The 72089-nt window shown below is 37.6% G+C and overlaps 3 protein-coding genes across 5 annotated transcripts; 2 read left to right on the top strand and 1 right to left on the bottom strand.

Moving 5' to 3' along the window:
* Nucleotides 1-31640: 31640 nt before the first annotated feature.
* On the top strand, nucleotides 31641-33318 carry LOC129264856 (G-protein coupled receptor GRL101-like). The gene is made up of 2 exons (XM_054902816.2): nucleotides 31641-31712; nucleotides 32218-33318. Exons 1-2 carry the CDS (start codon nucleotides 31642-31644, stop codon nucleotides 33275-33277), a joined length of 1131 nt encoding a protein of 376 aa, XP_054758791.2. The 5' UTR covers nucleotide 31641; the 3' UTR covers nucleotides 33278-33318.
* Nucleotides 33319-37287: 3969 nt separating this feature from the next.
* LOC135153924 (uncharacterized) lies at nucleotides 37288-44333 on the bottom strand. Its single transcript, XM_064098832.1, has 2 exons — nucleotides 43546-44333; nucleotides 37288-41124 (listed from the first exon to the last, which is right to left on the bottom strand). The coding sequence occupies exons 1-2, from the start codon at nucleotides 43712-43714 to the stop codon at nucleotides 40133-40135; spliced, it is 1161 nt and encodes a 386-aa protein (XP_063954902.1). The 5' UTR covers nucleotides 43715-44333; the 3' UTR covers nucleotides 37288-40132.
* A 3126-nt stretch (nucleotides 44334-47459) lies between these two features.
* On the top strand, nucleotides 47460-69720 carry LOC129272677 (uncharacterized). 3 transcript variants are annotated; one of them, XR_010293436.1, is made up of 11 exons: nucleotides 47527-47727; nucleotides 53987-54289; nucleotides 54722-55078; nucleotides 55841-55990; nucleotides 56751-56828; nucleotides 57913-58071; nucleotides 58498-58659; nucleotides 61425-61509; nucleotides 65221-65288; nucleotides 66343-66852; nucleotides 67541-67680. XR_010293436.1 is itself a non-coding variant. In XM_054909820.2 (10 exons), exons 1-10 carry the CDS (start codon nucleotides 47655-47657, stop codon nucleotides 66735-66737), a joined length of 1830 nt encoding a protein of 609 aa, XP_054765795.2. In that variant the 5' UTR covers nucleotides 47460-47654; the 3' UTR covers nucleotides 66738-69720. The 3 variants fall into 3 exon arrangements, 2 of the variants coding, with proteins under 2 accessions (XP_054765795.2, XP_054765861.2); XM_054909820.2 differs by having other exon boundaries at nucleotides 47460-47727; nucleotides 66343-69720; XM_054909886.2 differs by lacking the exon at nucleotides 47527-47727 and adding an exon at nucleotides 51263-51467 and having other exon boundaries at nucleotides 66343-69720.
* The last annotated feature ends 2369 nt before the right edge of the window (nucleotides 69721-72089 follow it).

Raw genomic sequence — 72089 nt, 5'->3', positions numbered from 1 at the left:
TACTATTTTCTATCTTTTTAACGATGTAAGCAAATCCTCTCCGATATGGCTGGCCCCATTCCTCCTGCCTGTTTTCTTTGCTATTATCACTTTGGAGGAAGATTTATTGTCAGTGGTATGTGATGCCCTGTAATCTATTTTTCTGAAAGGCCCCCTAAAATTATTTTTGATAATTATGACCCCCTCTTCCTTTGTGAAAGAACCAATGATACTCATTCCCCTCTCATATCTGACCAGTGAGGATACTTTTTTTTTTCAAAATGTTGAAAGTGTCGTCGTACATTATTTCGCCCAATTTCAGGACATACAGGCTTTGATATATCTTTAGTCATGACTTCACATGAAATACAGTTGGAAATATTCCCAATATTATAATATAATTTTCAACACAAATCACTTTTCAGTTTTCTCATGAAAGTGGCGGTATCACTGGCCGCCGGCAAAGGCTACAGTACACTTGTGTATTCTTTTTACTTTAGTAACTGGAAGCTGGCTTGCTTTTCGTTGTCACTCCATTCGTTTTACCTCCGTGTTCAAAACAACCCGCCAAAAACCTAGGATAACTCTGAAAGTTACATGTCGCGTCAAGATAGACATTATTTTCAAGGAGGGTATTTATTTGTATAAAGGTCTATATCAACAACGTGAAATGTCAATACTATTGAAAACCTGTAATGTTTTTTTTTATACGATCATGATTATCACACATCTTCTCAGAATCAATTTACAGCTCACCATGTTCACCGCAGATTAAATTGTAAAGTACAAATTTTATTCAACAACAGATCTGAATTCTGGCTCAGCTCAGTGGCTGTCAGGCCCACGATCAATAGGGCAAAATTAATTTTGAAGGATTTCTCTTTCTGATTTCTAGTTCGAACAATATTATGTTTTTTTATTTTTTCAAGCCCGTATCTCATTTTTTTTTTCGACACTATTTTTTTAGATGGTACACGCACGCATGGGTCTATAATACTGCTGAATAAAAAAAAAGGAAACAATAAGCGATGTTGGTCAAAATTCTGAAAAATTATGCAATAGTCTATCAGTTTAGAACAAATATATATATATATATATAACTTAATTGTTGGCACTTCAAAAACTGCATTACTCGTGAATTTGTTTCGCATTTCTGATGTCTTATATATATATATATATATATATATCTATATGTATATATATATATGTGTGTGTGTATGTATGTATGTATTACAAATAACGATATTTTTGTTATAAAATAAAACGGTCGCGTGTTTGTTTGATTTTAATTTCATTTTCTCAAAATTTTCATGCGTAAGCAAACTAATCAACATAAGTATGCATGGAAATCTTATAGATTCAATTTTAAAAGTGGAGACATCAACCCCTCCCTTGTTTCTGAGAACAAAACTTGATAAAGAAATTATCAAGTAAGTACTTTAATAAAAAAATAAGCAGTTAAAAGCAACACTTGCCAATATTGTATATTTCACATCATAAAGCATCCCCTATAATGGGTAAAACGTTTTAAAAACTGCAGAATCAAATGCACAAATGACTTATTGTTCACAATTAAATGAGGCATACAAGACACTTATAATTGTATCCAATTGAAAGCACCAGCATATAAGAAGTAAACCACAAAATATATCTTCTTAAATGGATAATCGCTAAAACCCCCCACATCGCAAATCCCAAAAGTCATTTAAATGCTCTTGAAAATATCAATTTCGTGATCGGGTCTGTTGGTAATTTGTACTCCTACAGAGCAAGGTAATGTGACTTTTTATTTTAAAAGAAGGCATAATTACAAAATACACTTTATTTTGACCTGGTTATACCTTATATAATTGTTTTCTATGATTTCCAAAGAGATCAAGAGATAAGAAACAGAAGAAGAAGAAGAAGAACATAAAGAAGAAGAAGAAGAAAAAGAAGAAGAAAAAAAAAGAAGTAGTAGTAAAAGAAGAAGACGAAGAAGAAGAAGAAAAGAAGAAGCAGAAAAGAAAGAAAGAATGAAAGAAAGAAAGAAGAAGTAGGAGAAGACCTGAACATGTTGTAATACCATATTTTTACAGTGAGGTGTCGTCTCAGGCGGCCTAAACAATCATGCTGGAGAAAACAGGGGTAAAAATACAAATGGTTTTTGCAAAGGTTAAAGGGGCACTAAAGGTCGAAAATGAGAGGATTCGAATTACTATATTAAGAGTTTAGTTGCAAAAGGGGTTAGGTCCACAATGGATCATTCCGAGAAAAACCATGTTTTTTTTATTCTCACGTATTGCAATATTCTTATGAGAAACTAAATTGTCATGATGTACTATCCTATCACGTGAACATTAAATTGTCTTCAATTTTTTTCTTATATATTAAAAAAAACAATTATCATTGTGGACCTAACCCCTTTTGCAAGCAAATTGAAATGAATCCAATCTCTTTTGATTAAAAAGGTGATTTTTCTTTGCCACTTTCATTCACGTTTTCATTTGAATTTCACATTTTCTTTGGTATCATCAGAGCGACTAAAAATTTAGAGGTTTAGAGACAGAAAACAATAAAATTTATGAAAAATGGACCTAACCCCTTTTGACAAATGAGTTCTTCATAAGAGTTTGGTTGCAAAAGGGGTTAGGTCCAATTTAAGAAAATCATTTTTTAATTCTCCCATATTGCAATATTCTTATGCGAAACCGAATTTTCATGATACCCAACCATGAGAACATCAAATTGGGTATAAAAGAAATCTACCTGTCTTCATATTTTTAAAGATATTCTTCTCCAAAAAAATTATGTGTGGACCTTACCCCTTTTGAAACTAAACTGTAATGGACCTAACCCCTTTTGAAAAAAAAGGGGTGATTTTTCTTTGCCATTTTAGTTCACTTTTTATTGGGAATTTCAACTTTTCTTTAGTATCATCTTAGAGAGCTATTAAAAATCTATACATTGAGACATAAAAATCAAATATGATGAAAAAGGGACCTAACCCCTTTTGCAAGTTAGCTCTTTATATATATAGAGAGAGTAAGATCAAAGAAATACAACACAGAAAATGCCATTAACTTATCGAAATCGGATTAAAAAAAGTAATAAAGCTATGCATGGCCGTCTTAAGTTTTGAATTATTTCATTGAAAAAGACATGATGATTACAGATGTATAATAAAATATTTTCCTTTTTAAGATTAAATTACACCAACTAATAACTTCATCTTGTTAAAAAAATAAAGAATCTATGTAATAAGATAAGAAAGTGAAAAGTGTGGACATGACATTATCAGATCACCCATTGCATAATTAAAGTTGACATACATGAAATTGTTTCACTGAAATAATGCAAAAGTATAAAATACATTTACTTCATCTTGTTAAAAATAAAGAATCTATGTAATAAAATAAGAAAGTGACAAGGGTGGACATGACATTATCAGATCACCCATTGCATGATTAAAGTTGACATACATGAAATTGTTCATAATGCAAAAGTATAAAATACAATAACTTTTTCTGTATTTTGCTTGTTTGAATTTTCCTCTATTAATTGTAGCCTGGATGTACCCCATTTTGTCACAATCCTCGTATTTGCCCAGGGGCGTATATACGGGGGGGGGGGGGGGTTCCTCCCAGAGATTTGGTGTGCCCCCAGGTGCCCCCCTGAAAAAAAAATGGTAGGGCCTAGCTAAACTACAGCATCATTTACATTTCTTGCTTAAGTGTTATACATATTTCTCTGGTCAATGAGAGCACAGATTTGAAACGGGGAAATCATAACAATCACTATGCCTATATGTTTTTTCACACATCAGGCGGATCCAGGGGGCCGAGTGGCCCTCCCACTCTAATGGCGGAGCAAAAAAAAAGGGAAAAAAGAGAAAGAAAGAAAGAAAAAGAAAATAAGAAGGGAAAAGAGAGGAGGAAAAAGAAGAGGAAAATAAGAGGAGGAAGACGAGTGAATAAAATAAGGTGAGGGGAAGAACAAAACATATTTCAGCTCATGAACATAGCACAGAATGTTAATTTTTCAGGACAAAATACACGAAGTTTCAAAGAAATAAATAAATAGGGCTTATGACATTACTTCATTTTTATGTTGTTTTGTAAGAATAAAGCTAAGAAGTGATTGTGAGGACTACCCTTCAAAGAAACAAACAAACAAACAAACGGAAACCAACTTTGACCCCCCAAGTGCCCCCAGGAAAAAATCCTCGCTACGCCACTGTATTTACCCATATCGTAGGTCTGAACCAGTACTCAGTGCTCAGTGAAGATATAAAAAAATCTGAATTTCCAAAGTTTGCGCAGTAGAGAACAGTGTGAGCGATGAAATAAAAAATAACTGCGGATAAAAATGTCAACAGCGTTTTTTTGTTTGTTTCTTTTTGCTTTTTGTTTTACTGTGCGGGGAATGACGAGGATTGGGAGTGGGTTGATTGGTTGATCAAGGTGCGCTCATAAGCTTTTAGTCGATCCTTGTATTATATTCATAATCATGATGCAGAAGAGTGAGACGGGATGGTTGATCAGAACAAAAATCGATTCAGTTTGAGATGACGAGCTGGATATCTCAGGTAGCAGTCTTTTGATTCCATCTTGATGTAAACTGGGAGGATGATCCATCGAACATCTGTTATCATTACTTTTGCATTCTTGCTGTTTGTTTCTGGTGAGGATATACATTATATACTTTTACGGTTTCCTTCTTTTCGCTCTTGCTCACCAAATGAGCTAACATTTATATGTTTTGCAAGTTTAGCCTATACACTAAAAATAAAGGTGTACATTTGTCAGCTGAAGGCAAAATTGCAGTACATGATTTTTCGAAGTAATTTTGGTCCCAAAGTAAAAAGAAAAGTGCAATTTTTTTTAATTTTTTTTCTGGCTTGCACCCCGCAATGCCCATTACATTCCATTAAAGGTCAAGTCCACCCCAGGAAAATGTTTATTTCATCAAATAGAGAAAAATCAAACAAACATAACGCTGAAAATTTAATCTAAATCGGATGAAAAATAAAAAATTATGGCATTTTGAAGTTTTGCTTATATTTCACCGAAACATTGATATGCACAACTCAGTGTTTGAATTATACAATATTTCATTTTTTACATATTTGACAACAAGGACCAACTTGACTGAACCCAATGATATTAAATAATGCTAATTCCACATGTTCAGGGAGGAATTAATTGTTGTTTCCCTTGACAATGAGGAGAAAATTAGAATATTTTATATTTCATATAATAAAGTACAAAATAAATTATTGAGTGGATGACGTCATCGGTCTCCTCATTTGCATACCGACCAGGATGTGCATATAACTGTTTTGTGAAATTAAGCGAAACTTTAAAATGTCATAACTTTCTTATTTTACAACCGATTTTGATGAATTTTTCAGTGTTATGCTTGATGTATTTTTCTCTGTTTATTCGAATCAACTTTTTGTTGGGGTGGACTTGTCCTTTAAAAAAGGAAATTCTTTGCACTAGGTAGGATGCTTCGATCGTTGCGTTCAAATGGTGCAAATTTCCACCTTCCCCAGAGGTAAATCTACATTAGAAACCGAGCACTGCAGCCAAAATCTTCACCGGGTGCAAAGTTGATCCCCAAAAGTAGCCTACCAGTGTTGCATTTCTTAGTTGCACCGTGTTTTCTTCTAGGGTGTTGTGCAAGGAATTCGGTAACAACCTTTCCCATGCCAAACCGTCGTATAATGAATTCTGCTGATCAAATGTATACATGTACCTTTCCACTTAATCTTATAGAGTTGTGGATTTCCATTCCGAATTGCTAATGATTTCAAAATGTATTACTATTTTCCACACGGAGTGCACCCACACGAAATCACAATTGTTTGTCCTAATCCTGTAAACTTCGTAGCACGTCAACAACTTGGGCGAATCGGTTCTACACGGTAAACGCTGTTTAAAATATCATACAAGGCCCTTCACTGTGTGAACTTTGCTAGTTAAACCGCTGTAGATTAAATATATAAAGAAAATTACATAGTTGCATAAGATTTTAAACAACTACTGTAAACTTAATTACGGTAAAAAGTTTTGTATAGAGATTAATTAATCAGCGTTTCATGTGTATCCAATCAATATGATTTAGGAAAGGTCATTCTTATTACAGATACATTAATTTTTTTTAACATGTTTAATAGTAATGCATTCGACTCGCTCAATACCCCCCCCCCAAAAAAAAAAAATAATAAAAGATCTTCACAATGGTGTTTGAGGCTCAGCATTCGTGTTGATTAATAAAACAGCATGGTATATATTCCAAAATTACTTCCGTTTAAAGGCATGGGTAAGCACTGATTTTACTTTAAAAAAAATTGAGCTGAAAGGTCCGAATTGTCACCTGTGTCTATGATATTTTATAAAATTGAAACCCAGAAAAGAGTGAAATACAAAGTGACTGCAAACAACATTTTAAATTTTACACATACACTAATACGTGTTATAATTGTCCAATATCCCCAGGAAATTATTGTTTTTTTTACTTAGTCACGGATATCTTGAACTTGCGTGCACGAATTTATTTTTCTTACTGCTTTTTTCCTCTTCAATGTGAACATTATCAAAATCATAGTTCAGTGGTTTTTTTTTATAAGGCCTTTAATTCTAGCATAATGCATTTTAAGTGCACTTTCCACCAGGTTTCTATCATGGGCCCTACTTTATTTTTCTTTAATATCACTAATGTCTGTTCCATTGACGTACATTGGACCTTTGGGCCATGGACCTCCCGAAATTTTCATGACTAAGAAAAAAAGGACGAAAAAAAAGGAAATTACAGAAAATAGAGTAGAATATGTTACCATTTTCTGAATATTATGTCAAAATCTATTAACAAATAGATTTCTATATTTAAAAAAAGGTTTTTTTACTCGCTCGCTTCGCTCACTTGCTGCTTTTCATAAATTTTGCCCCATGCACCATGTCAGGCCATTGTCAAAGTTCCGATCCCTTATTTGGCAAAAAAAACATACTACATTATTTTGAGGAAATTAAAGAACAGTAAGCCAAAAGAGTCATAAATAATTTTAAGCATGTTAAATAAGAGATAAATTCACTTTTGATCATTCAAATGGTCATGAAATCTATCATTGAAATACATTATTGAATAATTTTTGAAGAGGCAACGAATTAAGAACCAATGATAATAATAATAATAGTAATAACGTCATATTTATCTAGGGTAGCCACTTTAGTTCTGAAAAATGTTCTCCCAGCGGGCCCATGAAAATGTTATTATTACCAATTAGAATTGACTAAAGTGTACCTGCATAATGAACTGAAAGTGTACAGAGAATGAGGAAATTGTTAGTAATTCTCTGGTAATAAGCAGGCAGATCGGAACCTTGAAGTATATAGGACTGCTTACAAAAAAAGTGTTATATTTTATGTATCCATTTATGATTGATTGATTCTTTTCATTTCAATCATTAGAATGTCCTTTTTCAAAAGAGGATATACATTAAAAAAATCATATCGCGCTTCGCGCTCGCATTACACTGATGAGATATGTATCCTTTTCCTACAAATAGGCCTTAAAAATTTTCCTTTTTAAATAAGTATATATTAAAAATTTCAGCTCACCCCTCCTTCTTGCATTAATTGCTTAGTTAGTTACGCATCGATGGATTACTTCTCCCTAAAATGTCCCGACTGCAGGTCTATATATCAATAATTTGCAGCTCGCGCCGCGCTCGCATTGTTATTATGTATCATAATGATTACTAAGAGCACTTAGAATATTCAGTCTTAAGATCTTAATATAAACAAGTGGAATGCCTCTGGCCGTCTCACCTGCATCACGCGATTCAATATAGCAGCAGTGCTGATTTTGAAAACTACTATAACTCGCACAAGATGTTCAGTGATACTTGGTTACTCTTATTTCCACGTTTTATGAACTAGACCAATACACTTATAGAGATATGATGGCAATTCAACAAATACCCCCAACGTGGCCAAAGTTCTTTGACCTTACATGACCTTTGACCTTGAGCATGTGACCTGAAACTCGCACAGGCTGTTCAGTGATACTTGATTACTATTATGTCCAAGTTTTATGAACTAGACCAACACACTTTCAAATTTATGGCTGTAATTCAACAAATACCCCAATTTGGCCAAAGTTCATTGACCCTAAATGACCTTTGACCTTGATCATGTGACCTGAAACTTGCACAGGATGTTCAGTAATACTTGATTACTATTATGTCCAAGTTTCATGAATCAGATCCATAAACTTTCAAAGTTATGATGGTAATTCAACAGATACCCCCAATTCGGCCAAAGTTCATTGACCCTAAATGACCTTTGACCTTGGTCATGTGACGTGAAACTCATGCAGGATGTTCAGTGATACTTGATTAACCTTATGTATAAGTTTCATGAACTAGGTCCATATATTTTCTAAGTTATGATGACATTTCAAAAACTTAACCTTAGGTTAAGATTTTGATGTTGATTCCCCCAACATGGTCTAAGTTCATTGACCCTAAATGACCTTTGACCTTGGTCATGTGACATGAAACTCAGGCAGGATGTTCAGTAATACTTGATTAACCTTATGGCCAAGTTTCATGAACTAGGTCCATATACTTTCTAAGTTATGCTGTCATTTCAAAAACTTAACCTCAGGTTAAGATTTGGTGTTGACGCCGCCGCCGCCGTCGCCGTCGGAAAAGCGGCGCCTATAGTCTCACTCTGCTATGCAGGTGAGACAAAAAAAACCAGCTCGCACTTCGCCCTCGCATTAGGTCGACTTATTTACTGAGATATATCCTCTCTATAATTTTTTTAAAATGTTTTTTAGGTCTGAATATCAATAATTTTCAGATCGCTCTTTTATAGCGCTCGCACTTATATTGTTTAGTTAGATACGCATCATGTTTATAATTACAAAAACAACAACCAATATTCCGTCTTAACGTCTTAATATTGAAAATTATTCACACTCGCATAGCGAATTGTTTTATTATGACCGGTCGTGTTTTATATATATATGTATGTATATACACAACCGAGTCGTCAAATCACCAGTCTGCCTGAAGATAGCCGAAAGCGTGAAACCGACGGTAGTAGACCGAACTGACCAATGTATGAATATATGTTTGTATATATATATATATATATATATATATATATATATATATATATATATATATATATATGTTTTGTTTAGCAAATAAAAACCGAAGAAGGCCAGGGCCGAAAGCTTTACAACATAGTGTATACTTTGCTTCATCCTTGATTCTACTCTACTCTTCACACATATATTATAAACAATGATCAAAGCGATTGGTACATATATCCACGCCTCTCTCGTTATATATATATATATATTTATATACATATTAGTTCAAATTTGCATTATAATTTAGCACTCTGAAGTGCAGTCACTATACAGGCTCCGTAAGTGCTGAATTAGCATTATATATTTTTTAAAGTGTAAGCCTACTGCAACGTTCGTATTGTAATCAGCACTGTTTAAATTTTAAACAGCGTTTTTTTTTAATACTGTGCACAAAAACTCGACGGATGGTATGTAATTGGTAATATTAAATAACTCAATATACGGAATTTTGTCTTTATTGCCTCGATTTGACCGGGGTTAATGTGGCAAAAAAAATTCATTGGGCACTTTCGCTATACACTCAACATCTAATCTCTCTCCACCATGGCTCAATAAAAGAAGATAAGATTCGGGCAGTTCTGTGCATATAAATCTTTTAGTAACCGCTGTGATTTTCAGATGACCGAACTTGAGTTAAAACGGTATTTTGGCTTAGTTGGTAGCACTGGCGGATTGGGGGGGGGGGCACAGCCGCCCCATGCCCCCCTTTTAGAAGGAAAATTGAAATTTGTAATATGTAAAAATGCTGTTGGAACAGAAGTGTGCCCCCCCCCCCCTTTGAAAGTGAAGACTTTTTTTTGCTTGTCAAATTTTCCTCGGAAAAATGGCCCCATACCCCCCCCCCTTTTGGAAAATCCTGGATATGCCCCTGGTTGGTAGAGTGTCCGTCTCCCAATCGGGAGGTCGGGAGTTCAAGCTCCTGCCGCGTCAAACCAAAATATTGAATTGCTTCTGCCTTGTCCGGCGTTCAGCGGTTTAAGGGATAGAGCAACGTCGATCTGGCGCTGTTCAGTGGCTGCCTGGCCCATGATCAATTGGGGCAAAATGAAGTTTCGGAGGATTTCTAATTCTGTTTCTAACATTTCGGAATTTCACTGTCATTTTTTTTTCATTTTTGTATTTCTTACTCCCTTTTACACACATCCATGTCGCCAGAAGTGCTTGGTGAACCATGCGAGTGCTTTCAAGACGGAGCTCACATTGTGACTATGGTATCTCCGGAATACCCAGATGCATACCCACCCAACACTTACAAACAGTGGACTATTGATATACCAGAGGATGAACAGGTATGTTTTCTACCTTTCATATAGGCCTAAATTTAGGGATCAATAACTCAAACTGCATATTTTCTTGATTACACTTAACCTAGAAAGCCAGTTTTGGGGGCGAAAAATTAGTTAATAACGGGAACGCGCCTTGACAAGATCACTGTCATCAATTGATACACTCTGATCGATTCAAAAACATTCTTTTTTATTGTATGTATGACTGTTGAATATTGTGCAAAAATTGACTTTTGCACAATTAAATGCTTTCATTTGAAAACTTCGTGTTTAAACAATAATTCTTCAAGATCATAAAAAATGAGAAAAGGTAAATGAAAAAAAAACGCACAAAAAGGAAAAAGAAACAGGTAAGAAATAAATGAAATAAAAATGAATCTGCATAAATGTCTTCTGAACTGAGATTAAATTTGCAATTATCAATTCAGTTCTGTAAAATCTGCTTGAACCTGCAGAACTTAATTTTGCTGCTGCAAACTTTCATGCTTGTCTTAAAAAGATAGTCGTTCTCAAAAAGGCGCTCGCGACTTCTGCGTAATGTATTGCAAAACATTAATGGGTAGAACTGAGACTGCCAGACTGGAGAATTTCACATCTAATGAAGATAGACAATTCATGTAAGTGTGACGCTTGCATGTATTCCGTCGTAGTAAGTCGGAATTTCCCCTTTTATACGTTAAATAATAATAATAATTAGACATTTGTAAAGTGCCGGTATCCATCATTAAAAAAGATGCTCATGGCGCTGTAAAGAAAGAATAAAAAAAGGAACCCTAATCAAGAAGGGGGAAGAATCATAATTGCTTAAAAGCTTGTGTGAATAATTAGGTTTTCAGTGAATTTTTGAAAGTGGCGAGACAATAAATATTGCGGATGTCTTTTGAAAGTTTATTCAATTAAGTTGGCGGTGTTGATTTTTTTAAACCTGACTGCTAAGAAAGCATGAATGCTTGTAAGTACGCAACCAGAGGACCGACGGCTTCCTCATAGGAATGGCACAGCATATTGGAATGACCGACCCCCTATATGAATTGTGCATGGTATACAGCAAGTAAGGATAAGCTAGCCGACCAAGGTTACGAGAGGGATTGCAAGTCACAGTTGTAATGAGGTGCAGTTCCGTGTAATGAATAAAAAAACTAGCAAGAGCAATTTCAAACTATATGCGATGTACAACCGGTAACCAGTGCAGATATATGCGTATAGGGGTTATGTGATTTCTCTTATCTACGGGTAGCATTATTTTGTAGCTTCCAGAGGCGATATAACTGAGATTGTGAAATGTTGACATGTGTGTTTGACAAAAAAAAATAATGCATACAGTTTGCGTACTTTTTTCAACTCTATAATCATTTATTTATTTATTCGTTCGTGAAGAACTGTTCTAAAAAAATGAAGATAACTCTTGGAAAATGACATAAATCTAGTACCCTCGAAAGCCGTAAATATTTTTCTAAAAAGACTATTAGCTATATTCCATTTTACAAAGTTTCGGTTTTTCAGTCAACAAGACAGTGGGCATTATCTTTGGTTATTAGAAGAGCTAAAGAGGTTAAAATGACATAAAATTAAAAAAGTATGTTTTCAAAGCTAACAATAAAATGTTTTGATCTGGAATTAAAATAAATTTTACCCAACTTAATGCGATTTGTGTATACCCTTTTTAACGACAGAAAAATTATGCTCACAACTTTATGTCACGTTTAAATTATGATTCTTCTATTAGGTTGTTTTGCAGGTGAACGTTTTAGAGATTGAACACCCATGGGACGCCCTCACGGTCACTTACCAGTCTGCTCTGAGCCACAATGCTATCTCATTTCGTTTGAAGAACAGTCATGTGAAATACCTTCAACTGCCGACCGGTACAGTAAGCTTGAACTTTTGTTCTGATTTGATGGTACAGCACCGGGGATTCGCTATCAACGCACGATCATTTCCTATTGCGGGTAGGTCGATAAAAGTCTCCTAAGTATTCATTCTCATAACTAGATAGATGAAAGAACAAGGCGATCAGGGCACCTTAAAACAAAGAGTAGCGTTTGGTCGCTGAATTGAAAGAACAATTCTGATTAAATCCTCAGTCTATTTACAGAGCAAAATGCGCATGCAACTAAGATATTGATAGGCGATTTTATCAAGCAATATTAATTGCTAACCCTTGTGTTATACGAGGCCCAAGAGAGCGTTTCATCGACATTTGTTATCTTATCGGCCGAGAAGTACTGTTACCATGGCAAATGTCGAGTGAATCAGACTTTGTCGGATAAAACATCCGACAATATTTTCTTTCATGAAACACTCCCCTGAAGAAACTCTACATCATGGACAATAGTAAAACAATTTGTATATATTCATATTTCATTTTAACAATATTTCAGAATGTTTTATCAAATCAATAATTAGAACTATGATTTTCTTTAGGAAAAGTTGCATTAGTTGCATTTCATTATAATTACATGTTTAAATTTAAATCTATTTTAGATTATTCTATGTAGGCACCAGCCAATGTGGAGACAAAATTTTCAATTTCTCATGCTTGTTATTAACTTGCCTGGAAATAAAATGAATAATACAAAGTTAGCCATGCCTTTCCAACCTTTCGGGCTGGGGAGAGAGAGGGAGAGAGAGAGAGAGAGAGAGAGGGGATATAGCTATTAGCTTATATATATTAAATATACTGCATAATTGAACCTACAATTGTGATCTGATATTTGACTATGGCGACTGGGAAAGGCTCTCACTCATTGTGTAAAACGTCAACGTTTTTTATGCGATTTCTTAAACATTGTATTGCCATGGTTGTGACATTGCTGAATATTGCGTGGCCGGAAATTAACGTTACTTTATATAATTTTTAGGGGAATTTAGGTCTTGACAAAGATAAAGAATACCCATGCGCTTTCGCCGGCTATATTATTTTCGGCAAGGAAAGGCAAAGTAATGATATTTCGAAGAGCAAATTTATAGAAAGCAAATATTTTCAAGAAATTTGATTTTGATCCTTAGATTGCAATTCTCTAGGACAAAAACAACATCCTAAAAGCCCTTTAAGTATGTTAGTTGAGTTTATTAATTTCCAACTGTGTCTGGTCTTGGACAAAAGTCTCGGGAACCAGTGTTCTTTTTATTAATTTTCAACCTTCATAAATTATATTGTATTCTTAAAATGTACTGAAAGAGGTGGTCCTTAATAATTCAACTAATTTGTCAGTTGGATTGAAACTGAGAACGGCGTCGTCCATTTGAGTAGAAACACCCAATATGACAATAATACACACACACATTCATTCACACGCACCCACCATCACACCCCTCACCCACCCACACACACATGTATATGTATATGTATATATATATATATATATATATATATGGTATAAATATATGTATGCGGGGCAATATATACTACTTTGAAAAGGATAAATATATTCGCCATTACTACTATTCTATCATTCTATATGTAATCAATTTTATAGTTGATTGTATGTCTTTTCATGTTGTTACTCTCAAGCGTGGACGTACACAGCTTTGGATGAGGGCAAAAATAGATCAGATTGTCATAAATCAAGAACCTGTTCAGCCGTGGAACTTTATAGGCTACCGACTGAACTGATCCCAAGTTTTCTAGGTGATAGTGCCATCATTATTATTTCGCAATTACATAAATACAACCTTATTTCTTTTCTACAAACAGGCAACTCCTCTGGTACTCATTGCGCAGTATCAGATGATTTCCTATGTACATCCGGTCTGCAGTCTGTATCATCATTGGCTCGATGTGATCACGTGATTGATTGTCATGATTTCTCAGACGAAACAGGATGCGGAGGTAAGATTAGTATTGAATACAAAATTAAAAGGCCTATTCAAATACGAAGAACGGTGCCATGTTAAAGGTACTGGTGATTATTGTTCAGACACTCGTGACAAATACGATATCTTTTTCCATTTTCTGGCATATTAGGTCCCACACACTGACCTGATTTTCCCCCATGCATTGTGCATTCAAGAAAGGACCATAGATTATATTATATTATAAATGATTATTATATTATTAGATCAATTTAAATTTTAAATTCAATCCATAATTTAGTTATTCAATATTATTTGTATTATTTTACTTTTATGTTTGATTGAAAATTCTGGTAATATTTGACTTCGCAATGATTGTTTATATTTTTGACGGAAATGGAGGAAATAATATCTAAATCTAAATCGTTTGTACTTAACAGACTGACATGACTAAGACGAGTTTGATGCCATCACGCTTGATGTTGCAAAATTGGAGCATGAATTATCATCCGTTTAACGCTTTTAGGTGATAAAAATGACATGTTTCTAGTGGTGTCATAAACATAGCGTTCATCTTTTTAACAAAAAGAAAATCGGTTAAACATAGTCTGTCTACATTATGTCTAAATTCAGTATGGTTACGCTGGGACACATGCCGTTACGAAATCGAAGTTTTGATAGATATATCTTTTTGTTCATTCATGCATTCGTTTATTTGCTTATTGGCAAAATAAGATTTCGGTTGTATTTCATAAATTAATTTTAAACTGGAATCTAAAGAAAATACCCCAGAACTGAAATAGCACTCAGTGATTTTCTATTATTGTACTCACGGGGCTAAATCAGTGTTGAGCAAAAAAAAAACAATCAAGCAAGCAAACAAACTTAGGGAGGATTAACCGATTCGACCATGGAACTACCAACGGCATTCATTCAGTTTCTTTAACATTTCATTTCAGAATGTCAAGAAAGTGATTATAAATGCAGGAATACTGATGGTTTATGCATATTAGGTGACTTTCAGTGCGATGGATTTAAAGATTGCCCTGAAGGAGACGATGAAGAACGATGCGGTATGTACTCTTCAGTTACAACCCCCATTTAATATCGAACTTACTACCAATGTTATTTTACAAAATCAGACAAGTAGATTATGTGAAAATTTGAACAATATCGGGCAAACAAAGAAATTTCATGAATTTGCAAAAGTTGCAAAAAACTGTTTGCAATCCAAATAATCCCTGATAATTATGTAGATGACCTATGAGAAAGTTGAACCTACAAGTCGTCATAATTTACTCACGCAGTTGCCAATTTGAAATTTACATAGTTTTAGGATCCGTTTTAATTCTAAACGGACATAACTTTCTTCTTGCTTGATTCGATTTCTTTCAAACTTTAAACACTCTGTTGTACATATTTTTTTCCTCTCCACACAACATTTTATGACCAAGGTTAGATCCTTCTTTGATAGTTTTCAAAGTCAGACATGTTTTCATTTATGTTTTATCTACTTGTAGCCTACACACTAAGAAATTCTTGTTCAATTTTACACCCCTCGGGGTGCACAGGCTTGTCCCTATACGAGTACCCCTAGCGGTGCACACGTACACACCGAATAGGGGTGTACAGTGTCCACTCCTGTTTGGGGTGACCATCTGCACCTTAGAGGGTGTACACGTCTACCCCTTAGTGTGCATAGTGTACCCCCACCCAAAATAGCAAAATGATTATTGAGACTTCCGGTCCATTCACTTTCTGTATCGATTTTTTAGTTACCTCAATTGGGATTCGAACTCACCTCGTTTTATGTATAGTCAAGATTCTTCCCGCTATGCCAGCGATAAGCGCTGAAGCCTGATGAGGCCTCCAGCGACATGATCCGATATTTTTTTGACTTATTTATTTATTTATTTATTTTGTTTTATTTATTTTATACTGCAGGGTAGGCCTGTTCAGTTCTTAAAACTGCTTTACAAAGGCGCCCTGCAGTTTAAAATACATGTCAAGATAACTATGAACAACAACAACAAACAACATCAAAAATACAAAATACAAAATATCTAACATCAGAAACAATTAACACCAAAATATAGAGTGGGACTTGTGCTGATAGTTGTGATTCAAGTAGCTCTATTTACTGATTCTCCAAAAGTATACGTTATCAGATGTGTTTTGGAATCAATTATCATCACATAGATATTAAATATTCTAAAAAATTATTTCACTTCGGTAAAGTGTGGCGTAAGTGCATTGTTATTTCGGGTAATCTTCGATCACAAATCAACTTTATCTATACCATTTGGCTATCAGCGAGACTGATGGGGTGCACGAAAAGAGTGCATGGGTGTACAACAGACACGTACTCTCGCATAAGAGCTAACTTGCACCTCGATGGTATTAAGCGGTGTACCCACGTATCGTACACCCCATTTGCACCGGGATTTCTTAGTGTATATTATGTATTATAAACATGTCTGATCACCTTCATGTCGCCACGTTTCATCTGTTTGCTCACTATTTTGTTTAATGATTATGGTCTTTGTGAGAGTAAAATATGTTTGTGTCATTACCAAATAAGAAAAAAAAGAGTTTTGATAATGCCATTCACATAGAGTAAAAATAAAAGTGGGCCTAAAATGGAACCTTCAGGGACACCGCGCCTAACTAAAAGAGAATCAGAGTCATAATTGTTAAAAGGTGACATATTGCCTTCGATTTTAAACTTCGAACCATGAAATAGATTGACCCTGTATTTTTGGTAGGTACATTGGTGTATTTATCTGATGATATCGATATAGAATCACTGAGGTGCCCTGATGGCTTGAGATGTGGTGAAATGTTCTACAATCACCAATATGGTCCCAAGCTCCCTTCGTGTAACATAGAAGGAGAGGATGACTGGCTTCCTTTCTCAACCAATGCTACGGAGAGCTGGATCCCATACATCAAACACCAAGGAGCACGGAAAACAGAAATCATGTAAGCATCACTACCATGATATCAAAATGTTATGATACTGAGATGACTTTTATATTGATTTATCTTTCTTCGTGATTTTCTTACTTAAAATCTTTACTTCGCGCGCCCCTTTCATGCAGTTCGGTAAACCCATCTGTTGCCGATTGTCAGATAATCCAATAATACAGTAGATTATCTGAAGAAGGGGTGTCAGAACTAGATATAAATCGACTGTGGTGGATAAGTTTATTCATAAACATTGCAATAAACGTGTTAAAAATATTTCATAAGAAATGAACATCCACGAAAATTTATGCAAATGACAATTTGGTACCACCACTTTCAATTGTTTTAACTCGGTCAAGCATGTATTATGAACGTTGTGGTGGCGTTATAAAATAAAGAGGGGAAACATATTCTTTCATTAATGTACATATCATGAAGCGAATTTATGATTATGATGGCAAAAATATACTGAATAACTGTTTCCTTTTTTTATCTGGGACGCACGGTACAAACATTCTTGCCTTTTTGTCTCGCCTTCATAGCAGAGCGAGACAATATGCGATACTTTTCCGACGGTGGCGGCGGCGATATCAACATCAAATCCTAACCTAAGGTTAAGTTTTTGAAATGACATCACAGCTAAGAAAGTATAGAAACTTAGTTCATGAAACTTGGACATAAGGGTAATTCAGTATTACTGATCATCCTGCCTTGGTTCAGGTCACATAATCAAGGTCAAAGGTGATTTAGGGTCAAGGAACTTAGACCATGTTGGGGGAATCAATATCGAAATCTTAACCTAAGGTTAAGTTTTTAAAATGTCATAACTTAAACATTATATGGACCAAGTTCATGAAACTTACACATAGAGGTGATGAAGTATTACTAAACATCCTACCCGAGTTTCAGGTCAAATGTTTTCAACAACAAATGCGAGTGATTCATAAAACTTGGAAATCAAGTATCACTAAACATCCTGTGCGAGTTTCAGGTCACATGACCAAGGTCAAAGGTCATTGAGGGTCAATAAACTTTGGCCATGTTGGGGGTATTTGTTGAATTGGCATCATAACTTAAAAAGTTTATGGATCTAGTTCATGAAGCATAGATACAAGGGTAATCAAGTATAAATGAATGTTTTGAACACACCTTAGATCACATGATCATGGTCAAAGGTCATTTTGGGTCAATGGACATAGTATTTGATTATCTTATGAATATTTTCTTTTGTGAATTATTATTCAATAGCTGTTTTCAAAGTCAGCACTGCTGCTATATTGAATCACACATGTAGGCGAGACTGCCAGAGGCTTTCCACTTGTTTCTTTTATTTTAAGGAATACATCTTGAATTAATAGGATATCTTTTTTTTTTATTCAGATTTGTCAGAAGTGATTCGTTGGTAATCTTGACTCCGGGAGCATTCAGAGGATATGATTATCTCCACTCACTGTAAGTTTAATCATTTTTATTCAACACACTTAAAAAAAAACTCTGAAGAGAATTCAAAACATGTTATCTTATCAAGTCCGCTTAATAGCCTTATCATGTCGACTTATCAAATTTGGAAGTCGACAGGGTCCTATAAATAATCTTACCACATAGACCTTTAAAACTTGCATATTGTCATTGGTACTTGGCATACATTTATTTTCTCAGATGTCGACTTAATAATGTCCCCATCTTGTCAAGTAGAATCGCAATTTTAAGCGTCCGCAGTCATGCAATAGTGAGTTTTTGCTCCGCAACATACGTAGGGATCGAGAACACAGTAAATGTATTGGAAATGCCCATAAAATGATAAAGGACAACTGGGAGGTCTTTGTCGACAATTGCAGAGTCAGTCAGTTTTGTCCTAAGGTTTGGAGCTGACGAACAAACAAATTGTCCCGAGTCCAGGATGAAACTGATGTTATGGTTCACCCCACCATCGACAAAGATTTTACTGGTTGCACTTTGTCATGAAGGTCACTTGACAATAATTTTCCTCCGTTCTCGAACCGTCCCACAGTGGGCCGGGGCGAAACAAAAGTGCGCCAAAAGCAATTTTGGGCAATTTCAGATTTTTTAAATTTTGTCATGCCCAGCTGAAAGACAACACTTTGAAGAATACTTCAGCAAAATATTTCATTCGGGAATTTGCATAAAGGTTGTTAATTTCCTACCTCAAAACGTAAAATGTGACATTTTGCGAAATGCCGCTTATATGACAACTTAGTTAAAAAACAAGCCATTTCACAGGAGGTTTTTCATGTAGGAATCTGAAATGGCACCCACATAATCCTGATATATTCTTTTTTATGTGAAAGGGTTCAAAGTAGATAAAAGACACATTTCAGGAGGTTTTTAGGATTATTATTCCTCGAAATATGCTGATAATCCATGTTTTTTGCATTTACATTAGAAACGTTTTGATTTCCGTGGATTTCCGTTTAAATTCTATCATCATCACTTTGCCAGATGTCTAAGGTTTAAGTCGATACTAAATTTAGCTGCCCGGTTTTGCCCGTTTATATGTTAGAGCCGATTTTACTGGACACAACACCCCCAAAACCTGTTAAAAAACGGTCATTTTTATACCGCGCAGTCATTGCAGCGCAGCGTGTGGGGTGTACATTGCCGTTCATTTTTGCACGGCGAGGACGATTCCCCTTCAATTCCATGAAAATGACATGAATTCCGGGCATAATGCAAACAAAATAAAGGTTGAAAAAGCATATAAGGGCTTCCCACCCCCTCTTTCTGAGATAAAAGTTACTTGTAAAATAATTTCAGCCAAAAGCCCTCCTCATAGTAAAACATTCGTGGTGTTATATACTTTGCGTTTTACCCAAGTCTACACCGCTTGATAAAGCACGGTTAATATTTTTCAGATTTTAAGTATTTTTTTGTAGATCTAATGATCATTTTGATGCCATAACATTTTTTCAGGATCTCATACAATTAATAGGCATGTGAGAAGCATAAACCAACATTCACTTTGGTCAATCTTAAAGTAACACATAACACAAAGTTTATATACTGCACATTGTTTAGCGTAATTTGTCTTTTCACAAATAGGTTTTAAGAAGCCAATCAAAATTTGGTATCCAAATGACGTCATATCGGCTTTAAATTATGTTCAGTCGATTCTACGCCCAAAATTACCCTTAATCAACATGTTAAAGTAAAAATATAACACGGAATATAATTTTGGCGCACTTTCAACTCATTCTGGCCCACTGTGCGTCCGTACGTCACGGAGCTAAAACTCCCTCATTTATGCGGTCCTACTGCGGTACAAACAAATATTGTGGTGTGGGTATGTGTCCAATATAATATTGAATAGAAAAAAGAGCAAAACAGCTTATCTCTAACTTCTTGATTGAGAGAATAATTTCAATTGCTGCTGAAGTTTCTGTTAATCTTCTAAAATTGACATTATCAATGTAACATGAAATTTTCCCACATCGTGCTGCACTCAACCCAGGTGAGGTGAACGTAGTGCGTGTATCAGCTACTCTGCTTTAGCCAGAGTACTAAAGAGTGCCGAAGTTATGTAGAGTGCTAGAGACTTCTGATTAAGTCAGTATTCAGGTAATCACTCTTGATGTATGAATGTTCTGTATCTATCATCTCCGAGTGACCAAATGTTTAATATACTTATATATTTTGTTTACATTTTTTTATTGCAGACTTTGTCCACACTACAATATTAACAAGTAATAGAAATATTAATAGGATGTTTCTTTTTCCCGTTATTGTTGGATTTTTTGTCTTTCACCATTCTAGCGATATTTCAGATAACCAGATCTCACATTTACCCGTCGGTGTTTTTGATGGACTAGAACGGTTGTATATGGTGTAAGTTTTCTTTCGAATCTATTTATTTAGTTATTTATTTAAAACGGTTTACTACAACAATTAGGATATCTATAGCGGCTGAAAAGCCGAATTGCAGAGCAATTTACAAAATTTACATAAAAGTACATTCAACATCAAATAAAAAAACATGAATTCTACATCATGCTACTGTACATGCAACTCATCAACATGATGAATTAAATTGTTATCTGACAAATTCGATCATTGCTGTTTTATACGGTTTATGTGTGTTCCTTTTCACGGTGTAAGGAAGAAGCCTTTTTCTAAAATGCACAACATCATATTTTTGGTTACAGCCCGATAGTCCGCGGGTCCGATAGACCGCGGGTCCGATAGACCGCGGTGTGTGTAAAATTATGGTCAGGATATAGTGAGATCCAATGCCATCAAGAGGTCAAAAGGCCAATGATACGAGTCCATTGGGGTTATATAACGATGACCCAAAGGACAATCGCCCCCTGACATCTACTTCAAGGAAAATATTATCCCCATATTTTATCGTCAGGGACTGTTACCCCCCCCCCCCCGGAAATTTACCCTCTAGACGCCATACGGAGCCATCGACTTGACGACATGGCGAGATACTTTATCTTGCCAAGTCGACTTAAATAAGTTACATGTCAACATAGCGATATATCGGGATTCTCGCCGGGACTTGTACACTTCATATCTCGCCATGTGGACATATCGACTTGACAAGATAGAATATATCGCTATGTCGAAATAATAAGCGTATTAATTACTTAGGCGGCGGAAGCGGGGGGGGGGGGGGGACCTTTCCTCCTAAATTTGAGGTGGGGGGACGGTCCCCCCTAGACTTTTAGTTGAGAACCTTTTTTTTTGCTTGTCAATTTGTTTTCTACGTCCCCCCCTAAATTGAGGTGGACCCCCCCCTAAAATCTTTTTGTCCCCCTAATTTTGGTTTATAACCTTTTTTTCTTGTCAAAAAATTTTCAAAATTGGTGGTCCTTCCTATAAATTTTGGTTGATTTGCTTGTCAATTTTTTTACCTGTGTCCATCCCAAAATTTCAGGTGGACCCCCCTAAATTTGTTTGCCTTCCACCGCCAATGATTAATTAAGACATGGCAAGATAAAGTACCACGCCATGTCGTCGCGTTAATGGCATTTTCAAGGCTCCATACTAGGGGTAATTATCCGGGGTAATTATCTGGAGGGTAAATTTCCGGGGGGGGGGTATCAGTCCCCGCCGGTAAAAATATGGGGATAATATTTTCCTTGAAGTAGTTGTCAGGGGGTAATTGCCCTAATTGGGTTATTGTTATAGAACCCAGGCGCGGATCCAGGATTTCGTGGGGAGGGAGGGGGGGGGCAAATTTGACCTGATTTTTGGCGCCCATATGTGTACTTTTCGAAAAATGGCGCCCACTCCCTCCCGGCCAGGCTAACTAAAGTGCCTTAAATGGATTTTGAATTATCTTATAATCACATTTAAAAAAAACCAAAGACCACTTTTTCATGTGTTCTTGAAAAAAAAATCCATGAATATATAATGTAATATCAATGGGAGCGGAAAGCACGAGCGATTTTTATTTTTATTTTTTTTTTTTTTGGGGGGGGGGTTCAATTTGGTTTAACTTCTCGCCAGAGTAGGCCCTACTAGAATATTCTGTGAACGGGAGCTGTAGTTTCTGTACTGTTGTGTTAGAATACCCTTCAATAATATTAATGATAACCTCTTGGGAATAATGCAATCTCGAAGCAATCGACTAATTCTCCTCATCAGTGGCGTATTTATTCAGCATGGGTGCACGGGGGGGGGGGGGGTGGGTGGCGAGGGCACCAAGTTAAAAAAATAAATGAAATGGGGGGGGGGTAGACGTCAAAGAAAATCTGATATTTCATTCTTAAAAACAAATTGAGGTATCTCACAAGGCCTAAATAAATAATGAGAACGCGAAGCTCGATCTGATTTTTTAAAAATAGATTTATCATGTATTATATCCTGAAAGCCTAAGTCAGGGGCGGACCCAGCTTCCGCCATTAGGGTGAGGGGCCATTTTTTCTCCCATATTTTCCCCGATCGGCCGCTCAAAGTTGATTTTTTTTTTGTTTCTTTGAAGGGGTTGTCCCAGTGCCGTAATGAGCCAACAATTTCGAGGGGGCTCGATATGGTGTATCGCATAAAATTAATAAGAAGTTGCCAGTGAGCGAAGCGAGCAAGCAAATATGCTGACATTTTTATTACAAAATACAAGGTTGTGATAGATTTTGACATAATATTTAGAAAATAATATTATATTTCATCCTAATCCCTTACATTTTCTCTCTATTTTTCTTAGTCTTGATTCTCTCTTCTTTTTTTTTTTTTTTTGGGGGGGGGGGCAAAACACCCATGTCCTAACAGTCATTTCCTAGCTTTACTTTATAAGCAACATAAATGTGTAATAATGTCTTAAGCCCTATGTAATCTAAAAATGAAATTTCATGTATTTTGTCCTGAAAATTGAACATTTTGGGCAATGTTTGTGAACCTGAACAGCGCGTATGTAACTAGATAATTACCACGAGCGCGAAGCCGAGCAGAAATGTTAAATATTCGTTCTGGCCTGGTCGAAAAGGGACATGTTAAGGATGTTTTGCAGTTAGCCATTAAGACGATACATATTTCAACGATTAAATAATGCGAGCGCGAAGCGCGAGCTGAACATTTTTGATATTCCAACCTAAAAAGATGAGATTTCAAATCCCCCAATGGGACATTCGATTCATGTTTGTCAATCATGAAAAAGGATGGGTAATTTTTGGTATCTTCCTACAATAATAATGCGAGCGCAAAGCGCGAGCAAATTTTTTTTGATATTCTGATTCGAAACTGGATAATTTTAGCACGTTTTGAATAAGATCAAGCTTTGTATCCTAAAAACATGCGTGCGCGTGTTTTAGAGTTAGACAGAATCCTGGCAATCTGAATACATTTCATTTTTCATCATAAAAATCAATAATGCGAGCGCAGAGCCCGAGCTGAAAATAATATTTGAAATTCCGATATGAAAAGGGTCAATTTAAGCACTGTTTACAGCACTGTGTATATAGGGAAATTTGATAGTACTATATAAATAATGCGAGCGCGAAGCGCGAGCTGATATTTTATTATTTATTTGACCTAGGATCGAGACATTTTAGGCCTAAGGACATTTTGTCATCATATAAGAATGATGACTATCTTCTCTTTCTTTTCCTAAAAATTTATTTCTGAAAAAGGGACAATTTAGTTAAAATGAATTTATACAAATTTTATTTCATATTTATTAATCTGTTAAGCCTAATGAGTGTGTGAAATTTGTTGACAGTGCATGAGGCCTGAAAACTGGATATTTTAGGTATTTTTGTAATCATGAATAGGATTCATTGGTTGATATATTTTTAGCAAATAATGCAGGCACAAATCGCGATCCGGATTTTTTTTAATGGGGGGATTTAAGTAGTTTGTTATAAAATTAATATATAGGTATACATAACTCACCAATCAAAACGCGAGCGCACAGCGCTAGCTCATAGGCCTTTATTATTTTTTTTTACAATCGAGACACCTGAAAAGGTATATTTAGAGAATCTTATATGAAATATAAAAAGACAATACGTAGGCCTACTTGGCATATAGTGCGAGCGCACAAAATGTTGATTCAAACCATAAAACGGACATTTTCCAGAGCACTTAGAACATAAATTGGTAAATAAAACAAAATAATGAAAGATCGATGTCCGAGCTGAATTATGTTTTGTATATTGATATCAAAACTTGATATTTTAAACTACATATCAGCCTATTGAGCTGTATTTATATACTGACTTAAGAAGGACTAAGGTATAATTCCTATTCTAATTGCTTGTCCTTTTCTCTTCCTTTTTTCTGTTTCTTACCCCTTTTTGCGCCACCATGGGGGGGGGGGGGGCAAAATCTTTGCCCCCTGGATCGACCTATGTATGTTGACTTGAAAAACACTAACACTTACATGTGGGATTGAAGCAGAGGATGCATACCTCATTAATCAAATATTGCGAGCGCGTAGCGCGAGCTGAATTTGATAATAACCCTTTTTTGTGACCCTGAACAGGGTATCTATCTCGCTAAACAGACTTAAAACTCGAAAACATTTTTTTTCTCTGTTATCGTAAAAACGGGATATTTTAATTCAGCCGCATTAATTGAAGTATTTTGGCAGGACATATATTTTACTATAAACAGGCAATGTTGCGTCCCCGGTCGAAAATGAATTTGCATGAAGCCCTCTAAGTTCAAGGTCAATTTGGCGCCCTCGGTTGAACATAAACTTGGCGCCCCCATCATGTGAAATATAACTTTGCCCCCCCCCCCCTCTCCTCTCTGAAACATGTATTTGTCGCATTATGGTCAAAATTCAAATTAGCGCTCCCCTAGTTCGAACATCAATTTGGTGCCCCGCTAGATCGAACATCAATTCGGCGCCCCATAGTTCGAACGTCATTTTGGCGCCATCAAATCGACGTCCAGGTCAACATCTCCCTCTTCCGTTTCCCATCTCCTTTTCTTTCTTTTTTTTCTTTCTTTTATCCTCATTCCCCTTCCTTCCTTTCTCTTTCTTTCTCTCTTTCTTTCCCCCTCTTCTTTTCCTCCCTTTCTACTCTTTCCCCCCATCTTTTCTTTCCCCCTTTTCTTCTCTTTTTGCTGTCTTTTCTTTCCCTCTCTCTTTTCTCGTTTTTCCTCTCTTCCCACTTACTCTCTCTCTTTTTTCTTCTTCTTTTTCCCCTTTACCTTACTCCGTTCTTTTCTTTTCTTTCTTTTCCCTCTTCCACTTTTTTTCTCTTTTCCCCTTTACTTCTCCCTTTTTCTTTTTCTTTCCTTCTCCCTTTTTTCTCTTTTAATCTTTTTTCTTCTCTCTCTCCCCTTCCTCCCTCTCTCTCTTTCTTCTCTTCTTTTCCCCTCTTCCCCTCTCTCTCTTTTTCTTATCTTTCTTTTCATCTTCCTCTCTATTTAAATATTCTTCTCTTCCTTCCTCTTTTTTTTCTTCTTTTTCCTCCTTTTCCTTTCTCCTTTCTTTTCTTCTCTTCCTTTTCCCTCCTCTTTTTTCCCTCTTCTTTCCCCTTTTCTTCTCCCTTTTTTTCTTTGTCTTTCCTTTCCCCTTTTTCTTCTCTTCCTTTCTCCTTCTTACTCTCTTTTCTATTCTCTTCTTTTCCCATCTTCCTCTTTCTTTTTTAATTCTCTCCCTTTTCCCCTCTTCCCCCCTCTTTTTTTTTGAGCTGGGGGTGGGGGGGGGGGGGGGTGAGGCAGTTCCCCCTCGGCCATCCATGGATCCGCACCTGATAGAACCCCATGGCCTCGTATCATTTGACCTTTGGACCTCTCGATGACATTTGATATATCTGATCATAATTTTACACACACTGCGGACTATCGGACCCGCGGTCTATCGGACCCGCGGACTATCGGACCCGCGGTCTATCGGACCCGCGGTCTAACGGACCCGCGGTCTATCGGACCCGCGGTCTATCGGGATGTCCCCATATTTTTGTAATTTCAATACACAGGCGAGCTCTAAACAATTCCCTATCCGTCTTAGAAAATGGGACATTTCGAGGATTGTACAACCTACGTCTATTGTGAGTATGTTATTTATCGCTGAACACAATGTGGCCTTATATCCTTATCATAATGTTGTAGTTATAGTGAAAGTTCGTCCGGAAGTTTTAATTTCAAATTGGCATTTATCATATTAACAATTTTATTACTGATAATAACTACGTTTCTGCTACACAATCTCTTTGGGTTAATTGCACATATCTGTCATATATAGTACCAACAACTTCTCGTCACTCACTTCCGTCAAAACGCAATGTAGGGGTGCTACCGCTTTACAAAACGAACCAAGGATATTGTTGGTTTTGAAAATTCAGACCTCGGGGTCATCCGCGAAGTTCGAGAACCCACTGTGTGTTATTTATACATTTTCATTTAAACATCGAAAAGTATAATTACAAAGTGTTACTTTAACCAAAAAAATTTGCATTTTCCTTAAGAACTTTTTTTTTATGTCTCATCATTTTGATCGACAGATTTTTAGATGAAAACAAGATCCACCGTCTTGACGAGGGTTGTTTTCGGGACCTGCACAACCTTTTCTTCATGTAAGAATGATCTACTTAACATATAACCTATAATTATACTACAACAGGGTCGTCCTTGTACAAAGACTACGGCAATCACAACATTCCATGTCGAGAAACGCTGCGTATACCATTTCATTTTTTTTTGCAGAGACACCTAATTGGTCGAAATATAGGCACGAACGAAGGGGAGTACGCAGAAAAATTACCTGTTTTATTAAGGTTTCTTTATAAATGTGTTTGTCTGAGCAGACTGTAGTATTCTTATAAAGGGTATTGCATAAAACATTAATCAAGGCAACAAGTTTGATGACAAAAATGATAATATCCCATTTGTATATTGATTATTGATCATTCTCATAGGCCTTACTATAAGCCGGGACTATAAATTCCTAAAGTTATTGATAACTATAGAAATGGTCACCGAATATGTCAATTTACCCTTTTTTTCGGGGGGGGGGGGGGGGGTAATCTGCCAATGGGACATTGTTCATGTCAAAATGCTTGATTTTAAATTGACGTGAACTCGACTCACGTTTAATCTTAATAAGGCCTCCTCAAAAGCAACGGTCGAACATATTACGATATTTGTTTTGTTTTGTTTTGTTTTACGTTAGTAATTTCGAGGACAACAGCCTAGCCGAGCTTCGCCCAGGGACGTTTACCGATTTAGGTGGCTCCTTACAACGGCTGTAAGTATGCATTTCTGTCACCAAGACATAAAGTTGGCAAAAACAATGAGCAAAAATTAAGACAATTCATAGTTGTAAAGGTGAGACAGTCCCGACCTTTCGTTGGAGAACGCGAACGCTTATTTGCGACGGTAGTTGATTTTGGAAGAGACATTTGGGCCCGTCGTCATGGTCGTAAAACTCTGTCCTGCAATGCAAATTGTGTGACATGAAATTTTTTTTTCGTTTCGCATCTGGAACGGAAACATTCAATCTGCGTTTCGGGTGCAAAATTATGGTTGCTACTATCATAATGGTAACAGTGATATATCCGATTTAGGACGACTTTCCAAAGCCACATTTGGTTCCTCCCAGAGCTCGAGAGGCCGCCCGGGGGCCCCACTTCCATTGAAGAGTGGATACCAGGCGCGACCACGCGTAAAAAGGGAAAGAGTGGGCAAGTACGTTACGTATAGGCCTATGTAACGTTATAAGGGTGTCAAAAACGATGTTTAAAATACTGAAAAGGAGGATATGTTTTCAATACTTGTAGGGTTTCACAAGCTAAATACTTGTTAAGAGATGCATTTTCATAATCTGGAAAAGCCTTGCTTCCCTTGTTTAGGGTGCTTTTCGAAACCGTGCCTGGTATCCACTCATCAATGGAAGTGGTCCCCCCGGGAATTCGAATCTAATCCCCCATTTCTGGCGAAAGTAAAACATAATGCCCATTACATTGTGTGCTAGAGGCAGATTGTTTGTGTAGGAGTAAACAAAAGAAAAAAACCCGCAAATTCGGCTGGTACGTGTTCAGACCAAGGACGGCCTCTCACGTCCCTGTTCAGACGTATACATGCTGTGTACATAATCAACGCATGCGAAATGGTTTCGGCTGGAGAGGTGATTTGACCCATGGAATCAATTGCCAGAGATCCACCAATAATCCACATTAAATGCAATATCGATTCGATGGACTGTAATGATCTATATCTAAGCCTTAATTCAGTAACTTTTTCCTCACTCAATATGTACCCGATTTGTTTGAAAAAACACTTTCTTATACATGTCATAATCTATTGTAGGTCCTGCATTTCGAATATCTCCAGTCATCAGTCGTAATGTACATGCATTTATGGTGCGGGTGTCGCGGGAAAGAATTTTGCACATGAAAATCAGATCTGTAGGGCCTGTAACCCCCTGTTACACAAAGCTTAGCATTGATTGTAGAGCAGTTTTTTACGTTTGATTCTATTGACTATAATGTACAATCAATCTTAAAAATCAAGTGTATGATTAAGCGTTAACTTTTGTGTTAGGGGACCCTAATATTAGCGTCCGTGAGGATTGCGAAAGGGGGCTATTTACGGAATGGAGGCGCTACCATCAAGAACAGCTTGGCAGATGTCGACAAGGTTGATTCGGTCTCAAGTGATAAGAAATTTAGAATATTGCAGAAAAGCTCGTACAAATGGGGGTAAATTGCAAGTAAATTTACAGGAAGACAACAATATATTCAATTCAATTCAATTCAGCATTTATTTCCAATTCATCAAAAATGCAAGTTGATATCATGATCATGTACAAACAAAGAAGACAATAGAAATTAAAACATATCATTAAAACATAAATAAATACAAGCGAAAGTGATAATCAAAGTATTGTTGCCAGATCATTGAAACAATATAAAACAAGACGAAGGATAAATGAATGGGAAACATGAGTGCACTAAAAAAGCCAGGAGAAGGCTTGTTAAAACGCACACACCCAAAGTAAATTGATTCTTAAAATAATTGTAATATATGGATGTGGCAAGTAGCAAAAGAACAAAAGCAAAGACAAAAAAAAAAAAACATCAACAACAAGACACAAAGCAAACCTAATGGAAATTTATAGTACGATGAGGATCTTAGTAACTTTGGATCAGTTTATTTTTATATTGCTTTTTAAAAATATCATGAAAGGTAATATTAAATTGTTCAAGATTCAGACTATTCCATATTGTGGGACCAGTGTGACGCAATGAAAATTTAGATAAGTCATTCTTGTAATTTCATCTGTGAAGTTGTCTTGAAGACCTTGTATAGTGATTATGTATATTACAATTGAAAGAAAACATATTCATTAATTGAGGAGAAAGGGTTCCAGTATGATACCGCTGCATTAATAAAGCTACAGTGAAAATAGGAGAAATAATGAATAAAGGAGAAATGTTAAAAAAAATATCAGAGAATAGAATTAGTGATTTATATGCTAGACGATGATCTAACATGGCATTAAGTGCGGATTATTTATGTTTCAGCTCATGTAGGTAAATAATTCCAAAGAAAAGGATCATAATTAATATGTTGATTTGATTTGTGGGCGACTAATGATTTTGGGATTGGTAAGGCATAAATTCTTAGAAATGTGGGTTGAAAAAAAGTTGATTATTTTCAGGATGTGAGTATCGCAAATTGAAGCGAATTAAATTGAAACGGCGAAATTTTAATGTTTTTGCTCTGGCAAAATTAGTATTTAGAATAGGAACGGTGAAGAAACTATTACTGATTCAAATGTCTTCTCTTGACATTTTTTGTTAACAAGGATTCTGGAGGACAACCTGATGACATCCTTCAATGCTTCAATACTGGAAGGAATGGGGGAGCAGTTTATCATGTTGTGAGTCCATGTTACGGTCTTTACCACAAATAAATACATCACTTGAGTTTATCGATTAGTCATCTAAAATGCATCCAGGATAAAATCGAAGAAAGTGACATAAAAAAGGCTTGAGAATCAATTGAAACATGCTTACTATCAATCACTCATCAAAAGACGATTAAAAGAAGGTTAGAAGTTTATAACTCCATATAGCCGGTAAACTCACTGATGGCCAATCGATTTGTAATAACTTCTTGACTTTAACATTTAAGACGACAGTCTGCTGTTAAATTACACCCCTGCATGAGATAGGTTCTGATTTTCAAGAGGCAGTATAATCATCTGTACAACGTTAAACCGTAGGAGATGGGTTCAAGATTTTCAAAAACAAACAGATGGATGGATTTGGTAACGTTCAATTCCAAACCTACATAATCTAAGAGAATAACACACCGACATTTTTTTAATGAATTTCTTGAAGAATTTCTCTATATATTTGCTTTTCTCCCAAGGGTATTGGTCCGCAACCCTATCTACTTCATTGAACCGGGGACCTTTCGCGACCAACCTCAACTTACAGATTTGTAAGTACATGAATAAAATAAATGTCAAAGTAAAAACATTGAGGCATGTATGATCTTGCCAATATTATATCGTATTATTATAGAGCATTTTTTTGGTTTATGTTGATGTTTGAAAGTGTGAAAGTTGAAAGTTTATTAACACTCAAAACCCTCTTGGGGCATCAGAGTAAATTTTCGCCTACGTAATGAGTATTTCAAATAAAAACGTGCCAATATTGAAGAAGTAATAAAAAAAAATGTTTCCTTTCTCGGACGAGGGGGGTAATTTTTAACAACATAATTTCCGTTGTCAACGACTAACATCAAATTTAAAAGACGAATATTCCGTAAAAGAAATAAATCTTAAAAGCCAAGATAATAAGTCTCTCTCGTTTGCAAAAATGGAATGCATTCTCTTCTTGCAGAATCACCAATGACAGTAGTATTATTATTCCACTCAAGGATTTGAATAAAATCAGATGGAAAATGTTTCTATGACTTCTATTAAATGTTGGTTTTACCTCTCATCCTGTGTATGGATGTCATCTAAATTTTGTTGATTCAGACGGGTAACCAGTAGTCTCAATAACAATATTATTATTATTATTATCTTTAAAGGCGTATAATGACCAGATCCTCAAAACCAATGCTTCTCTATCCCGAGCTTTTCGAAGGCCTTGTGAATCTAAAGGTTTTGTAAGTATTACTTGTGTGCATTGGCGGCGGAAGCCAAACAATTTAGGGGGGACCACCAAAAAATGTTAACAAGCAAAACTAAAAAAAGTTACATATCAACCAACATTTTTGGGGGAACCGAAAACAATTTTTGACAAGCAAAAAAAAAAAAAAAAAAAAAAAAAAAGGTCATCAACGAAAAATTTAGGGGGAGGGATCGTCCCCCACCTCAAATTTAGGGGGGACCCCCGCCTATGCTTGTGTGATACGTATTTCTCTTGGTTAATCACGATCATTTTTTTTTACCCCTTGTCTTTAGTTTTTGTCAAACAAATTCGATTCCTGTTATATGTTTTTCGAATATTAGACGAAATTCGATTCAATGTTTGGATTTGGAAATTTCTTCCATCGCAATTATTTTCTCTTATTTTAGTTTTCGTACTTAGTGCCTGCGTTGTGTCTCAAACGCGTATTGATATAATGGGATTGTAACAATAGATCAATATAACTGTATTTTTTCATACAGACATGTGTATGACCCAAGACTGTGCTGTCTACGTCCGGTTGGTGCTGAATGTGTAAATAGAGAACCACCACACCCACTCTTTACCTGCCGCAAGACATTTCTTCAAAACACAACCATCAAGGTGTTTATCTGGATACTCGGTCTCAGCGCTTTGGTTGGCAACGCGTTTGTCATTATCATGAGGTTGCGAACCAAGCACGAAACCACTATATCTTCTGTTCAGTCAACACTGATTACCAACTTAGCTGTGTCCGATTTTCTGATGGGTGTCTATATGATCATCTTAGCTGTAATGGATATATACATAGGGGATTCCTACTTCTGGGAGGGTAGATCCGAAGAATGGCGAAAGAGCAATACCTGTCAAATTGCAGGATTCATCTCCGTCTTAAGCAGTGAGGCATCCGTGTTTCTTATCACTCTCATTTCAGTTGATCGATTAGTCTGCATTGTATTTCCCTTCAGTCAAAAGCGACTGGGGGTTGTCTCTGCTCGTGTTTTCTCTGGCTTCACCTGGGCACTGGCTCTTCTGGTCAGTAGCATTTCAATCGCATTTGGCTTTTTGAACACCGACGCATACAGTCTCAGTGACGTTTGCGTTGGTCTTCCCCTCATCCGCAAGCAGATTGATCTGTATGCCGCAGTAGATACTTACACCAAGTCGATGTACGGCTTTACCGAATTCGCCATTATTTCTGGGACATCGATTCCCACTTGGCAGTATGCGATTGCCCTCTTCCTTGGTGTTAATCTGCTCAACTTTGTGGTGATCTGCTTGTGCTACATAGCAGTTTTCATCAAGGTGTACTTCGCTGGAAGGAGTGCTGGCCGGAAGTCAAAGTCCCTAGATCAGGTGAAGATGGCCAGCAAGATGTTCCTCATTGTTGGAACTGATCTGTGCTGTTGGATGCCAATCATTGTCATTGGAATCCTAGTCCAGGCCGATGTGGTTGTTGTGACCCCTGATATCTATGCCTGGCTTGTAGTCTTTGTCCTACCCATCAATTCATCAATCAACCCATATTTGTACACTGTGGCGAATCGCGTTTCCTCTAAATGACAATATTTTAGCTTCAAACCCTTCAAATGCCTCTTTCTACATAACTAAGAAATATATACAATCGCTTCACCTTTTTTTGTCAAATTGGAGTTTTAGAATAAAGTCCGATGCACATTACAGCGATCCGTTGCAATCCGATTTCAAATAAATTGTAATGAAATTTGATATGAAGAATGAATGTTCCGAACATTGATATGAATACTGAAATCGCAATTCCAGTCTTTTCCGAGCCTCGCTGTAAGGATAAAATAAAAATGCAACGGCTTCAAGCAAAAATTTTAACTTAATTTGGCAAAATCAAGAACATTTTAGTGTATACAATAGGTGTTCAAACGTGAATGATTTTTCACACCAGGGGTGGGGGGGGGGGGTGGGTTCCGAGAGCTTGATCTTTATCTAATTAAAAGGGCAACGTCCCCTTTTATCAATACAACACTTAGAGAATAACTTTCCAGATTTACCACTTCGTCAGTTATTTAGTAATTTATCTGTATCTATTTTTTTAATGAATATGGGAATTGATACCGATATTTATTTTCATCACAATTATCTTTATTGAATTGTATTATCACCATTATCGTAACCTAATGTGTACTGGATTTAAACATACTCGATAAATGGTAATCAAACAACCTAACATCTTGAAGGTACCTTTTATGGACTTTGTGAAGTTTTATTTGATTTGTGCTGGTCCATTAAGGGAAAGCCTTGGAGAGTTAGCATTCACATCAACTGTACATGCTGTATGGCACCCTCTTTTGCCGCCATGACGTCATTGATCATTGAATGCAGAGGTAAAATATTTTACCTGACCATGGTAAATGAAACTACGATTATCTACATCACTCGGTGGTAGAAGGCAAGCGTGGTGACCTCTTAATCAGTTTATTTTTCATCAGGATATAAAAGTTGTGTAATATCCGCAAGTCGAATATCCTATCGTCTGATCATTTCCATTGTAGTGTTTTCTAATCTCTGTTGAAACATTAACTCCAATTATAAAGAGCGTCCAGTCAAAGAGGAAATGACTGCTGTTTATATTATCTTTGTTTGAAATAACACTGACAATTAATCATTGGCGTCACGGCCATCACATGAAGACGGACACTTAGTTGGATCAGTGAGACCTACTTACTATTCCTCTCCTTATAATCTTCTCTGCATAACCGTCAGTCAGTTTTTAAGATTTTAGTTTTAAAAAAAACACCCACTTTTAATTGACATGATGAAAGCAACTTCGGTCTTCACAGGTGTTTTGTTTCTTTTGGGAAGCTGTTACAGCATAACTGCACTTTCTCTGGACATCGGTGATGTAGAATTTCAACAAGTTACCGTTAATGCTGGCGAAAGTGCGACTATGGAATGCCAAGCAGGAACCGCCAACAACGATGACGTTTACTGGTTATCCATACGATATCGCCGTTTCATTAGCAAGAATGATATACTCTTCGACTATGGGACCAATTGGGATAACTTTGGAATAAGCGTTGATACGGTTGATGGTTTGAATCGCATATATTACCTTGATGTGTACATGGCGAGTGAGGACGTGAGCGGTATTTACATGTGTTACAGCTCTATAGGTTTGGACAAGCAAGTACTTTGGGCAGGAGAGGTGATCGTCATTCCTGGAAATGATTTTTCGAGTTCGCTTGATACTTCAGACTTTGACCGATCCAAAATACCGAATCCTTCACATTCGTTAAAATGTTCTGCGTCTTATATTCCGCCGATGATGAATCTGATTAATGCAAACGAAGAGGAGATGGAGGTTAGGTGTAGCTGGTCTGCTCAAGATCATCCTGACGCATGGCCGACGTTGTTCTGCAATGGTAAGGAACTCCTGAGCAAGTACTTTGTTGGTGAGATAGTGACGGCAAGGGTGATGCTCAACAATATCGAAGAATGCTTTAATTTCACATGCGCCTTGAACGGGATGATAGGCGAGGGTCGTTTTGAAGAGACCTGCTCTTATATGCAAAATAAACGATCGGGGTTATTGGCTCAAGTTCGTCGCCAAGGTGTCCGGATTGATCCATTGTACAGTGTTATTCAGCAGGGAATGAATGCCATGTTTGTCTGCATCGCAAGTTTGGAAGCACCCAACGGAACGTTTCATTGGAACGTGTCTTCAAGATTGTATGATCCAGGAGACCTTATCAGTAAAATGGAGATAACGCAGTCCAACAAAGCAAGCATGCTGATGATAAAAGACATTCAGGTACTTACAGACGAACCACTGATTGTCAGCTGTCAACTGATAAGTGAGGACCAAAATGAGAACATCTTGATATCGGAAGCACTATTAACAATCATGTCTCATTTTTCTGACCATTCTCACAAAAGATCTACCAATATTCTTGATAAAACATTTGGTATGACTATAGTTTTACCTTTAATTGTTTCGGTATCAGTTTTATTTGTTATTACTTTCTGCTTTCTTATTTTCATTTGCAAGACGAGAAAGCGTAATAATGTATCTGTGACTCAAAAAGAAGGAGCCAACAAAAACGAAAATCGGAAAATGCCAGTGTATGTGTCAATGAAAGACATTCTGAGCCGTAACATCACAAAGAGAGCCAAGCATCCCAGCCCTGCAGAAAAGGGAGCAAGTGGTCCGGATATTCAAGTAAGAAAATCCCCGGCTCTCGTTCCACGGGTCAACCATCCTGCGCAAGGAAAGACCCGTTCCAACTTAAACGAAAGTCAATCCACAGACTCGATCGGGATGAAACTTCCCATTTGCATATCGGATGACGATGACTATCTATTACCTGACGGGGCGCAAGGCGTTGGTGATGAGAGCCCAATTGTCCTCCGTGCCAAAAATTCAAGGAACCCCAGAGCACACTATCCACCAACAGAAGTTCTGGTAGAAAGCAAGAAAACGATATCCGCAAGATCATGGCAAGAGGACCAGGTGGACAAAAGTGGTTACCTCGTTCCGAGCATGGTAGTGGAAGATGATATTGGAGTGTACGTGTATGCTACCAGTGATGAAATGGGTGGAAATCTGAAACCCCCTCGTCGAAAGACATCGAGTTGCCATGAACTGTCAAATTATTCGTATGCGAGTTACTAAAACCAAACTGTCATGTTCTAATTGCCATCACTTACGCACATCCTGTAAAGAGAACCAATAAACATCTTTACTCTTTAAACGCTAAGTCAATAAACATCGACACACGCACAACACTTAATTGAAAACCTGTGAATATTAAGATCTCGTAAATTTAGAGTTTTACAAGACAGTGGTACACTTAACATGGATAGTGAGCCGGTGATAACGTATCCTCTCTGTCTCTGTTTTTTGTTTTTTATTCATACAAAAATAAATAAATCGATGTTTACATACTTTCTGCTGTCATGATGATCGGATGGACCAAATATAAGTGTGTCTTGAATTCTGAGTGAAGGGTAAACCTGAAGTAAAAAAAAGGAATTATTGAAACATAAATTATAATTGACCACTCACAGACCTGCGAGGGACTACTCAGGTTTAATATTCTTGGTTATATATAATATAATAATAATATTTTTGGTTTACTTAACTCATTTATTGGCTTTGTCTATTGTCCTCCTGGTTCAAGACGGCGATACTACTGTTTCACCCGTTTTACACAGACGAAAGAATTCCTGCAGTAATATTATAGAGAGGAATCGCATATGGTAACTGTTTTTGATAACTGAAAGTGATTATTAACTCCGGGATACAAGTAGATTTAAATAAAATTAAATTAGTCAAAGATTGAAACTTGACATTACCCTTTTCAAAGAACGATCTTATGCAATTATTAAGCTTAATACTGTCTGTTATTTTCTTTTATGTCCTTTTTATATGATATCTTTTGAAAAGGCAATTCACTGTATCAAGAATTATAAACACGACATGCATAAATTTTCCATGATTGAGTAAAATCATAAATTTTTAAACTAGTTTGATAGATTCAAAGTAATATTTTCATTCGCTGTATTGTGATAAACTAGATATCGCATTATCTCAACCCAGACAAAATACACGAGAGGCGAGTAAATGCATTTTCCGTGGAGTTTAATAAAAATTGTTTCTGAAAAGCATCATCCAAATGATGTATACCAAAATGCAAAATGGTGTGTTGTCAAATAAAGCCAACATAATATAATGCAACAATCAAAACATAATAATATAAACGTAAAGCCTCCTGAGATGTGTCATATGCGAAAAATTAAAGTTATTAAACCAATCTCCTCAATTGACAATTAAAACAGTCCATCCACATTCATGACAAAGACACCAGTTTGTCATGTTGGCCAAATGTGGGCAACGTAAAATTCCATCTGCAAAGCTACGAAGCAAAGATTCCCGTTTGCAACACGAGCTTATGCAGGAAAACTTTTAAAACAGAAACTAGTGCTCAGAAGCCCCACCAACGGCCCTGAACTAGAATGTGAACGAGGCAACGTTAATGTTCGGTCCGAAATGGAATTCGCTGGTGGCCTCATCCAAATCGGGTGACGAACCAAGCCCCGTTCACATTATAACATGAGGAGTGGAATCTACGAAATTGGTCTAAATAAATGAAAAATATTATCTCAGGAAGCCCAAAATAAGTGAAGAATCATAATGTGATAGGAAAAGGCCGAGCTCCAGCAAGGGCGAAAACACCCCCCTGAACACCTGATGATAAATTAACTAAACTGGTAAACCAAAGTAAAATACAAAAAGGTATCCAAAATTAGGTGAACAGGTTGGATGGAATTACCTTGCGGCCCACTTTGGGTGTGCGACCAGGCTTAAGGCCCGAAGCTCACATTCAGGTTAGAATGAATAACATGAAACAAAACATCTTGACGTTGAAAATTAGTGGGGGTGACAAGGGGATGGAGGAGGGAAAAATACAGGAAGTATGTTGCACAAGACAGGTGAATTGAGATGGAAGATGCTTTCAAATCGACTCCACGAAGAAGAATGCTAACTTGTTAGAAATTGGCTTTTGCCCCCTCCCGAAATTACCACGTCAGCTAACGCGACGTAGCATTTTTAGCCACGCCTCCTTGTAATGTCCGAAAAATACCAAAATTCGCAACGCAACATTTTTTGGCCACGCCTCCTCGTGAAGTCCGACAAAATACCATATTTGGCATCGCAACATATCTCCGCCAGGGCAAAGGAATTCGCCTGACCAGGCTCCTTCCTTGTAAAACACCTGTTACGTACCGCTGGCGGGCTATGTTGTTGTCCAGCTAGTCTGACCTGAGATAACCTCTCATTAACTCGCTTCGCGCGTTAAGAGGTATTATCTCAACCCAGACAAAATACACGAGAGGCGAGTAAATGCATTTTCCGTGGAGTTTAATAAAAATTGTTTCTGAAAAGCATCATCCAAATGATGTATACCAAAATGCAAAATGGTGTGTTGTCAAATAAAGCCAACATAATATAATGCAACAATCAAAACATAATAATATAAACGTAAAGCCTCCTGAGATGTGTCATATGCGAAAAATTAAAGTTATTAAACCAATCTCCTCAATTGACAATTAAAACAGTCCATCCACATTCATGACAAAGACACCAGTTTGTCATGTTGGCCAAATGTGGGCAACGTAAAATTCCATCTGCAAAGCTACGAAGCAAAGATTCCCGTTTGCAACACGAGCTTATGCAGGAAAACTTTTAAAACAGAAACTAGTGCTCAGAAGCCCCACCAACGGCCCTGAACTAGAATGTGAACGAGGCAACGTTAATGTTCGGTCCGAAATGGAATTCGCTGGTGGCCTCATCCAAATCGGGTGACGAACCAAGCCCCGTTCACATTATAACATGAGGAGTGGAATATACGAAATTGGTCTAAATAAATGAAAAATATTATCTCAGGAAGCCCAAAATAAGTGAAGAATCATAATGTGTTGTGGCAAAAAATGGAATGCCGCCAAACGGGATGACTCATCGTCAGCCCGCCGCCACAACACAATATGATGCCAATAGTTCAAACCATGCTGTATTTACAAGGTCCACGCTAAGAAGCGGGGAAAAGGGGGGGGGGGTGCATTAAACGAACAGGGACGCACAATTAAACCATCTAGGAGGATTCATGCTCATTCAGTCCACTTGCGAAGAGTCTAGTGCACTAAGATAAAGGAGAGGCGGGGGGGGGGCGGGGCTTAGTCAGTAAATAGTGAAGTTTGTAGTAAAGACGTGAGATCTGATGATACCACGTGTGAGTTCTGGATAAGGTATTCAGGTCATAACATCTGCTCATAAAAAAGTTCCAACTGTTCGCGACGTCCGAGCCAGCGAGTCCTCGACGGAGGTAAAACAGCTGTTAATCTAGTGATTTCGCTCCGCGACAAAGAAATCAAGTGTTCTCCTGTTCGCGGATGTATTGAGTTTTAGGACCCGGCCACGTGCCGAGTAGTGAGGGCCCGCCCCCAACTAGAGCGGGACTGCCCGCGTCAGCGAAACGTGAATTGTCCCCTTCCTCTCTTACGATTCCGTGGAATGCTGACACAACCCACGTTGAGACTCCAAATAACTGCACATGGAAGAGAGAAAAGGAAAGAAACAGCGGCACCAATTGTACATTCTAAAAAGGGGGGGGGGTACATAGTTACCATAAACACGATAAGTGTAGCAAAGACCACAATCTACTAACAGTGGGCGAGCAATTCTGCCTGCGCCCGTGGAACTATTAACGGGTAAGATAACCATTGCGTCACCATGGCAACAAGCGAGAGAGAGAGAGAGTAAGGTTAATATTTACTGCTCGTTAGGGGTTGTCAAAAAACAAAAACAAATAAACATTAGGTCGATATTAAATTGTGCACAAACTGGTATTAAACATAGAAGGGTGATAAACATACTGGCAAAATTGCTTAAATTAAGGGGGGGAGAGGTTGTCGAATATACAATCTGTGTGTGTTGGAAGCCCAGCGCCCCATATTTTGAATGCAAACATCGGGAACACCTGCCATGGCTGCAGAAGTTGCCGCCCCAATACGGAAAGAATGGGAAGAGAAATGAGCAACGGGTAGCCCGCAAAAACTAATGGCACGCTTTAAAACTTGGCCAAATTGGTGCCTCGTTAGGGGTGACGAGTCAAAGTGACGGAAAAAGGCAGAGCCGACCGAGCTCCGCAGAGCGAGGTAATCATTTACAGCGCGAAGTGGGCATAAATACGAAACAACATTCTGTGGAATTAAAATCGAGCATCCACGTCCAGTTTGATCTGTTTTAGACCTCGCAATCACAATGCGCAATTTTGCTTGATTACCCATCCCTTGAATAATAACATCTTTTTCTGATAAAGGAACGGGTTCATGTCTAGATCGAGACGTGAACTCCCCTACTCGAAGAAAACCAAAGAAAGCGATTAGAAAGGCAGCCCGAAACAATGCCAGATCATACGTATTAACGCATACGTGAGTCAATGAATTTAGGATGGATTTGAGAATAGGCAGGGTTATGGGACACCGGGTATCACGGCGAGCATTTTTCCGCCTGCACCCGTCTACCAGCCGCCGGATTACAAACGCGTCAGTCACATCAGGCCAACCCAATGTTTGCATCGTAAAAGCCAGGCCTGATATATATGTACTTATTGTTGCCCCCGCATACCCATTCCAGGAGAGATAAGCAATAAATTGAGCGACCTGCTCAACGTCAGGACGTATACTTATATCATAATGATATTGCAGCCGAAACTGCTTAAACACAGACCAAGCGTTCCTATAAGTATGATGAGTGCCGGGCGCCCGCGAAGAAAACAACAGATGCTCTCTCTCTATATGAAGCTGCTCCAAAGATGGGCGGGAAGCTTGCTGCCAGCCAGATCTGCGCCTGGTGCTAACCTGCGAAACCTGTCCATCTGAAAACGAGAGAGGGCATCAGCCTTTTCATTGCGAGAGCCTGGCACGTAACGTGCTTTGAACATAATATTATGTTCCAAACAAAGAACTACAAGCAAACGAACCAGTTTCATTACACTAGGACATTTCGAAGTTAAGGAATTAACAACATGAACAACTGTTTGATTATCTGACCAAAATAAGACCTTAGAATTAGCTAGAAGAGCCCCCCACATACGTATACCGACTACTATTGGGAAAAGCTCTAGAAAAGCGATGGAATAATTCTTCTCCAGTATTTCAGCTGGCCATTTCCCTTGAGCCCACTTATCCTGGAAGGATATACCAAAGCCAATGCTACCCGCAGCGTCAGTAAAGAATTGAAAATGAGCATTAGTTACCCATGTTGAGTGTGAAAACATAACTGTGCCATTGAAATCGGACAGAAACGTAAGCCAGGCCTGCATGTCCTCTTTTGCGCCGCGTGAAAGCCTTATCCGGTGGTTTGAGGTGCGGACCCCTTTAGTAAGATCGATAAGTCTCCTTAGGAAGGCTCTTCCGGGAGCCACGGCTTTACACACGAAATTAAGGCTGCCAATTAGCGACTGCAACTGCCGCAACGAGAGCTTATCTTTCTTAACAAAATCAATGAGCATTGCCTGTAACACGTTTACTTTCTCCTTGGGTACCCGAACTCTCTGCTCAGCCGCGTCGATTTCAAGCCCTAAAAATATGATAGTGGGAACGGGCCCCTCAGTCTTCTCCTCCGCTATCGGGACGCCAAAAACCTCGCACATCGCCTTAAAATGATACATCAAGGAACGACATTCCTGCCGTGTTGCGCCAACAAAAAAGAAATCATCCAAATAATGCAAAATTTGCTCTGAATTCGCAATTTCACGGCAACATGACTCAAGAAAAGTGCTAAAACGCTCAAAATGGGCACATGAAATTGAGCAGCCCATTGGCAAGCATTTATCAAAGTAATACGCGCCATCAATGCAAAACCCCAGAAGGTCAAAATCGGAGGGATTCACTGGTAGTAAGCGAAAAGCGGATTTTATATCGGTTTTTCCCATGAGAGCACTAGCTCCCAAGCGAGCAACGAGATCAACCGCCTTGTCAAATGAAGTGTAATTCACGGAACATAAATCGGAATCAATGTGGTCATTAACCGAAGCCCCCCGAGGAGAAGATAGATGCTGAATTAGACGGAATTCTCCCGGATTTCGCTTGGGGACGAGCCCTACCGGGGAGCAGCGAAAGTTATCGAAAGGCGGGTCTTGGAAAGGACCTGACATTCTCCCTAAACTAACTTCCTTACCAACTTTCTCCAACAGCATGTCCCTATGCTCCCTAGCAGATTTCAAATTACGCGAGAACACAGAGCGACGCTCGCCTGTGAAACCCAATGAAAAACCCAACCTAAAACCAGAAATCAGAAAAGCTGCATTATGTTGATTATGGTGCCGTCTAAGAAATGGGAGCATGCTGCCAAGTTTAATTGGAGTTGGAGCTAGGCTTCTGTTTGGCGATTGCAGCGGCAGAGTTGCAGGTGTGTGAGCCATGCGCTGCTGAGGAGCATTTTCCGCACCGGTGAGCATAACGACAGGCGGTGCGTTGGCATGACCCAGCGTTAAAGGCGAAACAGACTGGTGAGGAGCGGAAGGGGGCAGGCGCGGCGCCAGGGGCCCGAATTGCCCCTTGTCTGTTGGCATATCCTGAGGATGGGAAACTACCCCGCCGAAACGACCGGTCGTATGGCCGAAAGGGCTGGTTACCCCCAAAAGACGAAAACGCTGCTCGACCGGGCGTCGAAGCTACTGTCAGCCATAGCTCGGTGTCTATGACAGCCCAGGAACGATGTGGATGACGGGCCTGACGTAACCGAAATTGAATGTCATAGGCCCGCCAATTGAAACCCCCAAAACGCACAATAGAGCGAACGATATCCATATACTTGAGGAGCTCGCGCGCACGCATACAGTGTCGCTCCAAGTATATAGACGCGTAAATAATGAACGCAGATGTCCACTGTTCTATGCTGGCGATCACCGGAGCCTTGCTTTGGGGGCGAAGCATTAAAGCGGACCCGGTGGCACAAAGGCTGAAGGCCTGCAACTGGGAACTTTCCTCACTTAAGCTTTCCCTTTTTAGTAATCCACCTAACTCTACAAATTCACCTTTCCAAATCTTCTCCTTAACACTGGAAGGCACCTCCCCGCCCAAATCATCACACACACAGCTAAGCATATCTGGCTGCGCAGACAGCGTAGGAAAAGGAGGGTTGGGGGCTGGTGTAAAATTATCATGACTATTAAGCCCCTCAACTACATGGGCAGGAGGGATAGAAGGAGAAGCTTGGGATTGAATTTGGGGAATGACCGGATCTTGTGGAGAAGTCACAAGAGGCCAGGAGCCCCCCATTGTCCCGAACTCACCGTTGGTTGTCGACGCCGAACTTCCAGCAGCTGGACTCTGCGTAGAAGTAAAAACTTGGCCGACGTCTGTCTCGAGGTCGACAGGAGAAGGCTGGCTGGCGGCATCTCGGACCGAACGACGAGTAGACTTCCTCTGACTTAACTTTTTGCCTGGCTTAACCTTGGGCATGATTGAATAATGCAGGGGTGGCGAAATTGAAAAGTCCTTAGAGCAAACTGTGACTCCTAACAGCTCAAAAGTCCAACAAACGGATATAACACAAATATACAGGTATGTTCCTAGATAAAAGAATAAATTCTCAACTGCGAAGCGTTCTTTAAGATATATGAATGGGTAAGAAAGACAATTAGAAGGATCACAACTAAAGAGTTCAACGAACGAATAACAAAAATACAGGAAGTATGTTGCACAAGACAGGTGAATTGAGATGGAAGATGCTTTCAAATCGACTCCACGAAGAAGAATGCTAACTTGTTAGAAATTGGCTTTTGCCCCCTCCCGAAATTACCACGTCAGCTAACGCGACGTAGCATTTTTAGCCACGCCTCCTTGTAATGTCCGAAAAATACCAAAATTCGCAACGCAACATTTTTTGGCCACGCCTCCTCGTGAAGTCCGACAAAATACCATATTTGGCATCGCAACATATCTCCGCCAGGGCAAAGGAATTCGCCTGACCAGGCTCCTTCCTTGTAAAACACCTGTTACGTACCGCTGGCGGGCTATGTTGTTGTCCAGCTAGTCTGACCTGAGATAACCTCTCATTAACTCGCTTCGCGCGTTAAGAGGTATTTTGTAATACTTATATTGCATGTTTAAAGGGGAAGTTGACGCTGGGTTTAGTTGATTTTGTTAAAAGGAGGGAAACAAAGGAAACGTACCAACTAGGGTTGTGCATATCCGTGAAAGCATAAGCGAGTTTGGAATATTTGAAGTTTAAGTTTTGTGACGTCACATACATGTATAAGCAGCTCCCTTACATGTCATGTGATAGGCCTACACATACCACAAAATGCAATTATAAAATAGCTTACCCCGTGGATTCACTCTAGCATCAAATGCATCATTATTCGTACACGGTGTAATGAGAAAAATATTTCAATCACTATGAAATATTGAAATATTAACAAAAATAGATGCTTTATTTCACATGACTATAGGGAACCGAACTGCTGGCTTAGGACGTCACTAAGTAAAACTTCGTACCTTTACAATTCTTATATATTTTTTGTTCAAACTTCACCAATATTACTTTTGTCTACTTTTTCTACATTACAATCAACTCCTTGCAAACCTGCCCGTTAAGCCTTCATTAAAATGTCGTTCGAGGTGTTTGTTAAAATAGCGTATTAATTGGGTGATGTGTTACATGATCAACAGAGAAAGGGAAATGTACACAGTATATCATAACGGTCGTAAACAATCGAATCAATGAGTTGTATAACTTGCTTTTATATGAATGTATTTTTAATAATGCTCTATTTAATTATAATATTTTACCAAAAAAAATTATACTGTATGTATATACACCTAAATATTGCATCGTGAATGTAAATACTTGAACAATAATACTATTATATTATTCAATTATTTTTCCGAGTGTATTGAACAGTTGAATTTTAAACGTTTGTTTTGTGTTTTGTGACAATAAACAGACATTCGGCAATCACCATTACCAGTGTCTATCTATAGGAAGTTATTCCTCGAATTGCTTTAGCGCCTAGTCGGTAGCTCGGCTACATCCCTGGTAATATGATATCAAGTGTTAAGAATACATTAATATAGTAACTGTGCTATATAGAGTAAATGTTTGTTTTTCTTCTATTATTATTATTTTTTTTATTTATCAATTTACTTAATTCTCTCTCTCTCTCTCCCTTTTCTTTGGGGGGTCATTAACCTAGCCTGACCCCATTCCCCATTAATCTTAGTTATAAGGTTATAAGCATCAAAACTTTTACAGTTTCCTGCATGATGTACCAATGTGTATCAGTGTGTATCAATGTGTGTGTAATAGGGTGTACATGTGTGTGTGTATCAGTGTGTACCAGTGTGTATCTATAGGAAGTTATTCCTCTATTTGCTTTAGCGCCTATTTGGTAGCTCGGCTACATCCCTGGTAATTATATAATATCAAGACATACATTACAGTAAATGGTCCATATCTTTATTATTATTTATCATTTGTTAGTTATCAATTTACTTAATTCTCTCTCTTTCTCTCTCTCTCTCTCTTTTTTTTTTTTTTTTTTGGGGGGGGGGGGGGTCCTTAACCTAGTCTGACCCCATTCACCATTAATCTTTATAAGGTTATAAGCATTGAAACTAAGTGAAATCGATCTTACAGTTTCCTGCATGATGTAGCTTAATGACCAACGTCATGGTGTAGAGTGGATGGTCTGGTTGCTTCATGCATCTGTCATTTTAGTGTGAATGCAATACACACATCTGTGCATGTATAGTCATACCCTCCTTTACCACATATACCATGTATACTGACCCATATACTGTACATAAAGAATTACACTGTACACAATTTATAATATATGTAAATAAATGAGTTTTATGGATATTATGGTAACATGATTAGAGATATTTTTATGAGATAAATTTCATTAACATGTGGCATGTCAAGGATATTTTTTCTCATACCGGAAATTGCCGCCACAATTGAATGATTGATAACAAAACTCTGCAACAGCAAAGAAAGTTCATTTATCCAAAAGTAATGCTTCGAGTAAATGGGAAATAATATTGCGAGTGAGAGTGTATTCAAATATTCAGACAAAATGAAAACTATGGTAATATTTAGAATCTTATTGTGGGATAAATATAAGATAATATTTCACGACTTCCTGGATTTCACATGATATATAATAGAGGGGGAGAGAGAGAGAGAGAGAGAAAGAAAGGGAGAGGGGGATGGTGTGTGTGCGTGCACGATCATATGGGAGGGTGAGTGTGTGGTTGAGTGTGTGTGAGGGTGTGGACGGATGTTTGTGTGTGTGGGGGGGCTTTTTATAGTACCATATAGGTTCCCCTCGCTATTATTTTAAACCAAGGTTTTTTTACCTGACTGCTAAGAAAGCACGAATGCCTGTGAGCAAGCAACCAGGGGACCAACGGCTTAAGGTCCTCTCCGAGGGACCTGATAATGAGGATAAATGCCTTATCAAAGGGCACTAGCTCGCCACTTGGGAATCGAACCCGGGTCACCGGAATCCGAAACCCCCGCTCTACCGACTGAGCTATCGCGCCTCCCCGAATGTCATTTGCTTCATATGAAGAGCGGGAAATCCCACATTGCCTTTCACTTTCACTCACACCGTGTGGACCTAACCCCTTTTGCAACTAAACTGAAATGGACCTAACCCCTTTTGGAAAAAAGTGACTTTTCTTTGCCATTTTAGTTCACTTTTTAACAGGAATTTCAACTTTTCTTTGGTATCATCTTATAGAGCTACTTAAGATCCATACATTGAGACATAAAAATCAAATTTGATGAAAAATGGACCTAACCCTTTTTGCAAGTGAGCTCTTCATATATAGATTCCTTATTTGTAAGATGAAGTGAAAGTTTAGATAGAAAAACATCACATTGGGAATCCCAATGGTCTCTTGCAGCATAGAATACGTATGAGTCATGTTATTGAACGCAGCATGGACGATGGAAGAGAAAGAACAAATGTTCTCTTTATATATAAAGTCACATTTATTCTAAATTTTGTGATCGAACTACCCATCTCACTGAATACCCTTTATTGATTGCCTGAATACAAGATTTCTTGTTGAACTTTTCAACATCAAAATTACAAAGTAAGGCGACACGAATGGTTGGGTTAATCACGTAAATTCCCCTCGCTATTGTGATATGTGCTTCATGATGAAGAGCGGGAAATCCCAGGTTGCCTTTGACCTTCGATCAGCACATAACGGATAATGATATTGTGTGCGCAAATCATATCCGATACTCCGGGCCAATACTACACGTCATTTAACTCAAATAGATTTTCAACACACATTCTATGGAGCAGGAAAATACTAACGTTATATTGATTGATCGATTGATTGATACGTTAGTTAATTTCATCAAAATATAGCACTTGATATGGCAGAAATTAGCAAAGCATCTTGGTTAAACTATTTCAGCTCATTACTGTTAGTATGTGCCTTTTCAAGAGGTAAGTGATTTGACTGTTCTAACGTTTAACTTTGTTTGTCAATGTTCTGTCATAATGTTACACAGGTGTGTAGAATCATTTTTACAAGCCAGCAAGGGCGGAAATCTCTCCCCAAAGGTAGGGGGACCAGGGGCAGGAAAATTTGACAAGCAAAAAAAAAAAAAGGGGGGGGGGGGTTATCACTCAAAAAGTAAGGTCATCTCACCCAAAATACATGTTTTATTTTGATTTTAAATGATGTATTTCTTTCCATCATAAAGGACCAAAAATAGTAGGGGGACATTTTTATCTTGTGCCCACAACCATTTTGGGTAGGGGGGACAGGGGGGGGGGGGGGGTTCCCGTCCATGCAAGCCAGTGTAACTTGGTGGTAACTTTGTTGAGCTATTAATCCAATGTGTCCATTGGGGTCCATCCATTCCCCCTTTCGCTTGTTATATAGCGAATAACATTGCAATCTGTGGGTCTTGAGAGGGGGAAGGGGATTGGTGTTACTTTGTCACAAAACGTTGGATATCGTTGACAAAAACAAAACAAAACAATTATCGACCATGGAGGTTGGATGTGTCGCTGTCTTTCTCCTCGACAATTTCCAAAACACCCCCCCTTGCACTCCACTCTCCTCAATTTTTATAGTGATTTTCCGTGAGAAGGTCGATATTTTGCCATTTTGGTATTGGGGGGGGGGGGGGCTTCGCCCCATCCCCTACTGCATAGATCCCGCAGTGGCCTACGGCGGGGTGCAATAGTCCACTTTTGCACATCAAGAGCATTTACATGTATGTCATTTAGCAAATTTACAACAATGCCTATAATCATTTAGATGCCGGCACCCTTGAAGTGGCAAGAATTAATTTCAAAACATATACGTATCTGAAAACAACGTTAGGTCCATTTCTATTGGTCCTATCCTGGATCAAATAATGTATATCTAACTTGTTAAATGAAGCGAAAATATATACAGAAGAACGTCTTGAAAATTCCCAATGCCCTCTGCTTTTGAGTCTTATTTTTTTATCAGCAATGGAAAGGAAAGTTATGTTCTTTTCATAAAATCACCGTTATTATTACATCACCCGATCAGGCATTGTTTAGATTTAAAAAAATTATACAAATCTGAATTAAGAGCCTTTTTTAAATCTATATTATTTATTGCTTTAAACACAGTGTTTTTAATGTTCATTTAATTCGCAAAAAACAACAACTGTTAGTTAAATAGCCAGGTTGAATGAACACTAAACTGTAAAAAAAATTGAAATTACTCAATAAAATTAAGGCAAAAAATTGCCTTAATTTTTCAAGTATTTATAAATTTGTCAGTTTTAAGTAAAATTTTCTTATTTTCTTCGCATACAATTTACTGATGGGTACTGACATTATATGCATTATTTTGTTTTTATTAATACACGCGCACACAAGCCCTGACTGTCCTCACACACAACAATCATATCTCGTTCTACGTTTACGATATGAAATATATATCTGTTCAATCACATAACTTTTTACAAACGCATCACCGAAGACAAAGTGAGCCAAGAAAGATATGAGAAATAAGTCAACACAACACGAAACTAAATGAAACCAGAAGATGGCATGATGTAGATAAAACGAAAACAAGGCTTGACAAAGTAGATAGAAAGTGAAAAAGAAAGAGAGAGAAAGGCAGACAGAAATGGAAAGAGAAGAAAGGGAAAAAAAAAAAAAAAAAAAAAAAAACGACATCCCAGAAGGAAGAACCAGTTTAACCGGACCTGTTTGACCAGTAGAGTTTCAATGGTATACTCTGGATATAGGAACATTGGTTTACTGGTCATACTGGGGTCTGTTGCATAAAACCTTTTACCTGAGAAAACTCTGGTAAAAACTCAAAACTAAGGTTGGTCTGATTTCTGCCATTGACTTTAACACAGGGCAAATATTCCGGTAAAAACAACCTGAGTTTTCTCAGGTTAAAAGTTTTATGCAATGGGCCCCTGGTCCAATTAAAATTATACTGGTTCAGTTAAACTAGTGTTTAATTACCGGTTTCCAGTTAATTTTTAACTGGAATTTTAAACTGGTCTTGATTACTGGAGTTTGTTACTGGTCTCGGTGATCTTACTGATGTTGTAAACTGTTATCAAACTCAACTGGTCTTACTGGTGTTTCTGGTATTTTCTACTGGTCTGATTGGTGCTCTGTATCAATTTATTATACGCATTTGTTTCATATCATGATCGATGAAATGTTGTGGGAAAGATATGGTCAATAATCTTTCTGCTTTTATTTGAAATATGTATTGCAAAATTACACATTTTCATCGTAAATTAGTTCACATATTTATGTTTTTTAACATTGAGTGCCATTGCATGGATATTTTATTCTTGATTTTTTTTTGTTTAAAAATGTAAATATGCAAATGAGGTAGGCCTAAACCACGTGATCAGCAGCATCAAAATTACTAGCCATGACTAGATTTTATTTCAAACAAAAATTGGAATTAGACCAGTTTACTTATCGGGGGATATATCTTGTTTTATCTCTTAATAATAACAATATTTACAATGAAAATAATTATCAAAATATTAATGATAGTATTTATAATAATCATAATAATAATAATACATCTGATAGAACTGGTCTTCACTCGATTTATATTGGTCCAGTTCAAAATCAACTGTCCCAGTAAAAGATATTGGAAACCAATACAAAAAAATACTGACCAAACTGGTCCAGCAGACACCAGTGTCAAATTAAAAATCAACTGGCCTAGTAAAAATGCACCGGAAACCATTAAAAAATGCTGTTCATACTGATCCAGTATACACCAGTTTGATGAAAACAATTTCAAGTTAGCTGGTATTAATATCTTTCTTGACTTGATGGAATTGGTTTCAGTTGATTTTGACTGGTCCAGTTAAACATCAACTAGCCCAGTAAAAATGTACTGGAAACGATAAAAAATAAATAGTATTCATACTGATTCAGTATACACCAGTTTGATGAAAACAATATAGCTGGCATTACTACTTTTCTTGAACTGGTATCAATTTGATGGAATTGGTTTCCAGTTGATTTTTACTGGTCCAGTTAAAAATCAACTGGCCCAGTACAAATATATTTGAAACCAGTATCCCCCCAAAAAAGAGGAAATACTGTTCATACGGATCCAGTATACACCAGTTAATGAAAACAATTTAGCTGGTATTACTTCTTTTCTTGAGCTGGTATGCCCCGGTGAGGAACTGGTTTCCAGTTCATGTATAATGTTTTTAATGGTCCAGTTAGAAATCAACTGGCCCATTAAAAGTATACTTGAAACCAGTAAAAGAAGAATACTAGTACTGGTCTTACCGTTTTCTTTCTTCTTGGATTCACCTTTCAAATACCCAGTTTGTATATGCATTTTCGTGCACTTCTTTGATGTACATTCACACATGCATGGACATTCGCTTTCGCGGTACGCTATATAACTCCACTCCATCCAAACCACTTCAAATGAATGTGTGTGTGTGAGAATGTTCGAAGCGGGGATTCCCCGGTCCCCTTTGACCTTGTCTTCTATATCTACAGCTCGCGTTGAACGTAAGGTTCCATGCGACACACATTGATGTGCCGCGCCCAAATGATAAACCTATATTTGTTGTTTGGAAGATATAATTTTGAAGGTGGAAAACGTAAAAGTGAGCAGAAGATGAGAGCAAAATTGTGTCTTGACTATCTGATCACATTCCTGATTGCTTACCATGAGCTAGGAATGAGTAAGTAATTTATAGATTTATCTTATTGTGATATTGGCCTATACCAATTAAGCTACAGTTTAAACTATGTTACTATTTTATTTATCGTGTGATTGTTCTTTTCGACATCCTCCCTTGTTTTTTTTTAAATCTTGGATACATAGTCATGATTGAGAAACGGAGGGGGAAAGAGAGTGTGTGAGAGAGTGAGTCAATTATCATAAAATGAAGAGTGTACGACTGTACGGTGTAAGAAAGACAAGGAAGAAAAGTGAATAAATGACATTTATATGAGAGATGAAAATAACGAAAAAAAAAACAGGGTAAGAGAGAGTGAAAGAGAGAGAGTGTGTTTATTGGGATGCGATTGGGTAAGCTAGTGTATTGTGGGTGAGCGTGCCTATAAAAGGGAAAGTGCTATACCCAAAATATTGGAGAATGGAGTTTCATCTTGTATCTTTTCAAAATAAAATAATCGATGCTTCGGTACAGACATTCATAAAGTCATGGAACCAAATCAAAGTTCCCTCTTTTACGAATTAGTTAAAAAAATAATCATTGCAAATCTTACAGGGTCATGTCCACAAAGGAACTAGGTGAAAAATAAATCCAACTGATTAAAATAATGTTTTTTTTTTAATTGTCCAATACGCAAGTTGCTGTTTTTAAATTATGCCAATTAGGGCACCCATTTTGCGCTAATTTCCATTATTTAACATATTGCTTTATTGGAAATGGATTCTTTGACTCTTTGGCTACAATATCATATAATTTTTTTTACATTAAGTCAGATGATTTTTTTGACATCTGAAGGAACATTACCTTAGACTTGCCACTTTACAAAAAAAGAATTGAACAAAACTGCTGGGAATGGGTGGGGTTTCGAAACGGAATACACAATATCATCTTATGTCTATATACAAATTGCAAAATTATGAACAAGATATGAATTCGTAATATTAGCCTGTATACCAACTATACCAAGAATAAAATGGAATTTCTGAAATGGATAATCTACTGAGAAGAAAGAGAAAATATAGGTTACAATAAATGGTCTATGATTTACTTTTGCTTAAAGAGGAAGTGCGTATCCAGGATTTGCAAAAGTAGTCACTATACAGTGCGTCCCAGAATAAAACGAAACTGAGATTAAGCGATGATTTATCATAACTTAATCACAGATACAATAGACAAATGACCTACCAATGTAAAGCTTAGAATCTATTCTTTCATCTGATATTACTTAGATTATTCCTCATTCACGCATGAGTGAGCCAAAACAATTTGAAGAAAGGATACCAAAAACTCATTTGGCGGGGGTTATCTGAATTTCAAAAAGAAAATCACTTGCCTAAAAAGTTCAATATCTGCTCTTTTATTTGATACCTTAATCACAAAAAATGGTCAAGAATTAAAAAAGTCATGTTCCCTCGAAACAATGCTTGTATTTCAATAATTTTATTAAATAAACGTGTTTTCACCGGTATCCCACAGAAGCTATCGCATGCTTAACAAAAGACTTAATGCATGGCTGATCGTCAACAAAACGGACTGTCGAGTGAGTTTGAACGCTAGCCTGTAAAACCTCTCCATTTTATGAAATTATTGAAATTCAAGCCTTATTTCCAATAACCAGAACTTTGTTATTTCTGGACCGTTTTTTTGTAATTGAGGTATCAAATTAAAGAGCAGATATCTAAATTTTTGAAAATGTGGTTTGATTTTTGAAACCCAGATACAGCCCGCCAAATGACTTTTGGTATCCCCTCTTCAAATTGTTTTTGCTCACTCATGCCTGAATAATCTAAGTAATATCAGATGAAAGAGGAGATTCTAAGCTTTACAATGGTAGGTCATTTGTCTATGTGTTTGTGATTAAGTTATGATAAATTATAGATAAATCTCGGTTTCGTTTTTTGTGGGACGCACTGTATACATGTATAGCCTTCCGGTTTCCCCCTTAAACTGATCCGAGATACTTTCCCATCAAGACAAGAAATTGTTGGTTAGTTCAATTTAAAATGACAGAAACGATATTCGTAAAGGGTCCAGTTGATTAGTAAGAACTATCTTGGATTACCTTCAACATATCACCTGATACAGCCTAAAAGTAAAAGGGAGATAAAGTAGAAGACGTCGGGCAATCATCAAACTCCAGGCATTTACTGTAGCCCAACATAAAACTCCCGACCAAAGTCATCAGCAAGTTTCAGAACTGGCTCATGATCTAGTGATATTGGCATAAGAAGTTTCAAATGAAGAGTATGTCTAACAAGATACTTTCAAAATAGACCCAATAAGTTCTTTCAGACAGAGCTAAAATGTTCGGCCACGATAGAAGCAATTCGGCTCCTGGAAGTGTTTTCAATCCAATATTACTCTTACATTGACTCAAGTCGATATCTAGACATCTCTAACAAGATACTTTCAAAATAGACCCAACTTACAAACAAAGCACTGCCAATGAATCATTTCATTTTGATCATTGACTCTTCATTTAGAATTCAGTATCACCTTTCTCCTCTCACTTCTTTTCTTAGGTTGTTTGGCCAGGGTATATACTGAAAAACATGCAATAGGATGGTTTGGTGAGACGGTGCGTCTCCCATGTGAATTCCCCTACACTGATGTCCTCGCATTGTACTGGACGAACAGCAATGGTGAAACAAAAGTATCGTATTTCAAAGGTGAACTTGTGAGCTTCGATGAACGGTTTCGTTTGAATGGTGACTATTCAGTCGATATCCTGAATTTAACGGTGTCAGACGAAGGAGAATACACTTGCACATTAGAACTTGATTCTGGAGATGGTTACGTTAATAGTTCCGAACTCACCATCTACGGTAAGTAGTGTACTCTGTGCATAGTCAGCCGATTGATTTTTTTTCGGGAGGAATGGGGCGGGGGCTGATTACAAAGGGCGCCCGGGTTTTCACTTCTGAAATAAACATCTAATAAAATAACGGATGTGACATTTTTATCTATCCAGAATTTTTTAAAAAGATTTTAGAATATAAGATGTTAGAGAGGCTACGACCATAGAGCGAGAAGAGGAAAAGCAATTTTTTTAAGTGGCTTCCCAAGGGTACGATCATACAGACACGCATTTTTTTTATATTCCTACATAATTGCGTTACGTTTCCTCTTCACCGTTTCCTACATAATTGCGTTACGTTTCTTCTTCACCGTTTTCTGTGTACTTGGTCAATGTGACATAATCTTGAGAATGAAATTTCTTGTAGTTCTCGAAACCCTGTCTCTCTTCCATTACACAGCATCTCCATCAATGCTTCAGGTAACACCTTGTGTCCCTCAGTCAACAAATAACCCATACCAACATCTGTGCATCGTTGAAGCGGCCAACACATATCCCTTTAACCTGGAATGTGTTGTCAGTGGCTTCAGACCCGATGTTACGCTTGAATGGACGTCATCGGGTAAAGTGAAGCAGCCCCTTGGAAATCCATCCCGAAGGACATTGCCCGATGGTAGATCTGAAAGGGAGGTGACCATCAGTGTGGCTGCTAAAGAAGACGAAGAACAGAATTACACCTGTACTGTTAGGGGCAATGCCACCAATGGCGCTGACCGGTCAACGACCGTTACTGTCCTGGTTCCACCTATGTCGACAGGTATAGGACAATAAATTGTTTGCTGGGAGTTCCATGAAGATGTTCGCAAAGTTACGCACGACTGGAATATCTTTTTACGTGCTGAGTTACAACATTGATATATCGTTTAGATCGTGTAACCAGTTATCGCAGAGAAACTTAACGAATAGCTATATGAAACACCCAACAGCTAAACGGAGATTGAAAATTTTGGGGATAGAACTGCTTTTTAAGAATATAAGGAAAAACAACAACAACCGGATACAAAAGTTCATCTCATGAGGAAGTCTTGATTGATCTTTAACAGTGATTTTCATGGTACCTTTATATGTTACTTGATGATGTTATAGAAGAGACAAAATAAATGTTGTGTTAACACATTAGTTTTCCAAATGAAAACTCATGACTAGGGGTTAAGTGTTCCTGTTACCATCGATCTCTTCGGTTCGAATCCAAAATTAAAACCTAGTTAAGGCAAGGATCCTTGCCTCACGGAAATTGAGTTCTTAATGCTGTTGACAATCTGATTAATTACTGGCGAGGGATGAGGCCCATGTTAAAAAAAACAGTAAGGAAAACTAGACGAGAGAAAACCAATCGAATGGAATCTAAAACAAAAATACCCAGTATGTAGTTTACTCTATCGCGCCCAAAAGAGAAACCCTAGATTTGGAAAGAAAGTTGACATATACTCGGACGAAAAGCATGAAGTGTCAATACTGTTTTACATTTCTGAAATGGTTATCACATTATTTTCATTTTTTTTTAAATTCTTTGATGCAGTGATCGCTGAACCTGTCAGGAGTGGACTATCAGTTGGAGGCAAGGTTGCGATATCTATCTTTGTTATACTGCTATTGATAGCCATTGGAATAGTCGCTTTATTTGTGACTTTGCTGGTTCTAAGGAGGAAGAAAAAACTACCGCCCCTAGGTATTTGATTTCATAGTTTTCATCAAAAAATAATTCAAAATAATATTGCAAAGTGGTCTGACAGGGAATTAAAGACCCTGGAAAATCTGAGATGATTGGTGAAAGCTTTAACATAAAAAAACTTCATCACTTTGTACTCTCTCTGTACTAACGGAAATTTTGAATAGACTGTAATACGCTAAAGGTAAACAGTAGGCCTATACATGTATATAATTCCATGTACGTTATCATCCGTTAAACGTCTGCTATATCCTCAATGCATCATCGTAACTCAGATCCACTGGAGCTGAACAATGGAAAGAGGGAGGAAGATAAGGTACGTGGAACGTCTATACATCGTTAGTAGCACGGAAATAGAAAAGATGCAAGCGTATGCATCTCAGTATTTAAAACCCCAAGTAAACCCTTGAAGCTGTCATCCGCTTCCATCCGCTTTCATCCGCAAGGTTTCCGATGAACAACCGTTTAACATCCGCGCTACATAGTACCAACGTCCGTTCCTTTCCCGGGTCCTTTCCGTTATGTTTTCGCCAATTTTGTCAATTTCTGGAGCGGATGAAAACGGATGGAGCCACCCGCAAATCTTAGATCGTCCGCTGTGTCCTTTATGAATACGTTTTGTATCTGTCGGCCAGTGGGACTAAGCCTTAAGACACTGTAGGAAAATTCCCATAGCTCTTATGACTTTCTTTAGTAGACACTAACTCGGGAATCTGCCGTACAAAACACAAAATAACGACTTTTTTTTCTTTTTAAACAGGTGAAGTAGTCTTGAATGTCATTCCATTTCTGAGATCAGTGTACTTGCCCATACCAGATCCAGAAGAAGTGAGATTACGTGAGTATTTGCATTCAAATCTCATTTTGTGTTGACGCATCTTGGATAATAATGATTACCTAGTAAATGATACTTCAAGTACGATATTTAGGCTAGGGGACCTTAGCAGGGGCCACGGAACGGTTTTCAAAGTGGGGGGGGGGGGGGGGGGGCTGACCATGCTAAAAACCACAACCATATGGTCATTTTTACGTTTTTGAAAACGGTTTTGGAAAAAAAGTTGGGGGGGGGGGGGCGGAGCCCCCCTCCCTGGTTCCGCGGCCCCTGACTTACGTTTCAGGGTAGCTGTCCAAATTTCAAGTTTCTTCACATGTTTTGAACAGGGCGAATCTTCCATCGTATAATGTCATAAGCCTAATCTTATTCAAATCATTACAAAATTGCAAAGCTTAAATGCAATATTAAATTGATAAAATGTCATTGTCAATGCAATAATGACATTTTGACTAGTTATGAATACCCCCCCCCCCCCGGGGGCGGACTTTCATTGACGAGTGGATACCATGCGTGACCCCCAAAACACGTTAAAAGTATCCCTTTTTCATGATTGGGCACGTTATAAACGTAACCTAATAAGGGAGTCAAAAACACTAAAATAATGAAAAGGGGTATATATTTCGCTAAAACTACCGTGTTTACGGTCCAATTTGCGAGGGTATATAACATACTTTATAAAGGATGTACTTTTTACCACAAGACTACGTGTTTAGGGTCCAATTTTTGAGTGAGATGTGTGGGGGTGGTAATAAACCCAATGAAAGTAAAGGTAAAGCCGACGTCTGTGACAATTAAGATATCGTTGTACTTGTTTAGGGGTCAATTCAGGGATACTTGACAAGTGTACTGTTTCCAATACTTGTTAAGAGTAGGCTTTTACACGCCAATATTTCATAAGGGATGCATTTTCAGAGCATGGAAATTACTTGTTTAGGGTGCTTTTCGAAACCCCATGATCACGCATGGTATCCACTCGTCAATGCCCCCCCCCCTCCCCCAGGAACTAAACGGGATATTATATTTATTGATGAACATCTTTCCGCTATTATGATTTCTAATTCATTGAAGACCCTTTTGCACATTTCAGAAAGAATTACAGAAGAATTGGCTGATGTACGTGAACGGTTAAAGGACTTCAAATTTGAGCGAGATGGATCCGTTGTGAAGGCTGCACACATCGGCCTGTTTGGAGAAATGAGTGCTGGAAAATCGTCCTTCATAAACTCTCTTGAATTTGCATTTACAGGTTAGGCTCTACAATCATATGGCATAGGCCTACTATTATGAAAAGAAATAAGCCGCGAACTACGAAATAGTAAAAGAAGAAATTGAATATCTTTAGGATGATAGAATGAAGCTTCAATGATTTTTTTTGACTAAATGGACATAGCAGTCTGAAGTGTAACTTGTTGAACACTCTACATACATAAAAAATATTTTCTTAATAAGAATATTGATGCGTACATATTTTCTTAATCTATGTACACAAGTATCATTGTATGAATAAAATACGCCATTTAATATACCTAGTGATCTTCAATGAAACAAAAGGAAAATGAATGTGTAATGGTATGGGCTATATATTTTTGGCGATTCACCCACTTGATTTCAACGATCTGAAACATATCATTTCCTTGCCAAATTAAGGGATTTTTCCCTTCTCATCAAACAGGCAAATATAAGGAGAGTCAGGTGGTTGGTGACAAGGAATCTGGTGGAGGAAAAACCATTGCACGCACTGTCCTAATGCTCACTGAGAGCATTCATATTTTCGACAACCGAGGCATGGCCGACTTCAAGAAAGATTACCTGACTGAAGTAACTGCTCAGCTTCGTAAGTTATACTTTCCTTGCAATCGTTACATCGTCACTTGGAATTTGTGTCTATCAAAAGGTGTAAGATCAACCATATATTGTAATGTCTGAATACTCGTTTCTTGGGAGTGGCAATCAAGCACAACTCGTACACTCCTTCAACTTATTAGTCGATGCCAGTCGATGGGACGAGTAAGCCCCTTTCACATTATCCCGATCAGTTTGTAACTACCTGCAACTTTGTTTTTCATGATGTTGCCCAATCGACCGCTTGGTGTCTTTGCAGGCAATCGCACGAACCCGAGGTGGCCGTGACTGGTCACATCTGAAATATGAACATGTCCAAAATCCAAACGCGATCGTGAGACCAGTCGTCCGAATGTCGTGCGAGTGGTGTTCAAAGCTGCAAGAAATGATGCGAGAGTTGGCACGACTAAATGGTCGCAATTAGTGGACTGGAAGTCGTGCAACACGTACATAAGCGACCTACATAGAGACCAGTCTTGCGACTTGGCGCGATAAAATAGAGGCCATGAGAGACTGAGCTTCACGACCGATCACAACATGACATACCTAGTTCCCACTTTCACGATTCGCTCCACGATTAAAACTGCTATCATTCGTGGAGTAATCGTAGTGAACGTATCAGTTCATATCAAATCGTATCAGACCAGTCGTGGCCATCGTATTGATCGTAGAAAATTTTTGAATGGTCTAAAAATTTTCGCGATCAATTACGAAAGGCCATCGTGGCTTTCGCAACTGATCGCAAGGAAGTGGGAATGAGGCCTGAATGCATGCGCATGTATACAACTGTTCCTTGGGGTTCTATATAGGGGGTTAAATATGAGCATCAAATCGTTATCATGCTCCCCACCTAATAGTTTCATCTTGTTTGTGTCTTTCAATATCGAATTTGTGTTAAGCCCCTTTGACAATTGACGTGCGACCACTTGCTACATTTTGGTCGCGCGATAGCCTGCAAGAGGCATCAATCGCTATTTATCTCAAAAGATCGCACAGAGGCTTTCAAAAATGCAACAGCTGTCGTACAACAAAAGCAACCAGTAAACCCCGTTGCACGAGTAAGTCGAAAATGCTGGTAATTGCTCGTGCGAGTGTTCGTGCGATCACATGCGAGTGTTGCAAGAGTGATTGCGAGTGGTTTCGCACGACTGATTGCATAGTCGTGAGAGTCGACGTGAGACAATGCGATTGCTCGTACGTTTGAATGAAACCGGTGCGAGTGTTCGTGCGATTGGAGTGATTTTGTAGAGACAAATTTAACTTCAGAGCAATGTAATATAGCAACCATAGCTGGTGGCTTCCGATGGGCTATCAGCCAATCGGTAACGAGCAACTTGATACCATGCCTTTCTCTAAAGCGTTGTAATTGTAGCCGAAGATGCAGCAACCTCATCATCCTGTGAGGGTACATTTGAAGAGGAACGACAACATCCATGTAATTAAGACCGTAAATGTTCTAAAGCTCGATCATTCTTAACTCCTATTTTGTAGCACAGAGGAACGGTTGCATACATGCGAATGCCACGGTAGTGCAATGTTGTAAGCCGTGTTGCGATCGGTGTTGCAACAGTCTTATGGCCTTTATATTATTACACCCAGTCGCAAAACTGGTCTCTATAGGTCGCTAGCACATGTGCAAGTGTGTACGACCTCCAGTAGACTAAATGCGACTGCTTAGTTGTGCCACCTCTCGCATCAAGTCGTACAACGTTGAACAACACTCACACGATGATCACGCGACAGATGGTATGATGCGAGTGAATCGATCGTATTTTTGATCGCGTTTGGATTTTGAACATGTTCAAAATTCAGATGCGACCATTCACGACCGTCTCGAGTTCGTGCGATCGTCTACAACGACCCCGAGTGCTCGCAAGACACCAAGAGATGGATCGTGCAACATCAATAAAAAATCAATTGCAGGCGGTCGTAAACTGATCTGGAATCAATTTTGAAAGGGCCTTTAAAGGACGTTTTAACCTTTCATTACTCGCACGAATACTCATATCATTTTGTATTCAATCGTACGAGCGATCGTATTACCTCGAGTTGACTATGCAATCGGTCGTAAAATCATTCGCAATCACTCTTGCAACACTCGCATGTGAACGCACGGCCGCTATTACGAGCATATTCGAGCAATTGCGACTTACTCGTGCAACGGCGTTTCCAATCGCTTTTGTTGAACTACAGCTGTTGCATTTGTGAAATCCCTCCTGGGATCTAATGACATATACATGTATATAAAGCGATTAATGCCTGTTGCAGTTTGTCATGCGACTAAAAGGTCGCAATCGTTGCAGACTAATTGTGAAAGGGGCTTATTAAATCGTGGGAACGAGATGTTAAAGGGCATGAGTTATAGGTTAATTCAAAGAAACTGGTTGGTATGTTGTGGGAATTGGTTTTAAAAAAACCTATACATGTCATGCCATCAGTAATCTCACATTCTAGTGATCAATCCTCATTTTTCATTGTTCAGTTCAGTTCAGCTAAATATTTCTTCATTTACGTTGGTGTTGCATGATTCCAGTTTTTTTATTATTCCCCCATAATTTTTTGCAAATTCCTCATTACTTCATGCAGTACTAGCTTTTAACATATGCACGTTTTAACTGATATTTGTATCATTTAATCTAAGTGACCATGCAAGTCTGAATATTATTTTTTCTTACCAAGCTAGGATATTTTCACGCTTTCGTTCATTAAATCCGATCAAGATTTATATATGAAATGTTGCATTAATTATACTGGCAGGTGGAGAACGCGGACCAGACATAGAAGAAATCAAGGCAAGTGAACAGGAAGAAATACATTGTGGTGTCTTCGTGTACAAAATGTCGTAAGTCAATTTTAACCTTCATCAGAATCTAAGCATATTAGGTTTATGTCAATTTTGAAAGGCCTCCTAGTACTGGATCTTACACATGTGAGATATATGTTGTAAATTGGACTAAGAATTAAAATATTGGCTTATGCATATAGGCTTGCTATATGCGGTGAATTTCTTATTATCCCGTTTACCCACCCCTTTTTTTGTATGACCTGCTTAGCAGAGCGAGACTAGGCTCCTCTTTTGCGACGGCGGCGGCGTCAACATCGAAATCTTAAGGTTAAGTTTTTGAAATGTCATCAAACTTTAAAAAGCATATGGACAAAGTTTATTAAACTTTGACAAAAGGGTAATCAAGTATTCCTAAAATTCTGCATGATTTTAGGTCACATGACCAAGGTCCAAGGTCATTTAGGGTCAATGAACTTTGACCATGTTGGGGGGTGTTTGTTGAAATGTCCTCATAACTTTGGAAGTTTGTGGATCTAGTTTATGAAACTTGGACATTAGAGTAATCAAGTAGCAATGCATATCTTGCTTAATTTTCAGGTCTCATGACCAAAGTCAAAGGCCATTTAGGGTCAATGAACTTAGATTCTTTTGGGGAATCAAAATGAAATCTTTACCAAGGTTAAGTTTTTTTAAATGTCAAACCTTTGAAAGTATATAGATCTAGTTCATGAAACTGTGACATAAGAGTAGTCAAGTAGCAATGAACATGCTGCTTGAGTTTCAGGTCACATGACCAAGGCCAATTAAAGGTCATTTAAAGTCAATGAACTTTGGCCATTTTGGAGATATTATTTTAATTGCCATCATAACTTTGAAAGTTTTTTTGTAGACTTATATTTGTTTATAAGGGTAATCAAGAATCACTAACCATCTTGCATAAGTCAGGCCACAAGATCACGGTCAAATGTCATTTAGGGTCAGTGAACATAGTATTTTATCATCATATTAATGATGTCTTTAGTGAATAAATATTCCATTGTCTTTTTCAAAGTCAGCGCTGTTGCTATTTTGAATCGCGTAATGCAGGGGAGACTGCCCCATGAGCTCCACTTGTTTTAACTGTACGCGCGTAAATAATTTTAATCTTAAACTTAATGGACAAATCCACCCCCACGGAAAAGTTGATTTGACTGAATAAAAAAAAGAAGTCCAAAATTTCATTAAAAATCGGGTGTAAAATAAGAAAGATGTGACATTTGAACGTTTTACTTTAATAATTTCACAGAAAATTATATAAACACTCTGGTCGGTATGCAAACGAGGGGACTGATGTCGTTACCCACTCATTCTGATTTTCACCTCATTGTCCTGTGTTTTATTCCTCCCTGAACATATTTAATTTCTATTGTTTTAAGATTTAATGGTTCAGTCTAGTTTGTCCCTATTATCAAATATGTAAAATTGAAACACGGTATAATTTAAACAATAAAAAAAAAGAAGAAATAATTAATGAGGGACATCATCGAGACATTGACTCTCTCATTTGCATATCACTGAATTGTGCATTCACTAGATTAACTAGATTCTGTGTGAACAAAAGGACGTCAAACCTATGTCTACTAGTAGGGACCAACACACATGTTTTTGACTACTGCTCTTTTGAAGGATGCACAAGAACTGCTTTTTGCAGTAGAGGATGCATTTGCAAAGTTTGGCCTCTACTTGAATTCCCAAAAGACCGAGTACATGACTTAATGGAACTAATGCTCATGCATCAATGAAGGAAAGGGGTCAAGCTCAAACAAGTGTATTTAGGTTCATATGTCATATGCGACTCAAGAAAAGACTTTCTATTTAGGAAAGCTCTTGCATGGAATGCAAGAAGTCCTGAAAAGATAGACTAGATGGCACACATACTCAACCTTTAAAGGACAAGTTCACCCTAATAAAAAGTTGATTTGAATGGAAAGAGAAAAATCCATCAAGCATAACACTTAAAAAAATCATCAAAATCGGATGTAAAATAAGAAAGTTATGACATTTTTAAGTTTCGCTTAATTTCACAAAACAGTTATATGCATATCCCGGTCGGTATGCAAATGAGGGAATCGATGACATCAACTCACTCACTATTTCTTTTGTATTTTATTATATAAAATATGAAATATTCTTATTTTTTCCTCATTGTCCTGTGAAACCAAATTTTTATTTCTCCCTGAACATGTGGAATTACCATTGTTTAACAATTTATGGTTCTTTCAAATTGGTTCTTATTGTCAAATCTGTAAAAATTGAAATATTGTTTAATTCAAACAAAAACGAAAAGAAATAGTGAGTCAGGGACATTATCGATTCTCTCATTCGCATGTGACTAAATTGTGCATATAACTATTTTGTGAAAAATAAGCGAATTTAAAATGTCATAACTTTTTATTTTACATCCGATTTTGATGAAATTTTCACCGTTGCGCTTATCTGATTATTCTCTATTGATTCAAATCAATATTTTTACGAGGTGGATTTGACTTTTAATGAGGGTACAAAATATTACTCGGAGAGATCACAAAACAAAAGATGAAATTTATGAAGACCACCCACCTATCTCCACCACGGTAGTATGAGATTTGCTGGTCACTGTGAGAAGGAAGTTATTTCTGATGTACTTTTGTTCGCGCCTCCCTCATCAAACGAGAGGACGGAGATCTTTAAATTTTGTTGATTACATAATTATTTTTGGATACAAATAATAATTTGTTACATGATGTACCAACTCTCATGTCAGATCGTGAAGCCTATAGCGTACCATTGTTGATGCGTCCGATTTGTAGTGCATAGTGGGCATAGTTGGGCATACATGTATATAGTTTTGTAAAAAATTAAGCAAATTTTTAAATGTCATTATTTTCTTTATTTACATCCGATTTTGATAAAATTGTCATTGTTGTACTCGATTGATTTGTCTCTATTGATTCAAATCAACATTTTTATGGGGTGGACTTAACCTTTAAAAAACCCAATCATTTCTACTCATTTTGTTGAGGAGCATGGTCTCCAAATTGTAATTACAGTGCCCCACTCCCCCAAGAAAGAATATAACTTGATTTTTTTATGTCATTTTATTTACGAATCGAACGAGAAAATGTAATTATGTTAAATTGTAAAAAAATGTATATACTGACATAATCGATATGGGCCTCTTGCGACAACAATGAGTAAAACGGTGAATGATAAGATATTACAGATTTACACGATCCAAATGTTCTCACTATGATACACTTGTTTCACGGTCCCTTAATCTTCATATCATTACTCATACCCCCCCCCCCCCTCCCCATACTTAAGAGTTCATTCGGATGGTTGTAGAACAGGATCAGGAGAAAAGACTCCACGTCTCAGACAGCATGACTGTCCGTCTTTTGACAGACAGACAAACTGCCCGAAAAGTCGACAGTCAACCTATCCAAGTACTCTCTCCTGCTTCTATTCAACAATTCAACCTGCCGAATCAAGCCAGACTTCTCTCAGCTCTCCAACTATACTCAAGACTCTATTATTTTTTAGTTTACAGCCATTCTAACTAAGTACTACCCTCATTTCCGAAAGATACTCTACTTTCTAATCTTCCACTTTCTCGTCTCGCTATTTCACTTCTAGCTCTATCCACTGTACATAGTCGTGCTAGGACCTACCACAGGGTGTACCGTTAACCGGTTCCAAGACTATAAATATATTATTCTAAAGTATTTCAATTTCATTTTTTTCATCTAGTCAATTCAACCGGCAATACGGACTTGGATTCATTGGGGACTTCGCCAAAGAGCTCAGGCAACACACTGGTATGTATGGTATTGTTACTCTCAACACCCTGAAACCGTCGAGGCATATGACATTAAAATGTATTTTCTTCTTTGACCCTCTTCAAAACAAGCCGACACATTATGTCGACAATGCAAATTAGTCCACCCCCCAGATTGTATCTCATTACATCCTATTCATGAATCACAGATATGATCTTATAAGGATCTAACTTAAGGGTGGCAAAGGTAGTTGTAGTGGTTTCGAGCAACCTCAGTGATTTTTCGACAAAATCCGATGTTAATGATTGACGTAATTATGAGGTTTACTTGACTATAAGCCTCAATTTGTTTGTATCACGATAAAACTGTGCTCCCCTTAAAACACATAACATTCCCCTTTTCAACAAACATTTAGGAAATTATCATTTGGCAGAATTATTCCGATACTCCAGTGTCTTTGTGAAAATGTCTTGAGCGGCCTTTGTGGGGAATAATTCGTGTGCTGAAACCATTGCAAACATTTTTGCTTCCTTAAGTTTATTGAGTTATTGACACAAATAACAACCTCTTAGGTTGTACAAAATATTATCTAATTTTTGCTTACAGATACATGTATTTGTTTTCATTATTTTCTCAATAAACTATCCCTAGGCTAATGGATTTTTAGTATAGTTTCACAATTTGGGAAGGATCGATGCCTGATGAAACAGTCGCCGAGGATATTTGGTAGCGTATAGAGACATTAGGCCTGTACATGTATTTATTACACAAGAACTTATATTCGTTATCATTATTAGACATTCTTAATATTGTTTTATTTTTTTTATAATTTATTGGTTAAGTTAAAATCAGGAGTGGTTTAACGAGCAATCGAGGGGGGGGGGGAGGTGGGTCGACCAAACGATATTTAATCAACTTAATTGCCATTAAAAAAAGCGACACAGAATTCATTCTTTTCCCAATTTTATATTCCTTAAGGTTTGGAAACAGCAGTCATCATTTACATGGCTGAAGTCAATAAAACCAGTAACTAATGAATAATTATAGTTTCTAGAAATACAAAGTTAGTGTTTTTTGTGTGTACTCATTCCAGGTCATCCCCCAATGATCGTTATTACCCATGCAGCATCGCTTACCGAATCGGAAAGAGACGACATCAAAACAGAACTTGCTACCCAAGATGTACGTGAGAATGTGTACTTTTTCGAAAATTACACGAAAAACAATTCTTTGGAAGATGAAGAAAAAAGTATTGAGTTGCTGAAGTTCCTTGAAGATGCCCTCATCAATTCAGAACTTAGTGTGGCGCATACAGACAGAAGGAAAAGGGTAACGCCTGTGAAGCCAAAAGCCAAGGCAAAGAAAGAGAAGAAACACAGACAGGAAGAGCAGCCGTCGACAAGTAACGACGAGAAACCCAGTGCTGATAATGCTAATGAAAAGAAGGGATTATTTGGAAGGCTCTCATCTTGGTGGTGGGGAAAATGACTTTTTCGCTCATTTTTTTTTGTACGTGAGATCTCGAGCTTAATGATTGGTGTGTGCTTGGTTTATACGGAACGATGATTATAAGCACAAAAGACTCTTGGACAAACCCACTTTTGCATAGCAAAGCGAGACTATAAGCACCACTTTTCCGACGGCGGCAGCGGCGACATTTTCAATATTTAAATCTTAACCCAAGGTTAAGTTTTTGAAACGTCATTATAAGGACCTAGTTTATAAAATTTGGATATAAGGGTAATCAAGTATATCAATGAACATCCTGCATAAGTTTCAGGTCACATAACGGAGGTCAAAGGTCATTTAAGAACAAGGTCAATGAACTTTTGCCATATTAGGGTATTAGTTGAATTGCCATCATATCTTTGAAAGTTTATGGATATGGTTCATGGAACTGCGACATATTAGAGTAATCAAGTATCACTGAACATCCTGTGCGAGTTTCAGGTCACATGACCAAGGTCAAAGATCATTTAAGGTCAATGAACTTTGGCCAAATTGGGGGTATTATTTGAATTGCCATCATAACTTTGAAAGTTTATGGATATATATAGTTCATGAAGAGTGGACATTGGGGTAATCAGGTATCACTGATCATCTAACACAAATCTTAAGTCACATGATCAAGGTCAAAATTCATATATTGTTTTATCACCATAATTATGAATGGTGTTTTGCAAATAATTATTCTTCAGCCGTTTTTAAAGTCAGCACTGCTGCTACATTGAATCGCGTAATGCAGGCGAGACTGCCAGAGGAGCTCCACTTGTCGTGTAGTTCGTTCACAGTCATGGTCAGCGATATGAAAACAAAGTTTATCATAATTCTCTAAAATGAATCAGTATAATCAATAGGCACCAAAGGTGGAACAGACAAACGAAAGCCAAGTAAAGAGGAATGTCCACAATCTCTGAGACACTTGACAGAATGATAATAATGATAATATGCAACATCTATAGGCTTAATACGAATTTTACTAAGCGCTGCATACTATTACCCCGGCACGACGACTCTTATCATGCTTATGGGCCGCTAGAGCATTCAAGTAATTATTTCCTATTGGGTACCTATTTACTACACCTGGATGAATTGTGGCAAATGTAGATAAACGCTTTGGCAAAGGACGCGAGCCCTGCGGTGGGGTTTGAACCCCGAACCTTGTGGTTCAAAGTCTGAAGACTAATCCACTGAGCCACAACACCTTTACAAAAATAGTGCGGTGTAGATGTACACAGTAAAAGTGCCTTTTAGAACTGTGTTTACTGTATGAACCTCACAGTAGTTGTTTAAACGGTTTAAACAAGTGTATAAATTCTTAAGCAACAATTAAAATTTTAATGTTTAATTCTCAATAAATCAAACATTGTTTAAGCTATTAAACGACTACTGTAAGGTTCGTATGAAACAGCATTGTATAAAATGTTAAAAAGGATTTTTGCTGTGTTGTCACAAAACGGAACAGGGATCGCGCTTATCAAAACGGCAAAGAGGACACTGTTTCTCCCTGCCGACTGCCCCACCTACCCCGGGAGCTTATTTCACATCCCGGAGTGTTTTGTAAAAATCCCCAGTGGCGTAACAGGCGGGGGGGGGGGGGGGACAGGGGGGCAAGCTGCCCCCCTGGCAGATTCCACCGGGAAAATAAAAAACGGGAAAAAGATAAAAGGGAGGGAGAAAGAAAGAAAGGAAAGGGGAAATGGAAAGGAGGAAAAGGAAAGGGAAAAGTGAAAAGAAAGCGAAGAAAGAGTATTTTTTATGGAAAAGGAAGGAAAGCGTGAAAATGAACGAAAGAAGAACATTTGAGAAAGAGCAAGTCATTCCGAAATAGGCCTATATGTAATGCAATAGCATGATGGGAAATAAATTTAAAGATAACAAAATGGCCAACAATACCGGGAAATGAAGTTAGAATGGAATTAGTCAAAAGCTAAAGTGGAAAACGAAAAAAGGGACAAGAAAAACAAATTCATAACACGGCCGGGCTGCCGTGGATTGAAAATAAAGAGCGGGAAGAAAGATGGACTGCAATAAGCTTCAGTGCTAAATTGTATGCAAATAAGCTACCGGGGCTTTGCCCCAGACCCCAAGCAGTAGGGGCTCTTCATCTATAACCTTTAATTGGCTCTATAACTTCCCCCTATAGGGACCCTTCCTACATTAAACTTTACGTTCAATCACTGGCGTACAGGCGTGGTGGTGGGGGGGGGGGGGGGTTCCACACCCAAGATGAAATAAAAGAAATTATAGGAGACAACGTATAATGAAATGAATGGAAACAATGAAATGTACATTTTGCTGAATAAATAAAATCTATCATATTATTAGAATTTCATTTTAATAGGCAATCTTTTTTTCCAGCTCGCTCTAATCGCTGGCGACTTTTAACAAATATTCCCACATTGCTATGTTGTGTCCCCTCAAAATATTTGGTTCATTACGCAACTGGGTTGATTAAATGTGTTGTGTAAAAGCTATAATAATTATGTATATACCCGCGATATTTGATTAAAATAGCGGCAATCTGTGAGGTTTAAATGGCTTTGATGACAAGAAGTTCCGGGGGCTCCGCCCCGGACCCCAACCGCAAAGCGCACTGTCATATACGAGTATGGTAGGGTTGGGCCATGGCCTCCAAAAGTTCTACAACCAAGAACAAAAAACGAGGAGAGCAAAGCAAAGGAAAAGTGTAGGATGTAAGTTTTTACTGAATATAATGTCAAAACTTATCTCAAAGTAATATTCTCATGAAAAGGTGATTTTTTTCTCGCTCGCTTCGCTCGCTCGGGATTTATATTGAGTAGTTTTTTTTAGCACATACGCCATACTGCGCCCCTCTTTTTTTTTATACTCTCCACGCTACTACCGCAAAGAATCCTGTTCACAGTGGCATACAGACCACACAAAAAAAGGAATGGAAAGGGAGAAGGGTGAAATATATTATTCTCTGGATATCACAAAATCGGATTTTTGTATTAAAAATGTCAAAAATTTTGCTCGCTCGCTCGCAACTTAAAAAAAGATAAATTCTGACCGATACACACTATCTGGCCCTGCATTACACCATTACGCCTGTTCATACCATGATATGACCGGGAAATTTTACGTTCTTTGGTGTTATGTCCAATCTCGAGGGTGTAATTTAACACCTCAGGATGTGGTCCTCTATTAACACCAACTGGTGTCAGTTTTAACACCACAGTTTACAGGTACAAGTCGCAATTAACTTAATTGACTTTAATTTTTTTAATTAATTTTATATCTACTCTTGTGTTTTTGAAGAATTCAAATGCACAATCAAGAATGTTTTCTCCTATTGCCTGTTTCAGACAATAACGGACGAGTTGAATCATTATGATACCTTTGGAAATCATAAGGATCAGAAAACGCAGATATTGGGTTTTTTTAAGTAGGGGGTGCGGATGGATGTTTTCAAAATTTCGGGGGAGCCTCTTTTCCATCTCCGCTGAATGCGACCATATATAATAAAATGTATAATTGGTGGTGGTGGTGGTGCATCGAAATTCTCAAGGCTACACATGCACTTATAGATGCAATGTCAATTTTTTTATCCAACACTTATTATATACAATAAAATGTTTTCGTGCTACCGCCATGACCACCGCGTATCAAATAATAAATTGTGTTGATGCATGTTTGTATTAATAAAATTATTGAGATATTTAAGGGCCTGGTGATATATTACTACGTTTGCCTTGATCCATGTACATACTTTAGACACTATAAAACATCTGATTTTTTAACACTATGTGTACTTAACATTGGATCTATGTATTTTGTAATGCTATAGCCACACGAACTATAAACAGATCGATTCATAACGGACTGCTTTTGTCGTCTAGGACCCATTTTACAAAGAGTTGATTGATCCGGTCAATCGCAACTATGGAAATCAAGCCAGCAATTAACGTCAACATCTAAAATAAATATTTGTTCAAAATATTTTCTCAATAGAAATGACGTGTATTCATACATTCACTGTTTCCTTGACAATCCAGTATGCTTCTCTTTGTTTTCAAAGGACATTGAGCAAATTTCCTGAAGAAAAAATTATGACATTGATGGATTTCCATATACTTGAGATTAGATCGGATCAATCCTAACCCTTTGTAAGACGGGGCCCTGGAGTCGGTTTCGCGGGCAGTGTGACTGTAGCATATAATGGTGTGTAATTGCAGTGAACTTTGTATTTGATGATTATGTGCAACTTGGCTTAAATAAGTGGTTTAATAAAGATTCAAAATATGCACATGACCTAAGGATTGACTGTATTATATCAAATCGTTGTCATGGTTGTGATTCTCGTAATGATGGCTAAGTTGCCTCCACCCCCCCCCCATCATTCCCATTATCCAAATCCACCCCTCCACTTCTCACCTCCACGGGTCCGTCTAGAATGCCAATAGAGGACGACGTAAAAACAAAAACAACGTTGCTTTTCAACGTCTTATGTTAAGGCTCTATATGCATTATGCTTGATAAAAACGTTCACAACCAAACGTTGGTGGGAGTCTGTCCATAGGGACCCGAGATGTGGCGTATGAATAGCCCTATTGAAATTAGTGTACATGGCCTATTTCAATCTGGATCTCCCTCTCCCTCTCTTTCTCTTCCGTTCAAGTTTTTTTTCTCCATCGCCAGAAAACAAAAAATTATAATTTCGTTTCAATAACTATGGACTTGCATAGATTCTGAATATCATATATATATTTACATAATATTATATATATATATATATATATATATATATATATATATATATATATAATAATAATAATAATACATTGAAATTAAAAATCAAGCAATATTTTGTGAAAACCTTTATATGCATGCCGTAATGATTATGCAGTTGGCGGGCTGTAGATATCACGTCCGCACTTGCCTCTTTTTTCATATCATTTCATGAAATCAGAATTATTTCATATTGCCGTACATGTATGTATTATTATCTAATTTATTTCATTCATACATTAATTATTAACATTTACTATGAACCTTGCGTAGCTGTTTAAATGGTTAAATTGTTAAACAACAAAAATTGATTTTCAGTGTTTAATTATCAAAAACAACTATACCAGTACTGTAAGTTTTATATAGAATAGCGTTTTATGAAATTTTACACTGCGTTTTTACGGTGTAATAAGGAAAAGTGGACGTTGAAAAAGGAGATCGTGCTTATCAAAACAGCAATGAGGACACTGTTTCTCCCTGCCCACTCACCCTTGGAGCTTCACATCCGGAGTGCGGTTAAAAAACCCATAGGAATCGAATTTTGATAACATTACATTTGTTGATATTATTACATACATTTATTATTGT

This window comes from Lytechinus pictus, chromosome 1 (genome assembly GCF_037042905.1).
Source record: "Lytechinus pictus isolate F3 Inbred chromosome 1, Lp3.0, whole genome shotgun sequence".
NCBI lineage: Eukaryota > Metazoa > Echinodermata > Echinoidea > Temnopleuroida > Toxopneustidae > Lytechinus > Lytechinus pictus.
This window is presented reverse-complemented; position numbering and strand designations above follow the sequence as displayed.

What these genes read in the sequence shown, in the direction of transcription:
- LOC135153924 (XM_064098832.1), bottom strand. Translation starts at nt 43,714, where the DNA reads ATGCCCAAGGTTAAGCCAGGCAAAAAGTTAAGTCAGAGGAAGTCTACT. An exon ending in TTCGGCGTCGACAACCAACG is followed by an intron (nt 41,125 to 43,545) that starts GTGAGTTCGGGA and finishes TCTCGTTTTCAG; the next exon opens with ATGGACAGGTTTCGCAGGTT.
- LOC129272677 (XM_054909886.2), top strand. Translation starts at nt 51,302, where the DNA reads ATGCGACACACATTGATGTGCCGCGCCCAAATGATAAACCTATATTTG. An exon ending in GAAAAAACTACCGCCCCTAG is followed by an intron (nt 55,991 to 56,750) that starts GTATTTGATTTC and finishes CTTTTTAAACAG; the next exon opens with GTGAAGTAGTCTTGAATGTC. An exon ending in AGAGCTCAGGCAACACACTG is followed by an intron (nt 65,289 to 66,342) that starts GTATGTATGGTA and finishes TACTCATTCCAG; the next exon opens with GTCATCCCCCAATGATCGTT.
- LOC129264856 (XM_054902816.2), top strand. Translation starts at nt 31,642, where the DNA reads ATGACCAGATCCTCAAAACCAATGCTTCTCTATCCCGAGCTTTTCGAA. An exon ending in CTTGTGAATCTAAAGGTTTT is followed by an intron (nt 31,713 to 32,217) that starts GTAAGTATTACT and finishes TTTTTCATACAG; the next exon opens with ACATGTGTATGACCCAAGAC.